The sequence below is a fragment of the Oryx dammah genome, unplaced genomic scaffold (genome assembly GCF_014754425.2).
Source record: "Oryx dammah isolate SB20612 unplaced genomic scaffold, SCBI_Odam_1.1 HiC_scaffold_27, whole genome shotgun sequence".
Lineage (NCBI taxonomy): Eukaryota > Metazoa > Chordata > Mammalia > Artiodactyla > Bovidae > Oryx > Oryx dammah.
This window is the reverse complement of record NW_024070211.1, coordinates 135,990,981-136,063,069: the sequence shown is the minus strand read 5'-3', so window position 1 is coordinate 136,063,069 and position 72,089 is coordinate 135,990,981. Positions and strand designations below refer to the sequence as shown.

The 72,089-nt window shown below is 38.0% G+C and overlaps 1 protein-coding gene and 1 pseudogene across 1 annotated transcript; one reads left to right on the top strand and one right to left on the bottom strand.

Moving 5' to 3' along the window:
• Positions 1-27,927, bottom strand: part of LOC120854174 — an 83,969-nt pseudogene extending 56,042 nt beyond the window's left edge.
• Positions 27,928-31,257: 3,330 nt separating this feature from the next.
• LGSN (lengsin, lens protein with glutamine synthetase domain) lies at positions 31,258-56,415 on the top strand. The gene is made up of 5 exons (XM_040227945.1): positions 31,258-31,263; positions 31,689-31,818; positions 42,224-42,406; positions 53,167-53,333; positions 55,216-56,415. The coding sequence occupies exons 1-5, from the start codon at positions 31,258-31,260 to the stop codon at positions 56,413-56,415; spliced, it is 1,686 nt and encodes a 561-aa protein (XP_040083879.1).
• Positions 56,416-72,089: the final 15,674 nt, after the last annotated feature.

Sequence of the window (72,089 nt, the reverse complement as noted above, 5' to 3'; positions counted from 1 at the left end):
ATTCTTTGTAAGGCCCACTTGACTTCACATTCCAGGATGTCTGGCTCTAGGTGAGTGATCACACCATCGTGGTTGTCTGGGTCATAAAGTTCTTCTTTTGTACAGTTCTGTGTATTCTTGCCACCTCTTCTTAATATCTTCTGCTTCTGTTAGATGCTATCTTTGCATGAAATTTTCCCTTGGTATCTCTAAGTTTCTATAGAGTTCTCTAGCCTTTCCCATTCCATTATTTTCCTGTATTTCTTTGCACTGATCACTGAGAAGCCTTTCTTATCTCTCCTTGCTATTCTTTGGAACTCTGCATTCAAATGGGTATATCTTTCCTTTTCTCCTTTGCCTTTCACTTCTCTTCTTTTTTCAACTGTTTATAAGGCCTCATCTGACAACCATTTTGCCTTTTGCATTTATTTTTCTTGACGACGGTCTTGATCACTGCCTCTTGTGCAATGTCATGAACCTCCACCCGTAGTTCTTCAGGCACTCTATCAGATAGAATCCCTTGAATCTGTTTGTCACCTCCACTGTTGTAAGGGATTTGATTTAGGTCGTATCTGAATGGTGTAGTGGTTTTCGCTACTTTCTTCAATTTAAGTCTGAATTTGGTATTAAGGAGTTCATGATCTGAGCCACAGACAGTTCCTGGTCTTTTTTTTTTTTCTGACTGTATAGAGCTTCTCGATCTTTGGCTGCAAAGAATATAATCAATCTGATTTCAGTATTGACCATCTGGTGATGTCCATGTGTAGAGTCTTCTCTTGCATTGTTGGAAGAGGATGTTTGTTATGAGCAGTGCATATCTATGTTATCTTATTACAAAAGTGGTGAGAATCTATAGTAGTAGAACTGAAAGCAATCTGGGTCATCCCTAACACCTGACTATCTAATCTCTTTGCAAATGAGCTTGAGGATAAGATACATGACGCTTTTCTAAAGATCCCATCCTCTTTTACCCCCTTATATTAAGCAAAATTCTAACTCTCTCTAACTTCCAAAAAATATATCTGTATTTTCCATGTATGTTTAGTTTCACTTCAAAGGACTAAAATGCCACTTAGGTTGGAAGGTGAAGTTATTTAAAAAGACTCAAATTTCTTGCTGCTTTTTTATAAAGCTACTCAGTACTTAGCATTCTTTAAGGACAACATTTTTATAGCTCAGTATTTTGTTCCTGTAAAATTTACAAGTAAAATGAAGAAATAAAATAATGGTTTCAAACAGAAACCATTCAAAAATAATGAATTCTACTGCTTTAAATGTGTGAAGACGGATAAATTATTGCATCTTTCAATTGCCTCAATAGGCAGATGGTCCCAATGATATGTTTCATTCATGTAACACATGTTTACAGCTTTTTATCATGTATTATGCTTATATTCCATGGAACAATAAGCAATTTATTTATCCTAGAGCTTCTAGACCTAGGACTGACTGAGTCTAGGTGTTCATTATTTAAGATGCATTATGTTAATTAGTATTGACATTAAATCTAGAAACAATTATTAAAGAACATATTAGAAAATGAGCCATTACAATAATTATTCACAGTAATACTAAACTATTTTTTTAATTTTTATTTTATTTTAATTGGGAGAGAATTACAATGTTGTGATGATTTCTGCAATCCTTCAAAGTGAATCAGCCATATGCATACATATGTCTCCTCCCTCTTGAACCTCCATCCCACCTTCTACCCCATCCAACCCCTTAAAGTTGTCACAGAGCACAGGATTAAGATTCCCTGAATCATACAGCAAATTCCCACTAGCTATCTATTTTATATATGGTAATGTATATGTTTCAATGCTTTTCTCTCAAATTATCCCACCCACTCTTTCCCCTACTGTGCCCAAAAATGTTCTTTATGTCAGTGTCTCCTTTGCTGACCTGCAAATAGGATTGTAAGTTTCATCTTTCTTTCCAAATATATACGCATTAATATATGATATTATTTGTCTCTAACTTACTTCACTCTGTATAATAGGTTCTAGTTTCATCCAACTCATTAGAATTGACTCAAATGCATCCTTTTTTATAGCTGTGTAATATATGTACGACATCCTCTTTATGTATTCTCTGTCACTGGACATCTAGGCTGCTTCTATGTCCTAACTATTGTAAATAGTGCTGCAATGAACACTGGGTGTACATGTGTTTTTATTCAATTATGGTTTCCTCAGTGTATATGCCAAGTATTGAGATTGTTGAGTCATATGGTAGTCATGGGGCTTCCAGGTGGCACTAGTGGTAAAGAATCCACCTGCCAATGCAGGAGATGCAAGAGATGCAGATTTGATTCTCGAGTTGGGAAAATCCCCTGGAGTAAGAAATAGCAACCCACTCCATTATTCTTGTCCTGAAAATCCCATGGAAATAGAAGCCTGGCAGTCTACAGTCCATGAGGTCGCAGAGTTGGGCATCACTGAGCACACATACACACACACACACACACACAGAGAGAGAGAGAGAGAGAGAGAGAGAGAAGTCTTATTCCTAGTTTCCTAAAGCAATAACCATACTGTTCTCCATACTGGCTATATCAATTCATATTCCCACCAACAGGGCAAGAGGGTTCCCTTTGCTCTACACTCTCTCCAGCATTGTTTGCAGCTTTTTTAAATGATGGCCATTCTGACTGGCCACCTAATGCAAAGAACTGACTCATTGAAAAAGAACCTGATGCTGGGAAAGATTGGAAGCAGGAGGAGAAGCGGATGACAGAGGATGAGATGGTTGGATGGCATCACTGACTCACTGCAGATGAGTTTGAGCAAGCCCCAGAAGTTGGTGTTGGACAGGGAAGCCTGGCGTGCTGCAGTCCATAGAGTCACAAAGAGTCGGACACAGCTGAGTGACTGAACTGAATTCTGACTGGTATGAGGTGATAACTCGTAGCTTTGATTTGCATTTCTCTAATAATGAACAATGTTGAGTATATTTTCATGTGTTTAACGGCCATCTGTATGTCTTTGGAGAAATGTCTGCTTGGGTTTTCTCTCAACTTTGTTATTGGGTTGTTTGTTCTGGAATTGACCTGCATGAGCTGCTTATATAATTTGGAAATTAATCCTTTGTCAGTTGACTCATTTGCTATTATCTTCTCCCATTCTGAGGATTGTCTTTTTATCTTGTTTACAGTTTCTTCCATGTGCAAAATCTATCAAGTTTAATTAGGTCCCATTTGTTTATTTTTTGTTTTTATTTCCATTACTTTAGGAGGTTGGTGATGGAGGATCTTGCTGTGATTTATATGAAAGAGTGCTCTGCCTATGTTTTCCTTTAAGAGTTTTATAATTTTTGATCATACATTTAAGCCTTTAGTTCATTTTGAGTTTATTTCTGTATATGGTGTTAAGAAGTATTCTAATTTCATTCTTTTACATGTAGCTACCCACTTTCCCCAGTACTGCTTATTGAAGAGACTGTCTTTAATCCATTGTATATTTTGGCCTCCTTTGTGAAAGAATGTACCCATAGGTGTGTGGATTTATCTCCCAGCCTTCTATCTTGTTCCATTTACCTATAGTTCTGGTTTTGTTGCCAGTACCATGCTGTCTTCATGAATGCAGCTTTGTAGTATAGTCTAAAACCAGGAAGGTTTATCCCTCCAGCTCTGTATTCTTTCTAAAGTTTGCATTGGCTATAAAATATCTTTTTGCTTTCATACAAATTGTGAAATTCTTTGTTTTAGTTCTACAAAAAATACCATAGTGGTTTGACAGGGATTGCATTGAATCTTTAGATAGCTTTGGGTAATAGTCATTTTTACACTACTGATTCTTCCAGTCCAAGAACATGGTATATCTCTCCATCAGTTTGTATAATCTTTGATTCATCAGTGTCTTATAGTTTTCTGCATATAGATCTTTTGTCTCTTTAGGCATATTTAGATATATAAATATTTATAATATTTTATTCTTTTGTTGCAGTGGTGAATGGGATTGTTTCCTTATTTTTTTTCCTTTTTTTTCGTTATTATTATATAGGAATGAAAGAGATTTCTGTGTATTAATTTTATATCCTATAGCTTTGCTGTATTCATGGATTAGCTTTAGTAACTTTCTGGTGGCATCTTTAGGGTTTTCATGTCATCTGCAAACAGTGAAAGTTTTACTTCTTATTTATTTTTCTGTGGCTAGGACTTCCAAAACTACACTGAAAAATAGTGGTGAGAGTGGGTGCCTGTGTCTTCTTCCTGATCTTAGAATAAATATTTTCCATTTTTCATATTTGAGAAAAATGTTTGCTGTGGGTTTGTTGTATACAGCCTTTATCATGTAGACGTATATTCCTTTTATACCTACTTTCTGGAGAATCTTTTTTTAAATCATCAATGGATGTTATGTTTTATCAAAAGCTTTCTCTGCATGTATTGAGATGATCATATGGTTTTATCTTTCTATTTGTTAATATGTTGTATCACATTGATTGATTTGCATATATTGAAGAATCCTTGCATCCCTGAGAAAAAATCCACTTGATCATGACAAATGATCTTTTTAAAGAGTTGTTGGATTTTGTTTCTTAGAATTCTGTTGAGGATTTTTGCATCCATGTTCATCAGTGATATTGACCTTATTATTATTTCTTTGTGGCATCTTTGTTTAGTTTGGCTATTAGGGTGGTAGTGGCCTTGTAGACGGAGAAGGCAATGGCACCCTACTCCAGTAATCTTGCCTGGAAAATACCATGGATGGAGGAGCCTGGTGGGCTGCAGTCCATGGGGTCGCTAAGAGTGGGACACGACTGAGCGACTTCACTTTCACTTTTCACTTTCATGCATGGAGAAGGAAATGGCAACCCACTCCAGCGTTCTTGCCTGGAGAATCCCAGGGACCGAGGAGCTTGGTGGACTGCCATCTATGGGGTCGCACAGAGTCAGACACGACTAAAGTGACATAGTGGCGGTGATGACAGCCTTGTAGAATGAGCTTGGGAGTTTTATTTCCTCTGCAATTTTTGGAAGAGTTTAATCAGGATAGGTGTTAATTCTTCCTAAACATTTGGTCTATTTCAAATCCTGAAAGATGATGGTGCACTCAATATGCCAGCAAATTTGGAAAACTCAGCAGTGGTCACAGGACTGGAAAAGGTCAGTTTTCATTCCAATCCCAAAGAAAGGCAATGCCAAAGAATGCTCAAATTACCACACAATTGCACTCATCTCACATGTTAGTAAAGTAATGCTCAAAATTCTCCAAGCCAGGCTTCAGCAATACGTGAACCGTGAACTTCCTGATGTTCAAGCTCGTTTTAGAAAAGGCAGCGGAACCAGAGATCAAATTGTCAACATCTGCTGGATCATCGGAAAAGCAAGAGAGTTCCAGAAAACTATGGTAAAGCCTTTGACTGTTTGGATCACAATAAACTGTGGAGAATTCTGAAAGAGATGGGAATACCAGACTCTGGCTCTTGAGAAATCTGTATGCAGGTCAGGAAGCAACAGTTAGAACTGGACATAGAACAACAAACTGGTTCCAAATAGGAAAAGAAGTACATCGAGGCTGTATATTGTCACCCTGCTTATTAAACTTATATGCAGAGTACATCATGAGAAATGCTGGACTGGAAGAAACACAAGCTGGAATCAAGATTGCCAGGAGAAATATCAATAACCTCAGATATGCAGATGACACCACCCTTATGGCAGAAAGTGAAGAGGAACTAAAAAGCCTCTTGATGAAAGTGAAAGAGGAGAGTGAAAAAGTTGGTTTAAAGCTCAACATTCAGAAAACAAAGATCATGGCATTTCGTCCCATCACTTCGTGGGAAATAGATGGGGAAACAGTGGAAACAGTGTCAGACTTTATTTTGGGGGGCTCCCAAATCACTGCGGATGGTGATTGCAGCCATGAAATTAAAAGACGCTTACTCCTTGGAAGAAAAGTTATGACCAACCTAGATAGCTTATTAAAAAGCAGAGACATTTTGCCGACTAAGGTCCGTCTAGTCAAGGCTATGGTTTTTCCTGTGGTCATGTATGGATGTGAGAGTTAGACTGTGAAGAAGGTTGAGCACCGAAGAATTGACGCTTTTGAGCTGTGGTATTGGAGAAGACTCTTGAGAGTCCCTTGGACTGCAAGGGGATCCAACCTCCATTCTGAAGGAGATCAGCCCTGGGTGTTCTTTGGAAGGAATGATGCTAAAGCTGAAACTCCAATACTTTGGCCACCTCATGTGAAGAGTTGACTCATTGGAAAAGACTCTGATGCTGGGAGGGATTGGGGGCAGGAGGAGAAGGGGACGACAGAGGATGAGATGGCTGGATGGCATCACTGACTTGATGGACGTGAGTCTGAGTGAACTCCGGGAGATGGTGATGGACAGGGAGGCCTGGCGTGCTGTGATTCATGGGGTCGCAAAGAGTCAGACACGACTGAACCACTGAACTGAACTGAACTGAACTGAAACATTTGGTAGAATTCACCTGTGAAGTCATCTGGCCTGGGCTTTTGTTTGTTTGAGAATTTTTAAATTACAGTTTTGATTTCTTTGCTTGTGGTTGGTCTGTTTAAGTTTTTTATTTCTTCCTGGTTTAGTTTTGGAAGGCTGTATTTTTCTAAGAATTTGTCCATTTCTTCGAGGTTGTCCATTTTATTGGCATATAGTTGCTTGTAGTTGTCTGTTATGATCCTTTGTATTGCTATGTTATCTGTTATAACTTCTCCCTTTTCAATTTCTAGCTTTATTGATTTGAGTCTTCTCCCTTTATTCTTGATGAGTCTCGCTAACGAATTGTCAATTTTATTTATCTTCTCAAAGAACCTGTCTAGTTTTATTGACCTTTGCTATTTTCTCCTTCATTTCTTTTTCATTTATTTCTTTGCTGATCTTTATTGTTTCTTTCATTCTACAGACTTTGTGTTTTTTGGTTCTTTTTCTAGTTCCTCTAAGTGTAACATTAGGCTGTTTATTTGTTGTTTCTCTTGTTTCTTGAGGTAGGCTTGTATTGCTATAAACTGTCCTCTTAGCACTACTTTTACTAAATCTCATAGGTTTTGAGTTGTTGCATTTTTCTCATTTGTTTCCCTGAACATTTTTATTTCCTTTTTTATTTCTTCAGGAATCTGTTGGTTCTTCAGACGCATATTGTTTCACATCTATGTTTTTGTTTTTTATAGTTCATTTCCTGTAGTACATTTCTAATTTACTCTACTTTGCTGTGGTCAGAAAAGATGCCCGAAATGATTTCAGTTTTTAAAAATTTACCAAGTCTTGATCTGTGACCTAAGATATGCTCTATCCTTGAGAATGTTCCATGTGCACTTGAGAAATCTATTTAGAAGATAAACAGATGTGAAATCTATTGTTTTTGGATAAAATGCCATATAAGTATCAATTAGGTAAAACTGGTCCAATGTATAATTTAAAGCATTTTTATTAATTTTCTGTTCTGGGTTATCAGTACATTGGTGTCAGTGGGGTATTGAAATCCCCCACTATTACTGTGTTACTGTTGATTTCCCCTTTAATAGTTGTTAACATTTGCCTTATTTATGTTGGGTGCACCTATATTTATAATTGTTATATCTTCTTCCCGTATTAATCCCTTGATCATTATGTAATGTCCTTCCTTGTCTCTTGTAATGGTCTCTAAAGTCTATTTTACCTGATATGAGTATTACTATTCCTCCTTTCTTTTTATTTCCATTTGCATGGAATCTTTTTCCAGCTCCTAAAGGAATATCCACTATTGAATCAATAACTCCTATAAGTACACAAAGGGATATATAAAACATGAATTTTGGGGTGATCACTAAGCTTTTCTTACTACATGGTGTGTATAATCAAGGTCCATCAGAAAAGCAGAATCAATGGGAGGTTATATATGTATGTATGTATGTATTTGTGTGTATACATATATATAAACATATATATAATGTATATATTTGTGTGTGTGTATATTTTAGATTTATTATGGAAATTAGTTTAAGCCATTATGGTTGCTGGTATGTCCATGATCTGTTGTCTTCAAGCTGTAGAGCCAGGAAAGTCACTGGTATAATTAAGCCTGAGTTCCAAGACCTTAGACTGGGGGCCACAGGTCTATGTCCAGGAGTCTGAAAGCCTGAGAACCTGTCCAAGAGAATAAGATGTCGACATCCAAGCTAAAGAAAAGAAAGAGAGAATTCACACTCGTTATACAATTTTGTTCTACTAGGGCTCTTCAACAGGTTGGATATTGGCCACACTGGGGAGGCTAGATCTTCTTTACTCAGTCTAGTGATTCAGATGCTCTTGTATTCTGGAAAACCCTGTCTTAGTCCATTCAGACTGTATTGGTCTTGGTTTTGTATCCATTCAGCCAATCTATGTCTTTTGCTTGGAGTATTTAGTCTATTTGCATTTAAGGTAATTATTGATATATATAATTATATTGCCATTTAATTTACTGCTCTAGCTTTTTTTTTATGTAGACCTTTTCCTTCTCTTGTATTTTCCTTTCTAGAGAAGCTCCTTTAGCATTTGTTGTAAAACTTGTATGATTATGCTGGATTCTCTTAATGTTGTCTGTGAATGTTTTGATTTCCTCTGACTAGTCAGTTTGCCTACTCAGAAAGTCCTCCAAGATTTTTTCAAATGTCTCTGGACATCTTGTGGACTGTGTGGGGTCAGCTCAGATCTTATTGATCTTGCCTTGATCCAGCTTGTACTTGCTCTCAAAGTCTACAGCTGCCCCCACATTTCACAGTCTCAGGCTAATTGTGGGGATTTAATCCACTTCCCTGCAACTGCAGGGGCAGTTTTCCCCTCTTTCCTTTACTCACAGAGCTCCTGGTGTTCCAATTGGGCCCACTTCTGCTATATGTTCCTTTCCAGGACATGTTCTCTGCCCAGACATGAGGGGGTTTACATAGCCTCTTCTTAGGGCCCAATTGGTCAGTTGAAAGTGGGGAGAGGGAGGGGTACAGTAGACACAGCTGGGCTGTGTTGGGATTGTCTGCCATGGATGGTACCTGAGGGAGGTTGCCACAATCTGAGGCAGGTCTCACACTTCCCCAGAAGAGTTGGCCCTGGGTTATGACACCCTTGGTAGAGCCAAGTCACTTAGGCTCCCAGGAAGATGTGGGCAGTGACCTGCAGCCACTCATAATTTGGTGGCAGCTGCAATCCCTGGGGCCAAAACAGTAACAGCCCCCCACTTTCCACTTTTGGCACTCAAGCCTACTTTTTTTTACCTCTGGAACTGCAGACCACAGCTGGCTTATCCTCCTTCTTTGGCATTCATTAAGTGGAGTCCTTTGTTCTGCTAGTGGGTGGAGTTAGAGTGCAGAGTTAGAGCCTTCCCATGGGAATGATTTTTTTCCTTCTCTTGGGCGCAGGCTTTTCTCTGGTCTGCCTCCACTGTGTCACACTAGCCCCCTCACAGTATCTTCATGGAAATCAACCCCAGTACTCTTCCTGAAGTCTGACCCCTGAAACCCAAGTCTCTGTACCCATCTCCCACTCTCTAAAGCAACTGTGAGTATGTGGCCGCTTCTCAGCTGGGAAGTGCCCTTAAGCACAACCTCTGGGGTGAATTATCTTTGTTTTGCCTTCTGAGTACCCACTGTTTAACTGCTCTCTGAGGTTCTGTTGCCCTCCCAAGACTCCCCCTTGTGACAGGGCTTCTGAGTGTGTGGAAACTTTTCCTCCTTCTTGACTCCCTTCCTGGGGAGCAGGTCCCCATGCCCAAATATTTTGTCTTGTCTTTTAATTTCATGGCTGCAAGCACCATCTACAGTGATTTGGGAGCCAAAAATAAATAAATAAATAAAGTCTGACACTGTTTCCACTGTTTCCCCATCTATTTCCCATGAAGCGATGGGACCAGATGCCATGATCTTCGTTTTCTGAATGTTGAGCTTTAAGCCAACTTTTTCACTCTCCTCTTTCACTTTCATCAAGAGGCTTTTTAGTTCCTCTTCACTTTCTACCATAAGGGTGGTGTTATCAGCATATCTGAGGTTATTGATATTTCTCCCAGCAATCTTAATTCCAGCTTGTGCTTTTTACAGCCCAGCATTTCTCGTGATGTACTCTGCATATAAGTTAAATAAGCAGGGTGACAGTATGCAGCCTTGATGTACTCCTTTTCCTATTTGGAACCAGTGTGTTGTTCCATGTCCAGTTCTAACTGTTGTTTCCTGACCTGCATATAGGTTTCTCAAGAGCCAGGTCAGGTGGTCTAGTATTCTCATCTCTTTCAGAATTTTCCACAGTTTATTGTGAGCCAGCCATAGGTGTGCACATATTCCCTCCCTTTTCAACCTCCCTCCCATCTCCCTCCCCATCCCACCCCTCTAGGTTGATACAGAGCCCCTGTTTGAGTTTCTTGAGACATATAGCAAATTCCCATTGGCTGTCTATCTTACATATAGTAATGTAAGTTTCCATGTTATTCTCTATATACCTCTCACTCTCTCCTCCCCTCTCCCCATTTCCATAAGTCTGTTCTCTATATCTGTTTCTCCTTTGCTGCCCTGCAAATAAATTCATCAGTACCATTTTTCTAGATTTCGCATATATGCATTAGTATACAATATTTATCTTTCTTTCTGATTTACTTCACTCTGTATAATAGGCTCTAGGTTCATCCACCTCATTAGAACTGACTCAAATGTGTTCCTTTTTATGACTGAGTAATATTCCGTTGTGTATATGTACAACCACTTTACCCATTTATCTGTTGATGGACATCTAAGTTGCTTCCATGTTCTAGCTATTGTAAATAGTGCTGCAATGAACAATGGGATACATGTGCCTTTTTCAATTTTGGATTCCTCAGAGTATATGCCTAAGAATGGCATTGCTGGGTCATATGGTAGTTTTATTCCTAGTTTTTTAAGGAATCTCCATACCATATTACATAGTGGCTGTATCAATTTAGATTCCCACCAACAGTGCAAGAGCATTCCCTTTTCTCCACACCTTCTCCAGCATTTATTTCTTTATCTATTGTAGACTTTTTGATGATGGCCATTCTGACTGCTGTGAGGTGATATCTCATTGTAGTTTTGATTTGCATTTCTCTAATAATGAGTAGTGTTGAGCATCTTTTCATGTGTTTGTTAGCCATCTGTATGTCTTCTTTGGAGAAATGTCTGTTTAGGTCTTTTTTCCACTTTTTTGATTGGGTTATTTGTTTTTCTGACATTGAGTTGTATGATCTTGTATATTTTGGAAATTAATCCTTAGTCAGCTGTTTCATTTGTTATTACTTTCTCCCAGTTTAGGGGATGTCTTTTCACCTTGCTTATAGTTTCCTTTGCTATGCAAGAGCTTTTAAATTTAACTAGGTCCCACTTGTTTACTTTTGTTTTTATTTCCATTATCCTAGGAGGTGGGTCATAGAAGATCTTGCTTTGATTTATGTCATCAAATGTTCTGCTTATGTTTTCCTCTTAGAGTTTTACAGTTTCTGGTCTTACGTTTAGGTCTTTACTCCATTTTGAGTTTATCTTTGTGTGTGGTGTTAGGAAGTGTTCTAATTTCATTCTTTTACATGTAGCTGTCCAGTTTTCCCAGCACCACTTACTGAAGAGGCTGTCTTTGCCTCATTGTATATTCTTGCCTCCTTTGCTTTTACTCCTCTCTTTCATGCCTTTTTTTTATTGACTCCTTCATTAAGCATTTAAATACTTGTAAGACTTTTCTTCCTAAAAGCAACATAAGTTTTCCTTGGACTTCTATGTACTCTTCCAGTGGCCATTTCTCTATTACTTTCTTATACATTTTAGCTGCACTCTGCCTATCTCCACTTGGTTCAGTTCAATTCAGTTCAGTCGCTCAGTCATATCCAACTCTTTGCAACCCCATGAACTGCAGCACTCCAGGCTTCCCTGTACATCACCAACTCCCGGAGTCAACCCAAACCCATGTCCACTGAGTCGGTGATGCCATCCAACCATCTCATCCTCTGTCATCCCCTTCTCCTTCTATCCTCAATCTTTCTCAGCATCATGGTCTTTTCCAATAATTCAGCTCTTCACATCAGGTGGCCAACGTATTAGAGTTTCAGCTTCAACATCAATCCTTCCAATGAACACCCAGGACTGATCTCCTTTAGGATGGACTGGTTTGATCCCCTTGCAGTCCATGGGACTCTCAGGAGTCTTCTCCAACACCACAGTTCAAAAGCGTCAATTCTTTGGCACTCAGCTTTCATTATAGTCCAACTCTCACATCCATAAATGACCACTGGAAAAACCATAGCCTTGACTAGAGGGACCTTTGTTGGCAAAGTAATGTCTCTGCTTTTGAATATACTATCTAGGTTGGTCATAACTTTTCTTCCAAGGAGTAAGCATCTTTTAATTTCATGACTGCAATCACCATCTTCAGTGATTTGGGAGCCCAAAAAAAAAATAAAATAAAATAAAGTCTGACACTGTTTCTACTGTTTTCCCATCTATTTTCCATGAAGTGATGGGACTGGATGCCATGATCTTCGTTTTCTGAATGTTGAGCTTTAAGCCAACTTTTTCACTCTCCTCTTTCACTTTCATCAAGAGGCTTTTTAGTTCCTCTTCACTTTCTGCCATAAGGATGGTATCATCTGTATATCTGAGGTTATTGATATTTTTCCTGGCAGTCTTGATTCCAGCTGGTGCTTCTTCCAGCCCAGTATTTCTCATGATGTACTCTGTATATAACTTAAATAAGTAGGGTGACAACATACAGCCTTGACGTACTCCTTTTCCCATTTGGAACCAGTCTGTTGTTCCATGCCCAGTTCTATCTGTTGCTTCTTGACCTGCATACAGATTTCTCAAGAAGCAGCACACCTTTCTCAGGTGGTCTGGAATTCCCATCTCTTTAAGAATTTTCCATGATTTATTGTGTCCACACAGTCGAAAGCTTTGGCATAGTCAATAAAGCAAAAATAGATTTTTTTTCCTGGAACATCTTGCTTTTTTGATGATCCAGCAGATGTTGGCAACTTGATCTCTGGTTCTTCTGCCTTTTCTAAAATCAGCTTAAGCATCTGGAAGTTCACGGTTCACGTATTCCTGAAGTCTGGCTTGGAGAATTTTGAGCATTACTTGACTAGCGTGTCAAATGAGTGCAATTGTGTGGTAATTTGAGCATTCTTTGGCATTGCCTTTCTTTGGGATTGGAATTAAGGCTGACATTTTCCAGTCCCATAGTGGACATTTCCAGTATGCTTATTGTGTGTAGACTCAGGACTAAGCACCTCCCATTGCTCTTCAATTTACTGCAGTCTCATTGCTCCTCACATTTTTCCACTGAAACTACTCTTACCACGGCCCCAAGTACCTGGTTGCAAAAAAAAAGGCGGGGGTGCTGAGCAAGTTTTGATACTAACCTTATTTATCATTTCATTAGCAGGCCTATAGATGCTCCCTTCTTTTATGAATAATACAGCTTTTATCTTTTGGTGTCAATGAAGCCATCTTGTCCCCATTTATTCTGTCACCTTCTCATCTTTATTTTCTGACACTCTCTGGGATTCAATTTCTATATTTAATCATTAAATATCATTTTTCTCAGTTTTATTTTATTCCTCATTTTTTTCAATCTCTGCTCTTTTCCTTTATGATTCTAACCACTGCCAGGGTTTTTCTCTTTTCATTTTGTTTTAAATATCTTTTTGATTCTGACCATATGGCTAATATTTGCTAGGTACTTCCAGAAGACATTAGATTCTATATGCACAAAGCAGAACCCCAACCTCCTCAAGTCTCCTCTTCATTGGGGTTTCAGAAACCTTACCACTGTATTTGATCCTTCTGTCTCCTTTAACTCCTACATCCAATCACCAATCTACCAAGTCTGCCTCTCAAATATACCTGTAGTATGCTCATTTTCCTTCATCTCCCAACCATTATCCTAGTTTGGACCACTGTAATCTTTACCCTAGATTGCCCACATGGATATTGGAGGTGTAAGTATTTCCTAGGCTTGTGACTGCAAAGATGCTTAATTCTAGAAGGAATATCTAAATAAATATGCACTTGGCTCTTAAGGAATCATGTGATACTTAGGCTAAACTAATCACTGCCTTAGGGTTTGGAGGAAAAGGTATGTAAATGAAAATAAATCTACTTTAGTGATATTGAGAGTTATTTTACAAAGCCTTAAATGAGATTCCTGAGGCAACTAAACAGTTTACCAATTGTAATAAAGCAGACAATAACTGTGAGTTATTCGAACATGGTACAAAGAGTCTACTTTGACATGGAATGATTCAAAATTGGGAAAGCAGAACGTTAAGGATATAAATTGTCACCCTGCTTTACTTAACTTAAATGCAGTGTACATCATGTGAAATGTTGGGCTGGATGAATCACAGCTGGAATGAAAATTGCTGGAAGAAATATCAACAACCTGATATGCAGATGATACCACTCTAATGGCAGAAAGTGAAAAGGAACTAAAGATACTCTATGAAGGTGAAAAGGGAGAGTGAAAACGTTGGCTTAAAACTCAGCATTCAAGGGCTTCTGACTTGAGATAGTGGAGTAGAAAGATGGGAGCTTATGTCCTCCTATGAGACCACCAAAATCACAACTATTTGTTTTACAACCATCAAAAAGAACCCATCAAAAAAAAAAAAGATACTCCATATTCAAAGACAAAGGAAAAAGCTTCAGTGAGATGATAGGAGGGGCACAATTACAATAAAATCAAATCCCATACCTGATAGGTTGGTGACCCAGAAACCGGAGAACAATAATACCAAAGAAGTTTTCCCACTGTTGTGAAGGTTCTGAACCCCATGTCAGGCTTCTCAGCCTGGGTATCTAACAAAAGGTCTGGGAATCCCCAGAGAATATGACCTTGAAGGCCAGTGGGATTTGATTATAGAAATTCTACAGGATTGGGGGAAACAGAGACTTTAATCTTGAAGGGCACAAACAAAATCTTGCATACACCAAGACTAAGAGGAAAGAAGCAATGACCCCACAGGAGACTGAACCAAAACTACCTGCTGTTTTGAAGGGTTTCCTGTGGAAGCATGAGTCACCAGGTGCTCACCACAGGGATGGGGGCACTGGCAGCAGCAGTACAGGAATTCCCTCTTGGTGTAAGCCCTCTTTGAGGTCACCAATAACCCTATCATAACACCTGTAAAACACAGGGCTGGATTGCCTCAGGCCAAACAACTACCAAGGAAGAAGTGCAACCCCAACCATCAGCAGATAACTGGATTAAAGCTTTACTGTGCAAGGCCCTGCCCATCAAAACAAGTTTGTTAGTTTTTCCCATCACAGGTTCCTCCCATCAGGAAGCTTACACACACCTCTTAGCCTCCTCCATCACAGGGCAGACAGAAGAAGCAAGAAGAACCACAGTCCCACAGTGGCTAAAACAAAAACCACATTACAGAAAGTTAATCAGGATTAAAAAGCAGAAAGTTATGTTCCAGATGAAAAGACAAGATAAAACCCCAGAAAAACAACTAAGTGAAGTGGAGATAGGCAAACTTCCAGGAAAGAGAATTCAGAATAATGATAGAGAAGGTCACCCAAGATCTCAGGAAAACAATGAAGAAGATGCAAGAAATGTTTATCAAAGACCTACAAAAACTAAAGAACAAAGAAAGAGAGATGAAAAATGCACTAGAAAAAATCAATAGCAGAATAACTGAGGCAGAAGAATCGATAAATGACCTGGAGGACAGAACAGTGGAAATCACTACTGCATAACAGAATATAGAAAAAGGAATGAAAAGAAATTAAGACAGCCTAAGAGACATTTGGGACAAAATTAAATGCAACAACATTCGCATTATAGGGGTCCCAAAAGCCGAAGAGAAAGAGAAAGGACCTGAGAAAATATTTGAAGAGATAATAGCTGAAAACTTCCCTAACATGGAGAAGGAAAGTCAATGAAGTCCAGGAAGCACATAGATCCCCAGGCAGGATAAATCCAAGGAGGAACACACTGAGCCATATAGTAATCAAACAGACAAAAATTAAAGATAAAGATAAAACATTAAAAGCAACAAGAGAAAAATGACAACATACAAGGGAACTCCCATCAGGCTAGCCAATGAGTTCTCAACAGAAACTCTACCATCCAGAAGGAAATTGAATGATATATTTAAAGTTATGAAAGGTAAGAACCTGCAACCAAGAACATTCTACCTGGGAAGACTCATTCAGATTTGATGGGAAAATCAAAAGATTTCCAGACAAGTGAAAGCTAAGAGAATTCAGCACCACCAAACCAGCTTTACAACAAATGCTAAAAAAAAAAAAAAAAAAAAAAAAAAAAAAAACAACAACTCTAGATAGGAAACACAAGAGAAGGGAAAGACATACAGAAAATAAACTCATAACAATTTTAAAAATGGTAATAGTATCATTGTTGTTGTTCAATTACTCAGACGTGTCTGACTCTATGATCCCATGGACTGCAGCACGCCAGGCTTCCCTGTCTTTCACCATTTCTTGGAGTTTGCTCAAATTCTTGTCCATTGCATCAATGATGCCATCTAACCATCTCATCCTCTATCACCTCCTTTTCCTCCTGCCCTCAGTCTTTCCCAGCATCAATGTCTTTTCCAATGAGTTCACCTTCCCATCAAGTGGCCAAACTATTGGAGCTTCAACTTTAGCATCAGTCCTTTCAATGACTATCCAGGGTTGATTTCCTTTAGGATTGACTGGTTTGGTCTTCTTGCTGTCCAAGCGACTCTCAAGAGTCTTCTCCAACACCACAGTTTGAAAGCATCAGTTCTTTGGCCCTCAGCCTTTTTTATGGTTCAACTCTCAAACCCATACATATTGATAATTACCTTAAATGTAAATAGATTAAATGAACCAACATGTACATGGAAGTACATGTATGCACTTCCACTTACCACATCACTCTGCTTGATCCCCCCAAACCATATGCAATTATTTTATATTGTTAAGTTAATCATGTTTCCATTATAGCTTACAATTGTAATTATCTTTTATCTTTTGTTTGCCTGTTGATTGTGAAAATTGTTAAGCATATTTTATTATTGTGATTATGTAACTATTACTTATTTAATTGGAGAAGGGAATGGCAATCCACTCCAGTATTCTTGCCTGGAGAATCACATGGACACAGAGGCCTGGAAGTTTATAGTCTGTGGAGTCACAAAGAGTCGGACACAACTGAGAGACCAACACACACACTCTCACTTAATACTGTTGTATCAAGATGGGTCAACAGAAAATTTATAGAGCTCTATATCACCAAAACTACCTTTTTAAAAAAACCTGTAATCACTTTTTAAAATCCAGATGCATATCAAAATTATCTTGATTTTTTTTCTTTTTTAATATAAATTTATTTATTATAATTGGAGGCTAATTACTTTACAATATTGTATTGGTTTGACCATACATCAACATGAATCCACCACAGGTGTACATGTGTTCCCCATCCTGACCGCCCCCCCTCACCTCCCTCCCCATACCATGAAAAAATAAAAATGCCCAGGTATTGCTTTTCTTTTCTTTCTTTTTTTTTCCACAGAGCTCCAAATATGTTTCTAATGAGCAGCCATACTTATAAAACAACTGGCCTACATGAAAATCTTTTAATTTTATCTAATTTGTTTCAGTTTTCCTATTTCATATTCAGTGCTCCCATTTCATTTAGTTTATGTTTTCCAATATCTCCATCTCTCTCTCTTTTTTTTTTATGTTCTTTCTCAAGCCTTTGTCAAGCAGAGTAGAAAAGCTTTTGTATGTGCATACATAGAGAGAGAGACAGAGAGAGAAGGAAATGATAACCTACTCCAGTATTCTTGCCTGGTGAATCCCATGGACAGAGGATCCTGGTGGGCTAGAGTCCACAGGGTCACAAAGAGTCAGACACGACTGAAATGACTTGGCACTGGCACATATGTATACTGTATATATTTTAGAAAACATATGCATTTTTGCCTAACTAAACAATTTATGACATTTTGATTCCACTTGCTTGACTTAGTATGAATAAGATGATAGATTTCTAATTTTAAAAATATAGATATGCAACAAACAACAAAGTTTTACTATATAACACAGGGAACTATAGTCGATATCTTGTAATAACCTTGTAATAATGATAATGATAATAAATAAAATAATAATAATCTTTTTCTGTTATTTTGCTGTTTGTTTTCTTTTTTAATTAATTAATTTATTTTAATTGGAGGCTAATTATTTTACTATATTGTAGTGGTTTTTTGCCATATATTGACATGAATCAACCATGGGTGTACATGTGTTCCCCATTCTGAACCCCCCTCCCACCTCCCACCCCATCCCATTGCTCAGGGTCATCCCAGTGCACCAGCCCTGAGCACCATGTCTCATTCATCGAACCTGGACTGGCAATCTGTTTCACATATGATAATGTTTCAATGCCATTCTCTCAAATCATCCCACCCTCGCCTTCTCCCACAGAGTCCAAAAGTCTGTTCTTTACATCTGTTTCTCTTTTGCTGTCTCACATATAGGGTCATCATTACCATCTTTCTAAATTCCATATATATGCGTTTTTCTTTCTGACTCACATTGCTTTGTATAATAAGCTCCAGTTTTGATTCAAATGCATTCTTTTTAATAGCTGAGTAATATCCATTGTGTGTATGTACCACAATTTTCTTACCCATTCATCTGCCAATGGTCATTTAGGTTACTTCCATGTCCTGGCTATTGTAAACAACGATGCGATGAACATTGGGATACATGTGTCTCTTTCAATTCTGGTTTCCTTGGTGTGTATGCCCAGCAGTGGGATTGCTGAGTCTTATAGCAGTTCTATTTCCAGTTTTTTAAGGAATCTCCACACTGTTCTCCATAGTGGCTGTACTAGTTTGCATTCCCACCAACAGTGTAAGAGCGTTCCTTTTTTCCGCATCCTCTCCAGCATTTTTTTGTAGACTTTTTGATAGCAGCCATTCTGACCGGCGTGAGATGGTACCTCATATGGTTTTGATTTGCATTTCTCTGATAATGAGTGATGTTGAGCATCTTTTCATGTGTTGTTAGCCATCTGTATGTCTTCTTTGGAGAAATGTCTGTTTAGTTCTTTGGCCCACTTTTTGATTGGGTCATTTATTTTCCTGGAATTGAGCTGCATGAGTTGCTTGTATATTTTTGAGATTAATTTATCAGTTGCTTCAGTTGCTATTATTTTCTCCCATTCTGAAGGCTGTCCTTTCACCTTGATTATAGTTTCCTTCCTTGTGCAAAAGTTTTTAAGCTTAATTAGGTCCCATTTGTTTATTTTTGCTTTTATTTCCATTATTCTGGGAGGTGTAAAGTTTTACCCATAACTTTAATGCGAGCTCAAACTGCCCCTGAGAAAAAGGAACTCTCTCCTTTTGAACTGTCTCTAAAGCAGACTGTTTTTGCACACATAAGCATATATTAACATAGATTCTGAAGCCCTAGAATTAACTAACTAGGTGACTCAGCTTTCAGCCTTTCAACAGATATTACGAGAACTCTGAAGATGACTCTTTACTCAGCCTCCACAATAAGTCTAATTTCTGGGTCTGCAGAGAGTTCCCCTCCTCATCAATTGAAGGCTTCACATGGTGGGTTTCTCTGCATCAAGGAAAAAACTTTCTTTAACTCTGCAAATACCTTCACCAACAACAATCATATGTGACACCTCTTCTTAGTCTGATGACACCTAACAATCCTAAAATTAACTGATATAACTATGGAGATAATGTAACTTTTCTTTTTAATTATATTTTTTGTTTTTGCTGTTTGCTCCCTATATCTGTAACTGTGTAGCTGGATTTGTTTCTAGCTACACAAAAACTTTTAGGTTACAAATGGTTGTTCAGCTGATACAAATGCCACAAGCTCTGCCAACTATTATTTGGGGTCCCTGGATCAGAGACCCTCAATATAAGGGTAAGGAAAATATGCTGCCTCAAAAATTTAGGGCCTATGCCCCTGGCCAGCAGGAAGTAGGTACAGAATGAGAGTGATACCACTTTCCCCTCAGCAGCCCTATTCTTCTAAAAGAAAAAGGGGGTAATGAGAGAAATAATTCTTAAGTAGGTTGATAAGGAGTCTGGGGCCCACAAGTAAGAAGGGGTCCAGGGCCCTTGAGGAAGAGAAAGGGGTCTGGAGCCCTCAGGAGGAGAAAGGGGTCCAGGACTCTCAAGGAGAATGGGACAAATGTTCTCTTTTTTTCCTACATTCTTTCATCTTAGTCATTTAAGAAATTACTAGCCCAGAGCTAATGACTACACAACTAAACAACTCATCTTGCTCAAAGGAAGGTTTTTCCTTAAGCTCTGTACTAGTGATTATATAACAATGTATCTTGCTTGGTGACATGTTTCTCCTTAACAAAAGCCTTCTGCCTTATCTTGTTATCTTAAGATATATGTTGTGGGAGTGGGTCTGGTAAGACCTTTCCATTGTTAGTTCCAATCTTGTTAATTTAAGATGCATGTTGTGGGAGGGGGTCTATAAAAGTATGTAAAACCTTGATAAGACAAGACTAGTGTGTGGGGCACTCTCCATCCCCCTTCTGATGTCTGTGTCAGAAGCTTTCTCTGTCTGTTTTCACTATAAGAAAACTTCTGCCAACAAAACCTGAGTGATCTGAAAGGTTGTTGCTAACTCACAAAAAGACATCAGGATTCTTGGCCTCTGGAGGAGAAGAATTCAATCCGGGGTGAGAGATGAGGCTTGATCGCTCAGAGCTTTTGTGTAATAAAGATTTATTAAAGTATAAAGGAGATAGAGAAAGCTTCTGACATAGACATCAGGAGGGGGCAGAAAAAGTATCCCCTGCTAGTCTTCCGTTGGATGTTATATAGTCACTAGCAGTCTGTCAATGAAAGAAAGGAATGTCTTAAAACTCAGAATGGCACCAGGCCCCTCATCCATAAGATGTATTTTGGGATAATCTTGGCACTAGACAATTAATCCTGGGCTATAAAACAATTGACTTGAATCTTGTAGAAGGGCAGATTACCATACAAATAGTTTCATTTACATAGATTAGGGGAACAATATCTGAGTGTAACAGACTGGTTTGTCAAATACTTCTGAGTCATTAGGCAGAACTGACTTGAAGAGAGAGTCTGGGGTAAATGCATAGTACATTAACATAGCTTAAGACAAACATTTATATAAGGCAAATGCATTGGTTAACTCAAGGTTTGAAAATAGTTAACTTCAGGTGAAACCAGGTGTCATTATGGCAACACAGTATTTTAAGAGAAACCTCCTTTTAAATTTGTATAGAGAAGGAAATAAATATCGCTAGTTTGTTTCCTCCTGCCGCTTAAGAGAGATAAAAAAGTCTGACACTTACAGCCTATTTCCTCCATTTGGAGACCCCTGGCCTTTATGCCTGTTACCCTCTCATTCCCCCCTTTTCTTTTAGGAGAATTATGTTGCCTAGGGAAAAGGGGTGTTGTTCTCGTTCCATAACTGCTTCTGAGCTGACAAAGGGCATTGTCCCTAAATTGGCGAGGCAACATTTCTCCTAACCCTCATACTGAGGATTTCTGATCAAGGGGCCCCAAGTAGTAGTTGCATGAAGCTATAGCAGTAGCAGAAGTTTGAGCAACCATTTGTAACTTAAAAGCTTTTATGTGATCAGAAACAAATCCAGTTATACAGTTACAGATGCAGGGAGCAAACAGCAAAAACAAAATAATCAGAATTACTGTAATTAAAATAGTTTTCCACCATGGGGAAATAGCTAATGCCTCCCAAAGTGAGGCAATTAGGCTTCAGGTGTATCCATAGCCCCAATCATCTTGTTCATGTGTTTAGTAAATTAGTGCTCATATCAGTTATATACGTACAACATTGGGTATGAATAATGGCACAAGTTCCTCCTTGCACAGCTGTCAGGATATCTAAAGCCAATCTGTTTTGTAAAACCACCTTTCTAATTTGTCCTTGTTCAGCTTTAAGAGCTGAAATAGCTTTTCGAGAATATTGTAATGCCTGTTGAGTAAAATTAGTCAAAGCATCCACTTGTAGCATAACATCTGTAGTTCCCAAAGAGGGAACAAACACTACAACCAAATAATCATACCAGTGAAATACAGACCTTGCCCACCGAGTTTTAAGGTGGGGTAAATTAGCAGGCTTTTCTGGAAGCTCTGAAAATATAAAGCCATGAGTAAAGGCTAGACCCAGGGAAGTGGCCGGATTTAATTTCCACAGGCTTTAAGCTTAGTTACTGGTCCTTCTAACAACAATGACTGACATTTAAGAAGCCTATTGTCTGTCATCCAAATATTAACCTTAGAAAATAAGATTCCACTCACATCATGAGAAGTCAATATAGTAAGGTTTTGTCCATTAATTAGTTTTAAAGCTTCAGGTACTAATAAAGCCACTGCCCCAATTACTCTTAGGCAGTGGGACCACCCATGTGAAATTACATCTAATTCTCTGGTTAGATAAGCAATAGCTTGCTGATGAGGCCCCCGGGCCTGTGTCAAAACTCCCAAGGCCATACCTTTTCTTTCAGTTACAAACAAATTAAATTCTGACCCTGTGGGCAAGCTCAAAGCAGGAGCTTGCAGGAGAGCAGTCTGAAGAACTTTAAAAGCCTTTTTTTGTATCTGGAGACCAAACCAGTTTGCCGGTTTGGGCCTGCTGAGTTTCAGCTATAAGTTTATATAAAAGCCAGGCAAGTTCCCCATAACCCAGAATCCAAATGCAACAGTAGCCTGTGATTCCCAAAAATCCTCTCAATTGTCTTAAAGTCATAGGTAGGGAATGATTTAGTATAGGTTTAATTCTCTCAGGGCCTATGACCCTAGTCCCTTCTGATATGATTAGGCCCAGATATCTAACAGATTGTTGACAAAGTTGAGCCTTTCTCTTGATGCCTTGTAACTACAGCCTGCCAGAAAGTTTAAGAAATCTTCTGAGGCTCAAGAACAAGTTTCCTCTGTCTCAGCACAGAGCAAAATATCATCTACATATTGTAACACCACCACTTAGGAGCTATTAAAGTTTTGCAGATCCCGTGACAATTTTGTCTAAATAAGTGAGGACTGTCATGAAATCCCTGGGGCAAAACTGTCTAGGTCAACTGAGAAGCTGGCTGCATAGGGTCTTCAAAGGCAAATAAAAATTGACTTTCCTCCACCAAAGGCACCAAATAGAAGGCATCTTTCAAATCAATTACTGAGAAATATTTGGCTCATTCAGACAATAGAGTATAAGGATTAGGCACCATTGGATGTACAGGAATTACAGCCTTATTTATTATTCATAAATCTTGAACTAGTCTCCATTTACCTTTTGATTTCTTTATACCCAAAATAGGAGTGTTGCATGGACTGATGCAGGAAACTAATAGTCCCTGCTCCTTTAAAATTTCAACGATAGGCTTTTACCCTTCCTTAACCTCAGGTGTCAGTGGATACTGCTTCTTATGTGGAAATAAGTGTGGGTCTTTCAGCTTGACAACTACAGGAATAGCATTTTGTGCTAGATCCACAGATTTTCCATGAGCCCATACTCTAGGATTTAGATTTTGTTCAACTAAAGGGAGAGAAAGGAAGGGCTCCATATTCATGAAAACAGAGGCAGGGACCTTGCTCAGTATATCCCTCCCATAAAGGGGTGAAGGAGATTCTGGCAAGATAAGAAACTCGTGTGAAAATAGCACAGAATCCCAGTTACAACATAAAGAATAACTGAAATAATACCTTTTGGCTAGTCCAGACATCCCATTACAGAAACGGATTGAGAAGAAAGTGGGCCAGGGGCTTCAGTAAGCACAGAGTAAGTTGCCCCAGTATCTAAAAGGAAATCGATGGATTGGCCCCCCACAGTTATTAATACCTGGGGTTCTTTAGGTGTAATTAGGACAGGAGCTTGTGTGGGGACCCCCCGGAGACATTCAGTCCTGATTGTCTTGAGAGTCTGACCCCTGAGACCTATGCCTCTGGGGGCAGTCTCTCTTCCAGCGTGGTCCTTTGCAAACCAGACATGGAGCCGGGGGCAGCTAGATGCCTTAGGGCAATCCCACTTGAGGTGCCCCTCCTTTCCACAGTCATAGCAAGCCCATCCCTTTTCATCTGGGTCCCTCTGGGCATTTTTCCCAGACTATTTAAGAATGGTTTTCATAGCCATTGGGAAGGCTTCCGCTTGTTCCTTTGTCTTTCTCTGCCTTTCTTTCTTTTACTCATATTTCCTACCATAATAGACTGTCTGAGCCAGTTGTAACAGATTATCTAAAGACTGATTTTATCCATACGCCCATTTTAGTAGTTTACGGCAGATATCTGGAGCCGACTGAGTGATAAATATATCATTTAATATCACTTTTCCCTCTTCACTTTTGGGATCAATCTCAGTGAATCTGCAAAGAGCTTCCCTCAGTCTATCTAGGAATTTACCGGGAGCTTCCTTCTCCTGTTCTATGTTTGCCAATTTGCCATAGTTTAGAAGCTTAGAACGCACCTGCCTGAGTCCTTCAAGAATACATCTAACAAAATGACTCTGATCCCATCTTCCTTTAGCTGTGTCCCAGCCTGGTTCTGTAGTTGGGACCACCTGATTTCTAGCGGGGAGGGTGATTATCTTGTCCTCCTTCTTCCCTGCTGATCATTACCAAGCCATTCATCTCCATAAGCAACCGCTTTTCCAAAAAGTCAACTCTTTGAGTCAGGAGTCAGCGTTTGCCCCAAGATATACATCACATCCTTCCAAGTAAAGTCATACAGCAGAGTAACACCTTTAAAAGTTCCAATATATTTTTCTGGGTCCTCTAAATAGTCTCTCAGATCCTCCTTGGTTCTTTGTATTTCTTGATAAGAAAAAGGCTTATTAACTCTCATAGACTGATTATTTCTCCTGGTGGGTGCTTCATGAAGAGGCAACAGCTTGTGTGGCTGTTCCTCAGTCTCTCTGGCTGCTCTGCACATATGATCCCAGGGGTAGATTGGAGAAACCTGCTTTTCTTTATCTCTTTGTCTCCTGTCCTCCATTTCATTTCTTACTTCAATGGTCTGAGTCTCTATTGAAACCAGAGTAGTCTGAGGTAGTACCGAGACAGAAGTTGTTTGGACCTCTATGTGTACAGTTTGAATCTCAGTTTGGGTTTCCACTGAGCCCAAGGCAACCCTTCTTGGGGGGCGGGGGGCGGTTCTCTGGCTTTCAGTTTGCTCTGTTTGGAGCCCTAGTTACTGGGGCAGAGTAGGAGGACAGGAGGGAGCTGAAGGTTTCACACCCAAATCTATACCCTTAAGACATAAGTCTGGCATATTTTGCAGAGAGAAAAATGGCAACACATATGCTACTTCTATTTCCCTTGTTTTCTATAGAACCAGTCTAATTGTAAAACAGTATTATACTTAAGAGACCCTCCATCCTCCAGTGGGTACTGCAGCCATGCAGTATCACATAGGAAGACAAGGTGTGTCTTCTTTAAGCCCTGGGGATCAAATCTATCCCAGATTTTCAGGATACAGTTCAAAGGAGTGAGGCTGGAATTGTTAGCTCCCATCTGTAAGAGAGAAAAAAAAAAACAACCAGCGCCATCTTTCTACTGGAGGCGTCCTTCCCTGCTCTAGATGGGGGTGTAGACAGACTTTACACCAAAAGCTTTTCTTTCCTGGTCAGACTTAGTCTGTCCCTTACTGACACAGGCGTCCTACTCGTCCCTCCCAGTTCTACCACCGAGAAGGGGTGGGGATGCACCAGGGGTAGACCTGATGGCATCTCAAACTGACGTCCAGCTCTTCGCCATTAAAACCTTGCTTGCCTCTGATGCTACCCAGGGTGCAATCAAAGTAACCATCCAGAATGCTTCCCAAGCTAAGACTGCTGGGGGAAACATTTGTCACCTGAGTGCCTGTGCATGACCATGAGTATATTCTTGACCACAGGAAGACTGACACAAACATAAAACTGAGATGTTCCTTCTAAGCATCACCACACCAGTATAAGAGCCTCCTCTGGTTCACTAAGAGTCAGTGTTACCAAAGGAAAAAAACCCATTGTATTTCCAATCTGAGTAACCTTTAACCTCAGAGATGTTCTTGGAGCTAGAGCTCCATCTAGCTTCTGAACTTTTGATTCCTAGTGAGGCTAGGTACTTCCTGACTACCAATCCAAGTTTGGGACCTAAGTCACAGTACACAGTAACAGCATAGGTTGTCAGCTACACCTGTAATGCCAGCTACTTGATAAACATTTCCATACAGGTTGATAAGCAGCTGCTGACAAGAATCCCTTGAAGGTCTCCCAAGCCTCTAAACTTCTCTAACTGTCTTACTGTTTCCCTGGGGCCTTTAGACCTTTTCTCAATCTATCCACTGAAGAGTTAATATCTGGTCCTTCAGTTCAGTTCAGTCGCTCAGTCGTGTCCGATTCTTTGCTACCCCATGAACTGCAGCACTCCAGGCCTTCCTGTCCGTCACCATCTCCCAGAGTTCACTCAGATTCATGTTCATCGAGTCAGTGATGCCATCTAGCCATCTCATCCTCGGTCGTCCCCTTCTCCTCCTGCCCCCAATCCCTCCCAGCATCACAGTCTTTTCCAATGAGTCAACTCTTCGCATGAGGTTGCCAAAGTACTGGAGTTTCAGCTTCAGCATCATTCCTTCCAAAGAACACCCAGGACTGATCTCTTTCAGAATGGGCTGATTGTATCTCCTTGCAGTCCAAGGGACTCTCAAGAGTCTTCTCCAACACCACAGTTCAAAAGCATCAATTCTTCGACACTCAGCCTTCTTCACAGTCCAACCCTCACATTCATACATGACCACAGGAAAAACCATAGCCTTGACTAGACGGACCTTAGTCAGCAAAGTAATGTCTCTGCTTTTGAATATGCTATCTAGGTTGGTCATAGCTTTTCTTCCAAGGAGTCAGGGACTGTCTAAAACCCTGCCTTGACTTCCCAGCACCCCAGTAATTATTCTGGGGCATTCTGACTGACAGTATTCATTAAGGATACATTAAGCACCATGTGCTCTTGAGCCAATTGCCTGGGTTTGAATCCTATCTCTATCATCTACTAGTTGTGTGATTTGGAGCTAATTAATCTTTATTTGACTCAGTTTTACTCGTCTCTAAAATGGAGATGATAATGTGTCTATCTTGGGAAGTTGTTTGAGACTAAATGCAGAGCATTTAGAAGAGCCTGACACATAGTAAAATAAAATTATGTTATTTTTATTATTTATGCATGTTAAATCACTTCAGTCATGCTTGACTCTTTGCAAGCCTATAGACTGTAGCTCACCAGGTTCCCGTGTCCATGGGAGTCTCATAGAGTGAGAATTGGAGTGGGTTGCCATTACCCCCTCCAGGGAATCTTCCTGACCCAAGGATTGAACCTGCATCTCTTGCAGCTCCTGCATTTCAGACAGGTTCTTTACCACTGAGCTATCAGGGAAGCCCTTTATTGCCTGTATTAATGGATAAATATCTTAATTATCATCTCTCAGTAGTGTATTAGCCACCACTGTTGAGGAAAAAATAGGTGATTCCTATTACTATCATTGTGCCCAGAATGTCTAGTACTGTTGCATATTCTGAACATCATTCCAGTGTTTTTGAGATCAGCATGTATGGGACTTAAGAACTTTTCTTCTTTACCACCTACTTTATACTTTAAATTGATAGCCAACATTAAAAAAAATCACAAAATTTCTAGTAAAAATCCAGATTTCTGGCATTCCTTGGAAGTTTGTAAAACTGGCATCACTGGGGCCATATTTTGTGATGGCAACTCTTAGCCAGAGCCACATATTGGCTCCTTCTTTGGACTGATGTCAACTCGGGTATTCACCATCCAACCCACTGCATCTCTTTATTCCCTGCTTAGCACTGACTCTGCTATCTCAGAATTAGAATAGCCTAATTCTATTTCTTTATAACATGGAAGTCTTCAATTTCCATAACAGCACTTTATTTTCTATACTAGATTGTAATATTCTTCAGGAAAAAGACCATGTTTTATTTATTTTTACATCTTTGATTTTGCCTTACCCATAGTCCTCATTGTTTGGACTGGTGAAATTTAAGCCAATAGTGACTTAAGATGATTTTAATCTTTATTCAGGAAAAAGTTATTAAAACACAATATAATTGTAAAAGAATATGTAATTAAGCAAGTTGAGTGGACAAATTTTTATGAATCACACAGATAATCTTATAAAATAGAAGTGGAATTTCATCTAGTTTGACTGTCTGCTATGGTGATGTAGGAAGCTCCCCCAAGCTTTAATCATGGTGACTCTGTTTATGCATTGTCAAAATGTAGATAATAATAAATGTTCCCTGAAAGTTGTTGTGTTTAATTAGATGTAAAATATTTATTTTTTTATTATGAAAATACTTGTTAAATATTAATATACTTGCAGGGTACGATTGTACTTATAGCAGTGTTTACATGAAAATGCCAAGGTTCCAGAGGACTTGCACTTAGTAGAAAAGACAAAATTAGGACTCAAATCACATGAATCTTGCCTAGTAGAGTTTTTACTGAAACATCATTCACATTGTAACTAAGTGTAGTTAAGAGATAAAAGAGAATAAAAATACTTTATTAGAGGTGGGGTAAACCTGGGATCCACAAAATTTGTCTGAGCTATTATAGAAATGATAATTTTAGTATATAAGAGAAAATCAAAGGACAGAATTAAATGTATTCTTCATTAAAAAAAAAAGAAAAAGAGCATTTATTTTAGAGTCCAGGGGTGTTATTGGTGAAATTCTCATGTTAGAAACTGGATAAATTGTCCTTGTTTTTCTCTTAATAAATTCTCCCTTTTAGTTTGGTTTATATAAAGGCAGGTTAATATTACTAAAATAAACTTTCTCTGGACTTCAGTCTCTGGCATTTAAGAAGCAGGTTGGCATTTGGGAAACCAGAAGACCTGTCTGTACTCTCTACTTGCAATTCACTTCCATTGCTTTGGACAAGTTTTTCAGGGTCTCACTTTTCTCATTTATAAGATGGAGATTCTGCCTGCATGAAGGTTTTGCTGAGGACATGTGCCTGACAGAGTGCTCAATTTTAGCACATTGTTATTTAGTTGCAATTAGAATTTGAAGCTGGAAGGAATCTTAAGGTTTGCTTCATTTGATTCCCTCAATCTGTATGTGAGAGGATCCCTAACGGATCAAACTAGTTGGTGATAGACAAGGAGGCCTGGCATGCTGTGATTCATGGGGTCGCAAAGAGTCGAGCATGACTGAGTGACTGAACTGAACTGATGTTAGCCTACTCAGTTTCCTTTGATACTTATGTAACTAACCTAGTAAGTAAGTAAATAAGTGTTAGTCGCTCAGTTGTGCCAGCCTATTTGTGACCCCATGTACTGCAGCTTCAGTCTCCTGTGTCCATGAGATTTTCTAGGTGGATATTGGAGTGGGTTGCCATTTCCTTCTCCAGGGTATTTTCCAAGCCAGGGATCAAAGCCGGGTCTCCTGCACTGCAGGCAGATTACCAACTGAGCTAAAAATGAAGCCCCCTTTGTATGTAATTTTCTAAATAAGACTTCTCTGAAATAACCAGATATAAATATATAAAAACATTCACCAAAATTATAATTATCTAATGTATATTTCTGGCAATGTAACTTTAGAAGTGGTAAATACATACATTAAGACTAGTATATTATATCAGAATCTTATCCAAAGTCTGTAGGGGAAATTTGCACAAATATTTGTATAAAATTATGAACTACTAGAAAAAAATAAATGAATATATCTAATAATAAATAGCACATAATTCAATATAAGATTATCTTCAGTGAAAAACCAAAATTTTCTAAAATGTGAAACTTTAAAATCACATACTTTATCCTATGAAGCATATCTTTTTTAAAACATAACAATGATAACAATATATCATAACTACACATAGACACAAAAAGTTAAATTCATTTTTCCTGTTTTAATATTTAGAGATTAATTGATATAATTGACAATGGTAAAGATGTTCACCAGCAACAACTCTAGACATATATTTGTAACTTGCCTTCATATATGGAAACTTCAGAAATGGCTCTTCATTCTCTTCAAGAGAAAATGGCTCAAAACATTTTAGAATATAAATTTTTGACCCTGACATTCTCTCCTCAAACCACAATGAGGAATTTGGTAAAAAAAAAAAAAAAAAAAGTAAAATAGCAGTGTTATCATAATTCTCTCCAGATTTATCCAAGTTGTTGCAAGTGGCAAAACTTCATTTTTATGGCTGATAATATTCCATTGTGTATATATGCCATATTATCCTTAGTGAAATAAGTTGGATCAAGACAAGTACTATATACTCTCTCTTACATGGGGATTTAAAAAAAAAATGAACAAATACAGCAAAACAGAAACAGAATCACAGATACAGAGAACAACCTACCAAAGTGGAGAGAAGTGGGGAGGGATGGGTGAAATACTAGTAGATGATTAAGTGGTACAAACTACCAAATAAACTACAAGGATATGATCTGCAGCACAAGAAACATAGTCAATATTTTATAACTTTGTATGGATTATGTGCTATAAAAATATTGAATGTTGTACACCTGAACCTAACATAATATTGTAAGTAAATTATACTTCATTAAAAAAAAATAACAATTGACTTGGTAGAACTAATAACACCTGAACAAAATTTAACATGGCAGAACCTGTAGTTGGTACATTATAATGTGCATAAAGTATCTAGCTTTCTACATAAAAATGATTGATTCTTTTAGAAATTATTTCAGTGAATTAAAAATAAAGTGGATAATTGAAAAAGTCAACATCAACTTTTAAGTTTTAAAATATACTTATTTAGCTGTATGATGCAGGGAACTCAGACCTGGTGCTCTGTAATGAGCTAAAGTGGTGGGATGGGATGGGATGGGAAGTGGGAGGGAAGCTCAAGAGGGAAGGGGACATATGTATGCCTATGGCTGACTCATGTTTATGTATGGCAGAAACTAACTCAATATTGTAAGGCAATTATCCTCCAATTAAAAATAGAGAAAAAGATATATTCTTATTTATTTCAGCTGAGTCGCAAGACAGTAGAGGTGATTCTGTCTGCTGATGAGGCAGAGACATCAAAGCTCTGCATCTTCAGCCCTGCCTCAGTGTCCAGCTCCCTATGGAGAATAGCCCTTGACAACTCTGTCAAAGGATCCTGTCAAAGATTATAACTAGGGTGTTGAAGTTAGATTATTTTGTTTTAAAACGTTTTTATTTAGGCTTTTCCAAGCTATAAAACACTTTGAGCATTACATTGTTTTACATATATACAACAGTCACAAAATAGCATTGTACAAAAGCATATGCTTTTTCAAAGCATTCAATAAATATTGATGCCATTAGGATGAGGGTAAGGAGAAGAGAATGCTTCTGTTCAAAAACATTAGAGATTCTAAAAAGAGAAAAATTATAAAAGAGAGCTTTTTTAGCTAAAATGGGTTTGGTGAAATTACTTAAGGAAAAAAAATATAAAATATCCCAGAGTAAAAAATAATGATAGACAATCTTGATTAGTTGAGCAACATTTTAATTTATTTCATGATATTTTCTGTACCAAATATAAAGAAGATAAAGAAAATCCATCTTGTCAGCACAATGTTGAGCAACTTAATTTTGAATTATTCAAGTAGATGTGGAAACAACAAAATTTACCTTGTTGTAAAAGTCTCTATAGTCACTTTTATATTTGGCTATCCAATCATTTTTTCCCTTTATACCCATATTTAGTTGCATGTGCAATCTATAATTTGACTTTTTGTTTATTGATTATTTTAGGACACAAGAGATGAAGGTAATGAGACTAAGGCCAGCAGTATGAGTAAATTGATGAGGACAAGAGAGAAAGTCACTAAACTACATATTTTTTCAACTGAAGTAGGAGAAATGGATATATCCAACTCAAAAGGTATCTTGCCATTATAATTCCTCAAGAATATGTTATCAAAGACAATCTCTATCTGGTCTCTTTTTCATAAAGCATTTTTTTAGAGGAAGCAAAAAATTAAATAAAACTTACTCCTACATAGGCAATATAAAAGATGAACATATATGTTTACAATATAAATATATAAAATGATAAAAATATATATTTAGAATTTAAGGGAGATTGAACTAAAATAGTAGTAGGGGAAAGAGAGAACCGAAGGAACATATGAGTAAAAAAGAGAGCATATTTCTGCTCTGAGAATGAGTGCAAAGATCATTACTGAGGGAAGACACAATAAAGGAGTGGCTCATGTTTTCATACCACATTTTGGAATTCCAACTAGACCCCAGTGAATTTGAAACAGCATTGAACCTAGGAGTTAGTTTGGACAGCACTCTCAATTCAGGAACAGTAGTGTTCTAATGCAGGGGCAGTAAGAATGGTCAGTGCATAGCAACAATAAAATGCAGTCAGACTTTTGTAGAGTTTATTACTCTTTTTAAATTCTTTACAGACAATGCATCTCCATATGGCTTGCAACTAGGATGAACTACCCCCATGACCCCTTATTTGATATGTCACTGCCTAGAAATAAATTATTTTCTTAAGTATTCCTCTTCATATCATATTGAAAGACAGTTGAAAACAATTTCAACATGTTTTAACACTTTTCTTACATTTTAAAATTGTAAATATAGTTGATTTACAATATTGTGTTAGTTTCAGGTATATAAAAATGTGATTCAGTTATATACAGTTTTTCTAATTATTTTCCATTATAGTTTATTACAAGATATTGAATATTGTTCCCTTTGTTATATAGTAAGTCCTTGTTGCTTACATGTTTTCTATATAGTGATATGTGTCTATCTGGAGAAGGAAATGACAACTCACTCCAGTATTCTTGCCTGGAGAATCCCATGGCCAGAGGAGCCTGGAAGGCTATAGTCCATGGGATTCCAAAGAGTCAGACACAACTGAAGAGACTTAACACACACATATGTGTTTGTTAATCCCTTACTCTTATTTTTTTTTTCCCTTCCTACTCTCCCTTTCCCCTTTGGTAGCCAAAAGTTTGTTTCTGTGAATACCATAAATCTACTACAGAAAACATAAGTCTGTTTGTGTTTTATATATAGATTCATCTTATTTTTTTTTTTATATTCCACGTATAAGTGATATATATTTGTCTTTGTCTGATTTACTTCACTCAGTAGGATGATCTCTAGGTCCATACATGTTTCTGCAGATAGCAATATTTATTTATTTATTTATTTATTTATTTATTTGGCTGAGTAATATTTCACTGTGTGTGTGTGTGTGTGTGTGTGTATCCATATATGCGTATATATATATTTCGGAGAAGGCAATGGCAACCCACTCCAGTACTCTTGCCTGGAAAATCCCATGGATGGCAGAGCCTGGTGGGCTGCAGTCCATGGGGTTGTAAAGAGTCGGACACGACTGGGCGACTTCACTTTCACATTTCACTTTGATGTATTGGAGAAGGAAATGGCAACCCACTCCAGTGTTCTCGCCTGGAGAATCCCAGGGACAAAGCAGCCTGGTGGGCTTCCATCTATAGGGTCACACAGAATTGGACACGACTGAAGCGATTTAGCAGCAGCAGCAGCGCTTATATATGTATATATATGGTTGGTGCAAAAGTAATCGCGGTTTTGCCAGTGTTGAACTTTGCTGTTTGATATTAGAATACATTCTTAAATAAATGTGCTTCTGTTATACATTACTTTAATGCACTTTTTTTTTGCTAATGACATTACTTGTTATGTATTTTATATTCATTTTAGACTATGGAAATGATGTTACACAAAAAAGCAAATTCAAGAGATTTTCTTATTCAAGTGCAAAATGGGTCATAAAGCAGCAGAAACAACTTGCGGCATCAACTCATTTTGTCCAGAAACTGCAAATGAACATATTGTGTAGTAGTGGTTCAAGTAGTTTTACAAAGGAGATGAGAGCCTTGAAGATGAGGGGCATAGTGGCCAGTCATCTGAACTTGACAACAGTGAATTTTGAGAAATCATGGAAGCTGATCCTCTTACAACTAGACAAGAATTTGTCAAAGAACTCAAGTTTGACCATTTGCTTCATTCAGGATTTGAAGCAAGTTGGAAAGGTGAAAAAGCTCAATAAGTGAGCTGACTGAAAATGAAAACATATCATCTTTTGAAGTGTCCTCTTCTCTTATTCTATGCAATGACAATGAATCATTTCTCGATCAGATTGTGATGTGAGGTGAAAAGTGGATTTTATATGACAGCCAGTGATGACCAGGTCAGTGATTGGATGGAAAAGAAGCTCCAGTACACTTCCCAAAGCAAAATTCACAGCACAAAAAGTGTGCTGCTGGTCTGACCCACTACAGCTTAATGAATCCTGGCAAAATCATTATATCTGAGAAGCATGCTCAGCAAATCGATGAGATGCACCAAAAATTGCACCTCCTGGTTGCATTGGTCAACAGAAAGGCCCCAATTCTTCTCCATGCCAACACCCTAATGCACATCACATAACCACAGCTTCAAAAGTTGGATGAATTGGGGTACAAAGTTTTGCCTCATCCACTATATTCACCTTACCTCTTGTCAACTGACTACTACTTCTTCAAGCATCTCAACAACTTTTTGAAGGTAAAATGCTTCCACAATCCATAAGAAGCAGAATATGCTTTCCAAGAATTCACTGAATCCCAAAGCATGGGCTTTTGCACTACAGGAATAAACAAACTTATTTCTCATTGACAAAAATGTGTTGATTGTAATGGTTCTTATTTTGATTAATAAAGATGTGTTTGAGTTTAGTTATAACGATTTAAAATTTGTGGTCCAGACCCACAATTACATTTGTACCAACCTACTAATATTCCAGTAATACCTTCCAAAGACACTTGGAGGGCACAGACAAAACTTTGTGTGCATCAGGACCCAGGGACAGGAGCAGTAACCACAAGAGACTGAACCAGGCCTGCCTGTGAGTGTTTGAAGGTCTCCTTCAGAGGCATGGGTCAGCAGTGGCCTGCTGTGGGAACACAGGCACTGGCTTCAGGAGTCCTGGGAGGAGTGGCATATGGCATAAGTCCTCTTGGAGGAGGTTGCCACTGGCCCCACCATAGAGCCACCAGGTGGGTGATCCACAAATTGCAGAAAAATATCAAAGAAGCTCTCACACTGTTGCAAAAGTTCTAGGCCCTACCACAGACTTCCTAACCTGGGAATCCAGCAAAGGGCTAAGAATACCAAGGGAATCTGATGTGAAGGTCAGCAGGACTTGATTACAGAACTTCCAGAGGACTGAAGAAACAGAGACTATTGGAGGGTACAAACAAAACCTTGTGTGCACCAGGACCTAAGAGAAAAGAGTAATGAACCTACAAGAGACTGAGCCAGACTTGCCTGTGAGTGTTTGGGAGTCTCCAGTAGAGGTGTCGGTTGACAGTGGCCTGCTTCAGGGTCAGATACACTGGCAGCAGTATTCCTGGGAGGCACAGTGTGTTGGCATAAGTCTTTTGGTCAGGTCAAACTACAGGAAGAGGACAACCCCATCAATAAGCAGAAAATTGGATTAATGATTCACTGAGCATGGCCTACCAGAACAAGACTCTCTGCCTACCAAAACAAGACCCAGTTTTTGCCACAGCCAATCTTCTCATCAAGAAGCTTCCAAAAGTCTCTTATCCTCATCCATGAGAGGACAGAGAGAATGAAAACCACAGTCAGAAAACTAACCAAAATGATCATATGCATCACAGATTTGTGTAACTCAATGAAACTATGAGCTATGCCATGTAAGGCCACCTAAGATAAATGGGTCACAATGGAGAGTTCTGACAAAATGTGGTCCCCTGGAGAAAGGAATGGCGAACCTCTTCAGCATTCTTGCTTTGAGAATCCCAGGAATACTATGAAAAGGCAAAAAGATATGACACAAAAGATATGAAAGTTGTCAGTAGCTGTCCAATATGCTACTGGAGAAGAGCAGGGAAATAGCTCCATAAGGAATAGAGGCTGAGCCAAACCAGGCATCCACAATGCCCAGTTGTGAATATATCTGATGGTGAAAGTAAAGTCTGATGCTGTAAAAAGCAATGTTGCAAGGAACCTGGAACATTAGGTCCACGAATCAAGGAAAGTTGGAAGCAGTCAAACAGAAGATAGCAAGAGTGAATCAAAATTTTAGAAATCAGTGAACTAAAATGGATGGGAATTGGCAAATTTAATTCAGATGACCAATACATCTACTACTGTGGGCAAGAATCACTTAGAAGAAAAACCCTCACAGTCAACAAAAGATTCAAAATGCAGTAATTGGATGCAATCTCAAAAATTACAGAATGATCTCGGTTCATTTCCAAGGCAGACCATTCAATATCACAGTAATCCAAGTCCATGTTTCAACCAATGATGTTGAAGTGGAATGGTTCTTGAAGACCTACAAGACCTTCTAGAACAAACACCAAAAAAAGATGTCCTTTTCATCATAGGGGATTGAAATGCAGATATAGGATGTCAAGAGATACCTGGAGTAATAGGCAAGTTTGGCCTTGGAGTACAAAATGAAGCAGATCAAGGGCTAACAGAGTTTTGTCAAGAAAATGCAGTGGTCATGGCAAACACTTTCTTCAAAAAACACGAGGGATGACTTTACACATGGACATCACCAGATGGTCAATACTGAAGTCAGATTGATTATATTCTTTGCAGCCAAAGATGGAGAAGCTCTACACAATCAGCAAACTAAGACTGGGAGCAAACTGTAGCTCAGATCATGAACTCCTTACTGCCAAATTCAGACTTAAATTGAAACAGTAGGGAAACCACCTACTTAGGTCAATCAGATCAAATCTCTTATGATTATACAGTTGAAGTGACATATGGATTCAAGGGATTAGATCAGGTAAACAGAGTGCCAGAAGAACTATGGATGGAGGCTTGTAACATTGTATAGGAGATGGTGATCAAAACCATTCCCAAGAAAAAGAAATGACACAAGAGAAAATTGTTTTCTGAGGAGACCTTACAACTAGCTGAGGAAAGGAAAGAAACAAAATGCAAAAGAGAAAAGAAAAGGACATATCCATTTGAATGCAGAATTCCAAAGAATAAAAAGAAGAGATTAAAAAGCCTTTTTAACTGAAAAAAATGCAAAGAAATAAAGGGAAAACAATAGAACGTGAAAGACTAGAGATTGCTCAAGAAAATCTAAAGCTACCAATGGAACATTTCATGCAAAGATGGGCACAATAAAGGACAGAAATGATATGGACCTAATGGAAGTAGAAGATATTAAAAAGAAGTGGCAAGAATACACAGAATTATACAAAAAAAGTTCTCAATGACCCAGATAACCATGATGGTGTGATCACTCATCTAGAGACAGACGTCCTGGAGTGAAAAGTCAAGTGGGTTTTAGGAAGCATCGCTATGAACAAAGCTAGTGGAGTCGGAGTTGATGAAATTGCTGAGCTATTTCAAATCCTAATAATGATGCTGTGAAAGTGCTGCACTCAGTATACCTGCAAATTTGGAAAACTCAGCAGTGGAAACCAGACTGGAAGAGATCAGTTTTCATTCCAATCCCAAAGAAGGGCAATGCCAAAGAATATTCAAACTACTGTGCCATTATACTCGTTTCACATGCTAGCAAGGTAAAGCTCAAAATCGTTCAAGTTAGGCTTCAACAGTACGTGAACTGAGAACTTCCATATATATAAGATGGATTTAGAAAAGGCAGAGGAACCAGAGATCAAATTGCCAAAATACTTCAGATCACATAAAAATCAAGAGAATTTTAAAGAAACATCTATTTCTGCTTCAGTGACTATGTCAAAGCCTTTGACTGTGTGGGTCACAATAAGCTGTGGATTTTTTTTTTTAATTAGAATACCAGACCTCCTTACCTGTCTCCTGAGAAGCCTGTATTCAAGTCAAGAAACAACAATTAGAATGAGATATGGAATCATGGACTGGTTCAAAATTGGGAAAGGAGTCTGTCAAGGTTGTATATTGTCAGTCTGCTTATTTAACACATACAGAGTACATCATGCAATATAATGGGCTGGATAAACCTCAAACTGGAATCAAGATTGCTGGAAGAAATACCAATAACTTCAGATATGCAGGTGATACCACCCTTATGGCAGATAGTGAAGAAGAAGTGAAGAGCCTCTTGACAAAGGTGAAAGAGGAGAATGAAAAAGCTGGCCTAAAACTCACCATTCAAAAAGCTCAGATCATAGCATCTAGTCCCATCACTGCATGGCAAATAGATGGGGTAAAAGTGGAAAAGTGATAGACTTTATTTTCTTGGGCTCCAAACTCACTACAGATGGTGGCTGGAGTCATGAAATTAAAAGACACTTGCTCTTTGGAAGAAAAGTTATGACAAACCTAGGCACTGTTAAAAAACAGAGGCATCACTCTGGTAACAAAGGTCAAGTATGGATGTGATATTTGGACCATAAAGAAGGCTGAGCACCAAAGTATTTAAGCTTTCAAGCTGTATTGCTGGAGAAGATTCTTGAGAGTCCTTTGGGAAGCAAGGAGATTAAACCAGTCAATCCTAAAGGAAATAAACCCTGAATATTCATTAGAAGGACTGATGCTGAAACTGAAGCTCCAATACTTTGGCCACTTGATGCAAAGATCTGACTCACTGGAAAAGACCATGATGCTGGGAAAGATTTAGGGCAGGAGGAGAAGGGGGTGACAGAGGGCCAGATGCCTAGATGGTATCATTGGACATGAATTTGAGGAAACTCCACGAGATAGTGAAGGACAGATAAGCCTGGAGTGCTGCAGTCCATGGAATTACAAAGAGTTGCGACTGAGCGACTGAACAACAGCAACAAATATTCCACTGTATTTATCCCACTCCAGTATTCTTGCTTGCAAACACTCATGAACAGAAGAACCTTGTTGATACGGTCCATGGGGTCCCAAAAGAGTCAGATATGATTTAGTGACTAAACAACAAAACAAAGCTTCGGGGGGTTCCCTTGTGGCTCAGTGGTAAAGAATCCACCTGCCAGTGCAGGAGACAGGGGCTTGATCTCTCAGTTGGGGAGATCCCCTGGGGAAGGAAGTGGAAACCAATTCATTCCAGTATTCTCACCTGGGAAATCCCAGGGAGAGATGAACCTGGCAGGCTACAGTCCAGGGGGTCAAAAAAGAGTTGGACATGACTTTGCAACTAAGAAACAAACAACAACATATACCACACTTTCTTAAGCTAGTCATACATTAAGGGCATTTGTGTTGTTTCCATGACTCAGTTCAGTTCAGTTCAGTCACTCAGTTGTGCCCAACTCTTTGTGACTCCATGGACTGCAGCACACAAGGCCTCCCTGTCAATCACCATCTCCCAGAGTTCACTCAAACTCATGTCCATCGAGTCGGTGATGCCATCCAGCCATCTCATCCTCTGTTGTCCCCTTCTCCCCCCACCTTCAATCTTTCCCAGGATCAGGGTCTTTTCAAATGAGTCAGTTCTTCGCATCGTGTGGTGAAAGTATTGAAGTTTCAGCTTCAGCATCAGTCCTTCCAACTAATATTCAGGATTGATTTCCTTTTGGATAGACTTATTGGATCTCCTTGCAGTCCAAGAGACTCTCAAGAGTCTTCTCCAACAACACAGTTCAAAAGCATCAAGCTGAGTTCTTCAGCACTCAGCTTTCTTTATAGTCCAACTCTCACATACATGCAAGACTACTGGAAAAACCATAGCTTTGACTAGACAGACCTTGGTTGGCAAAGCAATGTCTGCTTTTTAATATGCGGTCTAGGTTGGTCATAAATTTTATTCCAAGGAACAAGTGTCTTAATTTCATGGCTGCAGTCACCATCTGCAGTGATTTTGGAGCTCCCCAAAATAAAGTATCTCAGTTTCCACATGTATTTGCCATGAAGTGATGGGACCAGATGCCACGATCTTACTTTTCTGAATGCTGAGTTTTAAACTAAAATTTTCACTTTCCTCTTTCACTTTTGTCAAGAGGCTCTTTAGTTCTTCTTCACTTTCTGCCATAAGGGTGGTGTTATCTGCATGTCCAAGGTTATTGATATTTTTCCCGGCAATCTTGACTCTAGCTTGTGCTACATCCAGCCTAGTATTTCTAATAAGGTACTCTGCATATAAATTAAATAAGCAGGTGACAATATACAGCCTTGACGTACTCCTCTGCCAACCTGTAACCAGTCTGTTGTTCCATGCTTCCTGACCTGCATACAGATTTCTCAAGAGGCAGGTCAGGTGATCTGGTATTCCCATCACTTTTAGAATTTTCCAGAGTTTGTTTTGGTCCAAACAGTCAAAGGATTTGGCATAGTAAACAGAGCAGAAATAGATGTTTCCTGGAACTCTCTTGCTGTTTCAATGATCCAACAGATGTTGGCAATTTGATCTCTGGTTTCTCTGCCTTTTCTAAAACCAGCTTGAACATCTTGAAGTTCACAGTTCACATACTTGTAAAGCATGACTTGAATTTTGAGCATTACTTTGCTAGCTTGTGCGATGAGTGCAATTGTGTGGTAGTTTGAGCATTCTTTGGCATTGCCTTTCTTTGGGATTGGAATGAAAACTGACATTTTCCAGTCCTGTGGTCACTGCTGAGTTTTCCAAATTTGCTGGAATATTGAGTGCAGCACTTTCACAGCATCATATTTCAGGATTTGAAATAGCACAACTGGAATTCCGTCACCTCCACTAGCTTTGTTCATAGTGATGCTTTCTAAGGCCCACTTGACTTCACATTCCAGGATATCCGCCTCTAGGTCAGTGATCACACCATTGTATTTATCTGGGTCATGAAGATCTTTTTTGTATAGTCCTTCTGTGTATTCTTGCCACCTCTTCTTAATATCTTCTGCTTCTGTTAGGTTCATACCATTTCTGTCCTTTATTATGCCCATCTTTGCATGAAATTTTCCCTTGGTATCTCTAATTTTCTTGAAGAGATCTCTAGACTTTCCCATTCTATTGTTGTTCTCTATTTCTTTGCATTGATTGCTGAGGAAGGTTTTCTTATCTCTCCTTGCTATTCTTTGAAACTTTGCATTTAGATGGGTATATCTTTTCTTTTCTCTTTTGTCTTAGCTTCTCTTCTATTCACAGCTATTTGTAAGGTTTCCTTAGACAACCATTTTGTCTTTTTGCATTTCTTTTCCTTGTCTAGACTATTGTAAATAGTTCTGTTATGAACACTGTGGTACACATATCCTTTCAAATTAAAACTTTTATCTTTTCTGAATATGTGACCAGGAGTGTGATTGTTGGATCATATGGTAGCTCTATTTTTAATTTTTAAAGAAGCTTCCATATAGTTTTCCAATAATAGCTGCACCCATTTCCCCATCCATTACTTTCCCACCAACAGTATAAGAGATTCCACACTCTATCAAATATTTATTTGTAGAAATTTTGGTGATAGACATTCTGACTGCTGTGATATGATACCTCACTGTGTTTTTGATTTGCCATAATTGGTGATTATAATCATAATTGGTGATGTTAAGCATCTTTTCATTTGCCTGTTGGCCATGTGGATGTCCCTTTGGAGACATGTCTACTTCATTTTGCACAAATGGCCATACTACCCAAAGTAATCTGCAGATTTAATCAGAACCTTATCAAATTATCCAGGAAATTTTTCACAGAACCAGAACAAATAACTCTAAAATTTATATGGAACCACAAAAGACTCAGTCTTGCCAAAGTCCTAAGGAAAATGTACAAGCTGGAGGTCTAATCCTTTAAGATTTAAGACAATATTGCAAAGCTACAGTAATCAAAACATCATGGTATTGGCACAAAAACAGGCAAACAGATCGATGGAACAGAAGAGAGAGCCTAGAAAGAAATCTGCATTCCTAAGGTCAATTAATCTTTGTCAAAGGAGGCAAGCCTATATAATGGAAGGGGGAAAAAAGTCTCTTCAAGCAACTGGTGTTGAGAAAGCTGAACAGCTGAATATAAATCAATGAAATTAGAACACTCCCTCACACCATACACAGAAACAAACTCAAAATGGTTTAAAAACCTAAATATAACATGACACAATAAAACACCTAGAAGATATAAATTGTGACAATATTTTCTTACATCAGTCAATATTTTCTTTAGAGCAAAGCAAAAGAAATAAAAACAAAAATAAACAAATGGTATCTATAAATTTAAAAGCTTTTGCACAGCAAAGGAAACCATCAACAAAACACAAAAGACAATCTATGGAATGGGAGAAAATATTTGCAATGACATGACCAACACAGGATTAATATCCAAAATACTTATACAACTCAATATCAAGAAAACAACCTAATCAAAAATGGGCAGAAGGTCTTAACACTTTTTTTTGTTTCTACAGAAAAAATAGAAACCTCAGAGTGTGCCACAAACAAACCAGTCATGGCGCCTGGCTCTCCTGAATCTCATTTGACACCAGATGACAAGGACTCCAAAGATCAGACAGTAGTGATAAAACCATTGCCCCTTCCAACATTAATCAATGCTCCTTGTGGTGAATTTCATCCAAACTCCAGTGATACTGGTAAGGACTATGGAACAAACTCTTTTATGGATGTAGCCGCTAATCTCAAATTTGTATCTGAGTTAATGATAATGTGATGTTGGATGTTAGCTTGGGAGTCAGAATACTTGTAATTTATACACCTATCACTTTATAAAAATGCTTTAGGTTTCTTTGCCCAGTAGGCTGCTCACCTGAAAAATGAAGAGTTGCAATGGATGATCTCTCAAGTCTTTTCTAAAAGTGAAAATCTGTTATTCTATTTATTTTTCTTTTTTAGATTCTATTCCCATGCAGGTCATTGTAGATTATTGAATAGAGTTTCCTGTGCTACACAATAGGTTCATTAGTTATCTGTTTTATATATAGTAGAGAAGGCAATGGCACCCCACTCCAGTACCTTTGCCTGGAAAATCCCATAGGTGGAGGAGCCTGGTAGGCTGCAGTCCATGGGGTTGCTGAGTCGGACACAACTGACCAACTTCCCTTTCACTTTTCACTTTCATGCACTGGAAAAGGAAATGGAAACCCACTCCAGTGTTCTTGCCTGGAGAATCCCAGGGACGGGGGAGTTTGGTGGGCTGCAGTCTATGGGGTCACACACAGTTGGACATGACTGAAGTGACTTGGCAGCAGCAGCAGCAGTGCATATATGTCAATCCCAGTCTCCCAAGTTACCTATCCCCCACTCCCTGCTTAATATCCCTGTTTATTTTCTATATCTGTGACTCAATTTATGTTTTGTTAATAGGATCATTTTTACCATTTTTTTATTCCTCATATAAGCAATATAATATGATATTTGTTTTTGTCTGACTTACTTCACTCAGTATGACAATTGTTAGATTCATCCATGTTGCTATAAATGGCATTATTGCATTCTTTTTTATAGCTGAATAATTATCATTGTATATATGTGTCACCTCTTTACCAATTCCTCCATGAATGGACATTTAGTATTGCAAGTAGTGCTGCAATGAACCTTGGGGGTGCATGTATCCTTTTGAACTATGTTTTTTTTCTGGATATATGCTCAAGAGTGGGACTATTGGATTATATGGTAGCTCTGTTTTCAGTCTTTAGGGAATTTCCATAGTGCTCTTCATAGTGGCTGTACCAATTTACATTCCTACCAACAATGTAGAAGGATTCTCTTTTCTCCATACCCTCTCCAGCATTAATGTTCGTAGGTTTTGTGAAGATGGCCATTTTAATTGCTGTGAGGTGATACCTTATTTTAGTTTTGATTTGCATTTGTCTAATAATTAGTGATATTGACCATATTTTCATGTGTGTCTTGGCCATCTATATGTCTTCTTTGAAGAAATATCTATTTAGATCTACTTATTATGCAATTAAGTTGTTTGTTTGTTTTTATATTGAGCTGCATGTGCTTTTTGCATATTTTGGAGATTTGTCCCTTGCTGGTTGCTTCATTTGCAGATATCTTCTCCCCTTCAGTGAGTTGTCTTTTCTTTTTGCTTATGGTTTTCTTTAGTGTGCAACAGTTTTTAAGTTTAATTAAGTCTCATTTGTTTATTTTTGTTTTAATTTTCATTACTCTTGGAGGTGGATCAAAAAAAGATAATGCTATGTCAGAGAGTGTTCTGCCTATGCTTTTCTCTAAGAGTTTTTTTCAATGTGGTTCTGAAAATCCTAGCCACAGCAATCAGAGAGGAAAAAGAAGGAAAAAGAATGCAAATTGGAAAAGAAGTAAAAATATCAGTTTTTGCTGATGACATAATACATACTAAGAAAAACCTAAAGATGAAACTATTAAAATTCATGAGTGAGTTCAGTAAAATTGAAAGATACAAAATTAATACACAGAAATCTCTCTCATTTCTACACATTAACAATGAAAAATCAGAGAAAGAATTAAGGAAACAATACAATTTACCATCACATCAAAGGGAATAAAATACCTTTGAATAAACTTACCTACAGAGACAAAATACCTGTACTCTGAAAACTATAGTATGCTTATGACAGAAATTGAAGATAACACAACAGATAGAAAGATATAACATGTTCTTGGATTGGAAGAATCAATATTGTCAAAATGACTACTGAAGCCAATCTTCAGATCCAAAGCAATCCCTATCAAATTACCAATAGCATTTTCACAGAATTAGAATGAAAATTTTCACAATTTGTATGGAGACACAAAAGACTCCAAATGGCCAAGGACAATCTTGAGAAAGAAAAAGAGACTCTTCCAAACTCTGTTCTCTGACTTCAGACTATAGTGTTGTATATGTTTAGTCACTATGTCTTGTCCGACTTGTTTGCAACCCTATGGACTGTAGCCAGCCAGGATCCTGTATCCATGAGATTTCCCAGGCAAGAATACTGGAATGAGTTGCCATTTCCTTCTCCATGGGATCTTCTTAATCCAAGAATCAAACCCATGTCTCCTGCATTGGCAGGCAGATTCTTTACCACTGAGCCACCAGGGAAGCCCTCAGACATAGTACAAAGCTACAAATAAAAATAGTATATTACTGTCACAAAAACAGAAATATAGATCAATGCAACTGGATAAAAAGCCCAGAGATAAACCCACATACCTATGGTCATTTAATCTGTGAAAAAGGAGGCAAGAATATACAATGGAGAAAAGATAGACTCTTCAGTAAGGGGTGCTGAGAAAGTTGGACAGCTACATGTAAAAGAATGAAATTAGAACCCCCCACACAAAAATAAACTCAAAATTGATTAAAGACCTAAAATTAAGGTCAGATACTAGAAATTCTGCAATTATAAATTCGTGGGTTATCAACAATAATATAGCTATTTTGGCCTATGAGTGAATTGGTCAAAAAATTGGGATCCTTGAGATAGACATTAATTTAAAATAGTTTAAAAGCTATTTATTCCACATGGGAATTCATGATAAAAAGACTGAAGAAACAAGGTTTGGAAAAGTAAAAATATATCAGGGTGTGAGGTTAGAAGTACAGTGTCTACCAGCTGTTCACACTTCTGACACCAGTTTCAAAATGAGATGTTCCTTAATTTTTTTTTTTTTTTTTGTAATTGGCTACAAGAATTCAGAACTCATGGAAAGCTATTATGCTCAAAATTATGGTTTTTTTACAGTGAAAAAATATGCAGATTGAAGTCAATCAATGGAAAAGATTCATGATAAAGTGTCCAAGGAATTGTAGCTCCCATTTTTTTCTCTCCTAATGAAGACATGGACAGCACTATTCTCTTGGCAATGACTTGCAACAAAGTAATTGAAGTATTGCCAACCAGGGATGCTTACCTGAGCCTTGGTGTGCCCAGTCTTTATTGGAGCTCCACAGTCAACTCCACAGTCAGCTCCAAACAGCTGATCTCAGTCTCCAGGCCCACTGGGGTCAAGTTGATACTACGTGACTCAATAATAAATGACATTGCTGGACCTTCTACTTTGCCCACAGACCAAAGACATCCTGTCCTCATCAGACAGGACATCCTAAGGGATTATATATTACCCATCAGGGCTAAGTGTAAAGGCCAGAGCTCTTTTGGGGCAAGGTAAAATTCTCTATTACATACAAGGCCTAAGGATGACATAGAGGCAAAGTGTGAACACTATTAAGACTCCATATATATTAGTTTTCTGTTGTCTCTGAACAAATTTATCTTTTTAAAAGAACACAATTCATTATATCACAGTTATGTTTGGGCTGGCACAGTTGATTTCTCTACTTCAAGTATGGCAAAGCCAAAGTCAAGGTGTTGTCCATCTCAGATTTTAGCCAGAGACTCTAAGAAGCAATACACTTCCAAGACCATTTAGACTGTTAGGAAACACTGTTCTTTGCAGTCACTGGACTGAGGTTCCTGGTTCCTTTTTGCCTGCAAACTGGTGTGGCTCTTAGCTCCTGGAAGCCTCTGGTTCTTTATCTCTGAGCCAGTTGTGCCTCAGATCCTTCTCACATTTGGAATTTCTCTGAACTCTTTGTCTTCCACACATCTTTTCTGCCTACAGCTGAATAAATTTCTCTCCTTTTAAGGGTTCACCTGAACAATCTAAGACAATATTCCTGTTTTAAAGTCCATAACCTTAATTACATCTGCAAAGACCCATTTTCCCTGCAGTTTAACATATTCTATAAGTTCCAGGGTTTAGGGTATCAACATCTTGGGAAAAATTCATATAATCTATCATCTCTATAATTCTCTGTGGCTTCATTAATTTCTCCATGAAGCAAAGAACATGAGCACCAACAGTCTCTAAGCATCAATGTCTATTATATTAATATAAATACCACAGAGGCCAGGCAGATAATGTTGATGAATGAGATGGGCTGGTGAGAATGTAGTGAGTGCAGGCTACGAGGAAACTAGAGCAGAGGATGACAAACTATGGCCAGATGCAAGCTAAGCTTACTGACCAGTTTCAGTAAATAAACTTGTGTTTTCTATGTCTCATTTTAGTCTATAATGACATAGATGACATGTCAACCAACACAGACTGCATGGTTTACAAAGCTGCAAATATTTATTATATGCCCATTTACAGAAAACATTTGCCAACCCATGAATTAGAAGCTGCATACATACCCCATCTGAAGGCCACCCCAGAGTCCCAGCCAATGGTTGTGGTGGAGAAATGTTCACCCAGTGTTCCAAATTGTTCTCTTTCTTCAAGAGAAGCTTGAGCTCAAGATTTTTATATGAAATTTTCTAATATGTATGTCAAATAATTTTTTAAAGTTTCCAAAATCCTAGGAAGGCTAATAAGAAAACATCTGCTGGTCTCATTAGCTCTTCCACAGTTTGTGGCTTTTGTTTTATGTAGTTTCAGCCATAAGAGAGAAATGGAATTTAGACTCAGTATCTGAGGAGAGAACTGTGTCATGAGCTCTCTTTGCACCAATCAACTATGACAAGGGGTGTAAATACAATTATTGATTGACTCAGTTTGGTTAATTCAGAATCTTCTGCTTTGGCCCAGAGATAGATTTTTTTATAGGCCCTAAGCATGAGAAAGTTCACAACTCCAAACAAACCACCAATAAATAATTTCAAAATAAATATTAAAGTCAATCCTTAAAATAAATGTAAGGAATTTCAACATGATATTTTCTTCTCTGTAACAACTACTTTGAATTTATTAAAAACTGTATTTTTTCAAGAAGCAATTCCCCCAACTCTGACTTTTTATTGTTTTTGTCCTGGTTTTTATGCCAGGTTATCCAGAACTTCCTCTATAAAAGAACAATGATTTAATTTATTAATTCTCTGAGAAGAAGAGAAAGGAAAACACCACCCAGGAGCCACACTGTAAGAAAACAAATGACCCCTGAGCTGGCAAATTTCTGCCTGCTCTTCATCTTACATCTGGGAAGGGCTGACCAAAACATTTAATTGTAACTAGCAAGTATGATTTATTTGAAGAAAAGAAATTCAGACAATTCAGATTAGTTGATGTCTTGGAAATGAAATTTGATTGAGTAAGGCTCTCATATTTGGTACAAGAATTAAATTTATAGATTAAAAAATTGATACTTAGGATACATATCAAACCATGTGATGCCAAATTTTACTTTTTAATTAGACAAGATCAAAGCACACAAGATGCATTAATTAATTAATTAAATCACATTAATTATTAAATTATGAAAGAAGTAGCCAGTGAGTGCCTGTGATATATCTGTTCTGCTATAGGTACTGGAGATATACCATTGAGTACATAAATAAAGAGGCAAGCTCTCCTGGAGCTGACATGAAAGTGGGGAAAGACAGTAAACATGTATTAAATGATATGGCAGGTGGTGAAGAAAATGGAAACTGGTCAGTATATTATTATAGGCTGAATTCTGTCTTCTCAAAATTGATATGTTGTTGTCTTAATCCCTAGTACCTTAGAATGTGACTAAATTTAAAGACAGTGTTAAAAGACATAATTATTGTTGAATAACGTTGAATAAGGTCTGTTTCCCAAGGTTCCAACTTCAGAATAGTAGTAATCTTAGAAAACACACATAAAGCAAAGAACTAGATTATCTGTGATTGTATTATTCGTGAACCAGTAAGATGACTTTATTTCTTTAATAAGAGTTCTATGTTGTTAATATATTTATAGTTTACATATAATTACTTATTACATTTAAAATACTGATTATCTGAAATACATCAGGTAGAATATTGTCATCCTGCTTGTTTAAATTATACCCAGAGTATATCATGTGAAATGTTGTGTGAATGAAGCACAAGCTGGAATCAAGATTGCCAAGAAAAGTAGCAATAACCTCAGACATGCAGATGACACCACCCTTATGGCAGAAAGCAAAGAAGGACTAAGGAGCTTCTTGATGAATGTGAAAGAGGAGAGTGAAAAAGCTGCCTTAAAACTCAGCATTCAAGAAACAAAGATCACGGCATCCACTCCCATCACTTCATGGCAAATAGATGGGGAAACAATGGAAACAGTGACAGACTATTTTCTTAGTCTCCAAAATCATGGCAGATACTGACTGAAGCCATGACATTAAGACACTTTCTCCTTGGAAGAAGAGCTATGACTAAACTAGACAGCATATTAAAAAGCAGAGACATTACTTTGCAGACAAAGGTCCAGCTAGTCAAAGCTATGGTATTTCTAACAGTCATGTATGGATGTGAGTGTTGGACCATAAAGAAGTTTGAGCACCAAAGAACCGATGCTTCTGAACATCAGTGTTCAGGTTGGAGGCCCATCGGGACCACCAACACCATCAGTGTTGGTGTTGGAGGATTCTTGAAAGTTCCTTGGACTGCAAGGAAGTAAAACCAGTCAAGCTTAAAGGAAATAAATCCTGAATATTCGTTGGAAGGACTGATGCCAAAGCTGAAGCTCTAATAATTTGGCCACTTGATGTGAAGAGCTGACTCATTAGGAAAGACCCTGATGCTGGGCAAAATTGAAGGCAGGAGGAGAAGGGGATGACAGAGGATGAGATGATTGGATTGCATCACCAACTTGATGGACATGAGTTTGAGCAAGCTCTGGGAGATAGTAAGGGACAGGGAAGCCTGGTGTGCTGCAATCCATAGGGTTGCAAAGAGTAGGACACGACTGAGTGACTGGACAACAATGACCAATATGTCTGGTGTGGTGTCTCAATAAGAAGGGAAGGTTAGGAAACATACATGCAGAGGGAAAACCATGTGAAGAAGATGGCCATCTACAAGCCAAGGAGAGAGGACTTCAGAAGAAACCAACCTATGCTGCTGACACCTTGATCTTGGATTTCTACCCTTCAGAACTGGAAGAAAATATCTGTTTAAGCCTCCCGGTCTGTGGTACTTGCTATGGCAGCTCTAGGTACACTCACTGCCCAGACATAGTGCAACTTGGTGATCTTAGACTGAATCAGAGGTTTTACCTATCCACATTCTGATCAAATCTCATAGAATTAATACTTCAGGTGATCTTTTTCAGCACTTTCACCATGGTAAATTATCCCCCCTTTGCATTTGATGGCATGTTTATTGCCTATAGTTTTCTCACTCAATAATATAAAGCTCTATTAAGGTGTCATTCTTTTTCTGGCTGCTGCCTAGATATATGTCCAGTATAAATAGTATGTGGTAACAACAACAGCAACAATAAAAAACTATACTGAGTGGATAAATCTTTTTTTTTTTTTAAAGTAACATAATTTATTGTAGTAATTTTATTTTTTTTTTGAGTGGAAAACATTTATATAGATTTTTTAATGCAAAGCAATATAATATGTTGAGCATGTACATATGTTGTAAAAAAATTAAAACATACAGGAAAAGATACACACAAACTTCAGAATAGTAGCAATCTTAGAAGACACAGACAAAGCAAAGAACTAGATTATCTGTGATTGTATTATTCGTGAACCAGTAAGATGACTTTATTTCTTTAATAAGAGTTCTATGTTGTTAATATATTATAGTTTACATATAATTACTTATTACATTCAAAATACTGATTATCTGAAATTTTACATATTTTAAAGTGCCTATACATTTTATTTTCTTTAAGGGGAATTATTCATTTTGGGCACAACACCCAATAGTTAATAATAGGTTGGAAACACAGAAACTGCTAATTTAGCATAAAACAATGTAACTGCTAGAGCTTGTTTGTGTTAAATAGAAGGTAGTTATAAAGCCTATGGAGCCTCAGAGAAGCCAAATTTATCATTGACAAGACAGCATTACTAATATATTTGCATAGATAGAACAAATAACTTGTTTTCCACATGCTTCATATACTTAAAATCTACTTAAGCTGTGTTTTTAAACTGTCAGTCTTTTGGTTTAAAAGCCTAACTACATCTCAAAAAATGATATTCAAGCATCGTTTTAAAATTACAGCTGCTCAATGTCAGTGAAATGGCCACCCACTCCAGTATTCTTGCCTACAGAATCCTGTGGACAGAGGAGCCTGTTAGGCTGCCGTCTTTGGGGTCGCACAGAGTCAGACACGACTGAAGCATCTTAGCAGCAGCAGCAATGTCAGTGATATGATAGATTGATATATTTGGATTCAGACATGATCATGGTACCATTACCTGAGTTAGAGTAGTTGTGCCAGGTTGATAGATTTAAAAAGCATTGATATGGTGCTTATTGTCTACCTGAAACTCTTAAGTAACTTGTTTAATCATCATAACTAGCCCATGAAGTAGGTAATATTGTGTCAGGGAGAAAGCTGAGGCACATAAGAAAGCCGAGATAAGAAAAGTCACCAAAGCAAAGGCAGGATATGGAGGGAGGCAGAAGAGCTTCAGTGTTTGTGCCAAATCATTACAGTCTGTTGCCTCACCTAAAAGTTCAGACAGTATCTAACATTTGTGATGCATGCTGTGGGTCTGAGCTTTCTATATGCTTTTCATACATTCAGCTGTTTTATGGTATTGAGCCACCACTGGGAATCAAAAGTTCTGGATTTCAGTTTCAATTTTGGTGAAGGACAAAGAGTGTGATTCAGGGAACCTGGCTGTACTTTTCTGGGATTCAAGCTAATGAATTGGTTAAATTAGATGATTTATCTCCAAAGTCTCTTCTAATTCTAAAGTTTTAAAATTTGTAGACTATCTTAAAAGTTATGAAATGAATATATATTTTTTAGTTTTCAAGTTTTTTAACTGAATACTCAGTCTATATTTTTCATCTACACTCTCATTCTTGAAAAAAAAAACTTTTATTTAAAATTTATTTACTTCTTTTAAATGAAACAAAGATGAATATTTTTAATGATAAAAGGTAAAGAACCTCTGTGCAGTGTCAAAGACCTGGATTTGATCCCTGGGTTGGGAAGATACCTTGGAGAAGGGAAAGGCTACCCACTCCAGTGTTCTTATCTGGAGAATTCCATAGACTACACAGTCCATGCGTTCAAAAAGAGTTGGACATGACTGCGTGACTTCCATTTCATTCACAAAGAAAATAGATATGATAAACCATTAGACACATTAACAATAAAGAAACAAAGACACATAAAGGAAAAATCAGAAGAAATATACGGGAAAAGAAAAAATATATAACCATAGTGAGACATTAACATTTCTCTAAGAACATTTTATTAAGTGCAGAAAAAATAAGAATAGGAGCCTCTTGAATGTTGTTATTAATAATTTAAATATAACAGATTTATATTTAGCTAATTTATATTAATCATATCCTACACAAATATATTTAAAATTTTGTATCTCATACCTTGTTATTAGATGTCCATAGGACATTTAGAAAAACTGGCAAAAAGATAAACATTACTGAATTTCAAAAAGTAGAATTCTTTTTTGTGTGTGATTCAGTTATACATATACATATGTTATTTTTGAACTTATTTTTCATTTTAGGTTATTGCAAGATATTGACGATAGTTCCCTGTGCTGTACAGTAAACCTTTGTTGCTTGTTGCATATCTTTTTTTTTAATTAAAAATGTAGCATTCTATTCATACTAAGTCAAACAAAAAACACTTTTATATTCTCATTTATACAAGTTTTGGATTTAACAAATAGATGTAGATATCTTAGATTCAGATGCTATTATAAAGATATAAAGCCATTTTGCCAAAGAAAAGGAAATAAAAAAGCAAACCAACAGAAAATAAACAAAAACAAATAATTTTACTTTAATATTACAGGAACTTTTTATTTGGGGAATACCAGTACACATTATTGTTCCCCTAGGAGCTAAATGTATACTTTCAACTTCTAAACAGCATTTATTTACCCAATAGAAATGCAAAGCTAATTATAATTAATACTGTTAATTTTAGTTCTGCCTTGAATAATTACACTTCACAGAGCTACCTTTTTTCCTCTTATTGCAATTATGAAATTATGATTTGTTTGATATGAGAAAATTATGACAGAAGACTTAGGAGTAAATATAAAAAGGAAGTTTGATGACTTAATAAATATCATTAAGTTTTCAAAAATAGTGAAGCTCAAAGTCTTTTCAGTGATACTTATCTATATACATCTTACATGGTGCCAAAGCAGTGAGGGAAATATATTTTAATTTCTGTAAGCAAAGACATTTTCAGTATTTCCAATAAGTACTTCTGTTTATTTAAGCAAATACTTAGACTGAACCCCATCCCAAGTGATAATCTCTCAGGCTGTTTAGAGACTATGTTCTCAGGAATATGGCAAAGGCAGGCCCAGAAAGGTAAAATCTCCAGCTCTAAGGCAAAGACACGGAAACATGATGCTTCTGTTTATGAGCATAATGACTAATTCCCTATTCTTTAGCCTCATTTTACCTCTCAGTTCGTCATGATCTAATGATTCAGATAATTTTTTATTTTACAGATAACACCAGGGACAACACTCAAGTTCCTACTGCACCTCAACTCTCCTCTAGAATGAAGCACATTAAACAAGAGATGGCCAAAAATCACCTCCAATTTGTGCGATTTGAAGCAACAGACCTCCATGGTGTGTCCAGGTCTAAGAGTATCCCTGCACAATTTTTCCAAGTGAGTTTTACAAGTAGTTATAACTGAATGTCATTTCATTCAATTCATTTGCAAGTGAATGGTCCTTATTACTCTTTCTAATTTTATTGTACTCTCAACAGCAATTCAAACTGAAAACCAATCTAACCCTTGTTTGATATGAGAAAACTGTGACAGAAGACTTAGAAGCAAATATAAAAAGAAAGTTTGATGACAATAAATATTATTAAGTTTTCAAAAATAAAATGATGTTAAGAAATACTGCATTTTCAGATATTTGAGACTTGAGGGCTTTTTTTTTTAGTTTATATCATGTGTTTATTTTAATAACTGATTACTGTGTTATTAAAACACTTCTTAGGAAGGGACATCAGTCAGTATTATACAAAAGTATCAAAAATAAGCATCCCCAAAGGTTATTATTTAAATATTACTTTCAATATTAAATTGTAATTTTCTAATTTGCTTTACACTGAGTAAAACTGGAATTTTTCAAAACATTTTTAAGGAGTTCCAAATAAGTCATACATGTATCTTAAAAAAATTATTTAGATCTGCCTACACACATATGCATGAAATTTAATATACAGGTCCTTGAGTAGGTTGAAAAATTAAACAGTCATTGAATAGTGCTTGACTTATCAACTTTATTACTGGTAAAGGCAGTAATAATATTACTGTGCCTTCAGATCACACAAGTCAAATGGCATTTGAAAATGTGTAGAGATGGTGAAAAGTGAAGGAGGCAGTGACTCAATACCAAATGCAGAAGAGTCACCTCTTCTAGTACCAGCTACTCCTCAGTAGCCATGCTCTTTGAGATTTAGAGGTAATATAAAAACTAAATGGGCTTGCAGAATTAACCTCACCATGTTCACTGACATCGTGGGAACTGAACTTTAGTTAGCTTTTCCTCTACCCATTACTGTAAATTTCAACACATGAAACCTTATTGATATTCCTACCACACAATTTCCAGAAAAAATTTTATGTGTCAATTCAACTTCATACTTCATTATTTCCCAGTTGTGTGGTACATAGAAAAGTTAAATAAAAACTAAATCCATTGAATCCAACAAGTATTTGACCAGAAGATGTGTCAACAATCATTTAGTCTAACACTTGTTTCACAGATATGGAGGCTGAGGCATGTATATAGTACCATGACCTGCCTAACTTCACACAAGCAATTAATGATAAAGTTAGGACTAGAGATAGACTTGTGATATTTAAGTCATGCTGACTTGAAGGCTACAACATTCTGGAAACTATAACTTATGTGCACATTCATGGGCAAGGTTTTTGGAACTCTGTGCCTATGAGGTAGTTTGCTCATTAGTGGACTGTAAAGGTGAGTGAAGAGAGAAGCGCCATGGTCAGCAACCCTGGCTCCTCTGTCCCATGTGTCCTGTGTGTGATCACAGTCAGCTCTCTGAGAAGGACTGCAGATTGTCTACTGACTCTTTTTGGAGGATTACAATAGAATAAGTTGAAATAAAGCCTTATCTGCAGTATTAGCAACTATGCCATGTGATAAAATGTGATTTTAAAAGTACTTTGGGTTATGATCATTTCAAATAATTCCTTTAGATTTTACCTTTTTCATTTGTTAAAAGACGTTTTCTTTATTGCTATAGCTTTTATTTATGAGTGCTGTTTGCATGAGCATATAAAGTCTCCAAAGGCTAAAGGTTAAAGCTATTGACTTGTTTATAAATTACCTTTGAGAATATTATTTTAAACTATTTAAAATGTATCTGTAGTAAGCTAGTTTCAACTAACAGATGAAGAATTTTTTTTTTTCTCATTAGTAATGCTCTCCCACTCCCACTTCCCATCCTCCGACTTTTTTGTTTGGTTTCAAGTTTCAAAAGTTTATTGCTCTGTCCTTTAACTTATTTAGGAAAAAGTGATTCATGGTGTTTACATGCCTCGAGGTTATCTTGAATTGATACCAAATCCTAAGGACAATGAAGTGGATCACATTAGAGCAACGTGTTTTAATAGTGACATAGTCCTGATGCCAGAGCTATCAACCTTCAGAGTTCTGCCGTGGGCCAAGAGAACAGCCAGGGTGATCTGTGACACGTTCACTGTGACCGGGGAGCCTCTTCTGACCTCCCCAAGGCACATCGCCAAAAGGCAGCTGAGCCAGCTGCAGGATGCCGGCTTCTCCCTGTTCTCTGCTTTCATCTATGATTTTTGCATTTTTGGTGTACCTGAAATTATCAATTCAAAAACCATATCTCTTCCTGCTTCAGCACTGCTAAATAATCATGACCAGCCGTTCATTCAGGAACTCGTGGATGGTTTGTATCACACTGGGGCCAATGTTGAGAGCTTTTCCTCCTCTACCAGGCCTGGACAGATGGAAATCTGTTTTCTGCCTGAATTTGGCATCAGTTCAGCTGATAATGCATTTACCCTCAGAATGGCTGTCAAAGAAGTGGCAAGGAAGTATAATTATATCACCAGCTTTTTCATCGAGACTGGATTCTGTAACTCAGGAATTTTGTCACATAGTCTCTGGGATGTCGATGAGAAGAAAAACATGTTCTGTAGCAGTTCTGGAATTGAGCAGCTCACGATTCCTGGGAAAAAATGGTTGGCAGGCCTCCTGAAGCACTCTGCTGCCCTTAGCTGCTTGATGGCCCCTGCTGTTAGCTGCAGGAAGCGCTACTCTAAGGAGAGTAAAGACCTGAAGGAGAGTGTGCCGACAACGTGGGGGTACAATGATAACAGCTGTGCTTTTAATATTAAGTGTCATGGTGAGAAAGGCACTAGAATAGAAAATAAACTGGGCTCAGCCACAGCAAATCCTTACCTGGTGCTGGCCGCCACTGTTGCTGCAGGCTTGGATGGACTTTACAGCGATGATGGCATTTTGTCTGGTCCAGAGAACAGCACAGACCTTGATCAGGCCAAACCTTCTGAGATCCCTTTAAAACTGGAACACGCCCTCATGGCACTAGAGGAAGATCAATGTCTGAGACAGGCTCTAGGAGAAACTTTTATTCGGTATTTTGTTGCCATGAAGAAATATGAGTTGGAAAATGAAGAAACAGATGCTGAGAGAAATAAATTCTTAGAATATTTTATTTAGAGTGGAACCCTTAACTATTTCTGTAGCAGTGTGAGTTTTTTTAAGTTGCTGATTTGCCAGAAAAGATGGAGTTTTCTAATAACAATAAGACCACAAATGCTTTCTCTCTTTTTTGTTCCATGAAATATTTGAAGATGACATGGGGCTACTGGGAGGATTCTAATAGAAACAAACAATAAAGTTGTGGTGCAACAGTGATGTGCAAACCCAACAAGTCTTGTCACTCGGTGATCATTGCCTCTGTGTATGTTGGTTGACCTAGACACAAATACTCAGGGTTTTTTTTTTTTTTTTTTGAGGGGGGGTGGAGGTGGGGCAGGCAACACATATGTTTACACAATAAAAAAGACTTAAGAGTTAGAAAACAAATTTTAAATGACTAAAAATACAATGAAGTAATTTTCAGTTATACACATAGATTGCGACTGCTGAGGAAACAAAGATATTTGCTGATATAATCTCATTCATATTGAGGATCTATTTTTCAAACATCGTTGTGATATTTCCAGATGATTTAATTAAGGTTTTCAAAACTATGTGATGATGACAAATTAGCAGAAGTTTTCACATATGTCCCATCTCTTTCTACTCTGCATCACCAGCTCCTGAAAGTCTAAGGATGTTCAAGGCTGTAATGCCCACAAGAAATGGATTTTGAGCTGGGAACAATGAGATCAAACATTTAAAAGCAGAAAAAATCTTTCTTTAAGCCATATCTTGTATAGAAACCTAATGCATAGAATACAGATGAAATGGAGATGGACTGGGGTAGGTGGGCTCTGCCTGGTTTGTACCAGTCTTTGGAAATTCCAACGATACCTCTAGTGCTTTGTAAAGTGCAAGAACAGCTGCCTTGATAACCAGGGCACTGTTTCCAGCTAAAATTGCCTTTAAATTACTGATTCTCCTACTGTCATAGGCTGGTATCTTCCCAGACAATATTAAATGTTCTAAACATTTGTTTGAATGAGATGCTATTGTAACTATCACTAAAGTTTAGCTCCTTTGGGAAGGAAATTAAATATCAACCTACTAACAAACAAAACCTTATTCCACTGCTTAAAATCAAATAGGAAATTTTATGTTCAATTAAAACTATGATCTCATTTTAGACAGCAAACACAGTCAGAGGGTTAGAATATGACTCAGATCTTCCTAATTCAAGTCCATGAAAGTGAAAAGTGAAAAAGTGTGAAAGTGTTAGTTGCTCAGTTATGTCTGATTCTTTGCCACCCAATGGACTGTAGTGAAACCAGGCTCCTCTGTCCATGGAATTCTCTAGGCAAGATTACCTTCCTTACCCAGGTGTCTAACCATGGTCTTCCATGTTGTGGGCAGATTCTTTACCATCTGTACCACCAGGGAAGCCTCAAACCCTTGAAACTGTCAACTAAAAAATTAGTAGGGAGTTATTTTGTTTGGTTGTAATGTTAAGGACTCTGAGCCCAGGAGGCAGTATCTCAGTAGCCCTGAGAAAACTGCTCCAAGGAGGCAGGAGAGGGAGTCAGAATATATACAAATTTGCAACAAAGGGGGCAGGTAGTCTGAATATCAAAGATTATTGTTAAGTAAACAAGTAAGGAAAACCAGGTATCCAGTTAGGGAATTTAGTATTCTTCTATATATGGGAAGATGCTAGTCTCTGGGCTCACTGAATTTACTCCTTTCATGTGTACTTCAGCAATCTAGGCAAAATATTGTCTCTTGATTATTTACACCCCCAATTCCTTGTTCTCCTTGTTCACTCTACAGGGTGGCAGATGTGACAGCTGGCTGTTTCTTGCATCCCATTCAAGCTCCTCAGCAAAAACTGAGGGGGGTGGTACCATCTGCTGGTTCGCAGGAATTATGTTTCCTTTTGAGGGCTCTCATTCCCATTTGAAGCCCCAAATCACTGGTGTTTGTGACATTTCTTGTCCACCAATATCACAGGAAATATTTCATTTCACAATACTCAGTAACTTGAATAGTGAAAGTCAGTTAGTCTTCTAATTGCTCTCCCTCTTTCCTTTGAGCAGGAAAAGTGTCTTTGGATACACAAAAATAAGATGTTTTTTTAGAAGATTAAGAGGAAGAGAGAAAGGTAGTATAGGGTAGGTGGAGAAGGAAATGAAAATGCAAGGACGCTCCAGAGAATGAAACTCCACACATTCTGGGTGGGGTGGGGGAGGAGCTTGCTGGTTGTCTCCCTGTCTTTAATTTCCCCTCTGTTCTCAGTAGTGACATACAAAGGTGTCTACTTGGAACACACTATAAAAAATTAAAATGTCATTTCTGGAGTTTCATTGTGACTATGTGCGATCGTGTTATTAGGATCAGGCCAAAGAAATATAACTTCTTCAAGGACAGATTCTCTGTTCCCTGTCCTTTCCCCATGCTTCTGCCCTTATCTTCCTGTTGGCTCCCTTGCAGAGCAAGGAGAGCAATGCCTTTGAGAATGGAGCTACACAGGGGTAGTAACAGGATGGAAGGGAGCAGAGGATGCATGCTTTGCCAACTTTCAGACTTTTATTTCTATCTCCTTTAAGGCATAGTGACTTTGTGTCTTTGTTACCTAGAAAAAATTCACCTTTCTTGCTTGTGTGTGTGTGTGTGTGTGTGTGAGTGTGTTGGGGGGACATTTGAGGGGTTCAAGGATGAAACAATAAGGGTAAAAGGACTAGTGAAAGACCACTTCTTCAATCTTTCTACTACTAGAGAGGAGAATCTGAACTAAAAGATTTATACATGCCAACAAATTGTATTGTCATTCACCCTAAAACAGTTGTATAGACCTATAAAATAAAGATTATTTTCCACCCCCAGTTCTTCAAGGATCAAGTTTTTAGTACTGCAGTCATTGACTGATGTGTGTTCATGCATGTTTAATTGCTAAGTCATGTCAGACTCTTTGTGATCCTATGAGCTCTAGCTCACCAGGCTCCTCTGTCCACAATATTTTCTAAGCAAGAATTCTAGAATGGGCTTCCATTTCCTCCTTCAGGGGATGTTCCCAATCCAGGGATGGAACCTGCATCTCCTGAGTCTCTTGCTTGATTCTCTACAACTGAGCCACCTAGGAAGCCCCCACTGACCAATGGTGTTCCCCAAAAGGAATTCAGGATGAAAACCAGGATGAAGCACTCCATGCCTTGGAAAACAGGCCCTTAGATAGTTAGATGCATACCTGAGGAAGAATTTTAATAAACCAATATTCTCGTATCTTCCCATGCATGAAAAAACACTAAAATCATTAACTGAACTACATGTTCATTGTGGTAAGGAACCAGGTAATCTTTTATTTAATTGTATGCTTGATTATCTGCACTTATTCTCTAGCCAAAAATCATGTATATCATGTATAAACCTCTTTGGAGCAGTTCCTCACAGCTCTCTAAGAGGTTGTGGGGCAGGCTATAGTACTCTGTAAGACCTTAAATAGAATTTATTTATTTATTATGTTTTTATCTCAGTTTTATTTATTTAATTTTTTTTTCACTTTACAATATTGTATTGGTTTTGCCATACATTGACATGAATCTGCGATGGATGTACATGTGTTCCCCATCCTGAACCCCCCTTCCCTCCCCATCCTACCCTTCTAGGTCATCCCAGTGCACCAGCCCCGAGCATTCTGTATCATGCATCAAACCTGGAATGGCGATTCATTTCACATATGATAATTTATGTATTTCAATGCCATTCTCCCATATAATCCCACCCTCTCCCTCGCCCACAGAGTCCAAAAGACTGTTCTATATATCTGTGTCTCTTTTGCAGTCTCCCATACAAGGTTATCATTACCATCTTTCTAAATTCCATATATATGTGTTAATATACTGTATTGGTGGTTTTTCTTTCTTACTTACTTCACTCTGTATAATCGGCTCCAGTTTCATCCACCTCATTAGAACTGATTCAAATGTATTCTTTTTAATGGCTGAGTAATACTCCATTGTGTATATGTACCACGGCTTTCTTATCCATTCATCTGCTGATGGACATCTAGGTTGCTTCCATGTCCTGGCTATTATAAACAGTGCTGCGATGAACATTGGGGTACACATGTCTCTTTCAATTCTGGTTTCCTTGGTGTGTATGCCCAGGAATGGGATTGCTGGGTCATATGGCAGTTCTATTCCCATTTTTTTAAGGAATCTCCACAGTGTTCTCCATAGTGGCTGCACTAGTTTGCATTCCCACCAACAGTGTAAGAGAGTTCCCTTTTCTCCACACCCTCTCCAGAATTTATTGCTTGTAAACTTTTGGATCGCAGCCATTCTGATGGGCATGAAATGGTACCCCATTGTGGTTTTGATTTGCATTTTTCTGATAGTGATGTTGAACATTTTTTCATGTGTTTGTTTGTTAGCCATCTGTATGTCTTCTTTGGAGAAATGTCTGTTTAGTTCTTTGGCCCACTTTTTGATTGAGTCATTTATTTTCCTGGAATTGAGCTGCAGGAGTTGCTTGTATATTTTTGAGATTAATTCTTTGTCTGTCACTTCGTTTGCTATTGTTTTCTCCCATTCTGCAGGCTGTCTTTTCACCCTATTTATAGTTTCCTTTGTTGTGCAGAAGCTTTTAAGTTTAATTAAGTCCAGTTTGTTTATTTTTGCTTTTATTTCCAATATTCTGGGAGGTGGGTCATAGAGGATCCTGCTGTGATTTATGTGGGAGTGTTTTGCCTATGTTCTCCTCTAGGAGCTTTATAGTTTCAAGTTTATATTTTGATCTTTAATCCATTTTGAGTTTACTTTTGTGTATGGTGTTAGAAAGTGTTCTAGTTTCATTCTTGTACAAGTGCTTGACCAGTTTTCCCAGCACCACTTGTTAAAGAGATTGTCTTTACTCCATTGTATATTCTTGCCTCCTTTGTTGAAGATAAGGTGTCCATAGGTGCGTGGATTTATCTCTGGGCTTTCAGTTTTGTTCCATTGACCTATATTTCTGTCTTTGTGCCAGTACCATACTGTCTTGATGACTGTGGCTTTGTAGTAGAGCCTGAAGTCAGGCAGGTTGATTCCTCCAGTTCCATTCTTCTTTCTCAAGATTGCTTTGGCTATTCAAGGTTTTTTGTGTTTCCATACAAATTCTGAAATTATTTATTCTAGTTATCTAAAAAATACCATTGGTAGCTTGATAGGGATTGCATGGAATCTGTAGTTTGCTTTGGGTTGTATACTCATTTTCACTATATTGATTCTTCCAATCCATGAACATGGTATATTTCTCCATCTATTTGTGTCCTCTTTTATTTCTTTTACCAGTGTTTTATAGCTTTTTATATTTAGGTCTTTTGTTTCTTTAGGTAGATATCTTCCTAAGTATTTCATTCTTTTCATTGCAATGGTGAATGGAATTGTTTCCTTAATTTCTCTTTCTGTTTTCTCATTGTTAGTGTATAGGAATGCAATGGATTTCTGTGTGTTGATTTTATACCCTGCAACTTTACTATATTCATTGATTCACTCTAGTAATTTTCTGGTGGAATCTTTAGGGTTTTCTATGTAGAGGATCATGTCATCTGCAAACAGTGAGAGTTTACTTCTTTTCCAATCTGTATTCCTTGTATTTCTTTTTCTGCTCAGATTTCTGTAGCAAAAACTTCCAGAACTATGTTGAATAGTAGTGGTGAGAGTGGGCACCCTTGTCTTATTCCTGACTTTAGGGGAAATGCTTTCAACTTTTCACCATTGAGGATAATGTTTGCTGTGGGTTTGTCATATATAGCTTTTATTATGTTGAGGTATGTTCCTTCTATACCTGCTTTCTGGAGGTTTTTTTTTTTTTTTTTTTACCATAAATGGATGTTGAATTTTGTCAAAGGCTTTCTCTGCATCTATTAAGATAATCAAATGGATTTTATTTTTCAATTAGTTAATGTGGTGTATTACATTGATTGATTTGTGGATATTGAAGAATCCTTGCATCCCTAGGATAAAGCCCACTTGATCATGATGTATGATCTCTTAAATGTGTTGTTGGATTCTGTTTGGTAGAATTTTATTAAGGATTTTTGCATCTATATTCATCAGTGATATCGGCCTGTAGTTTTCTCTTTTTATGGCATTTTTGTCAGGTTTTGGTATTAGGGTGATAATGGCCTCATAGAGTGAGTTTGGAAGTTTAGCTTCCTCTGCAATTTTCTGGAAGAGTTTCAGTAGGATCGGTGCCCTAAATAGAATGTAAACTCACAGTTTTTACACTGTGCATTTTTCTTTAAGTCAACATGAGCCCTAAAATAGCCCATGGGTTTTCGTGAAACCAGTCCAGCTTGGTTTTATCATAATGTGTAAAAGATGGTATAAATCTCTGTTAATCAAGGTATTTGTAGACTTTTTTACCCTATCACATAACATTAGTATAAAACTTAAAAGAACACAATATTTAGGATGGCAGTGTGAAAGAGTTATGTAACTGGGAATGTTATCATTAGCATTCAGTACACAATAGTGAGTTGACAGAAAATATTCAGCCATTTACTACCAATCACTTTATAACATAATTTGGTGTGGCAATCCTCACAGAGATTTCCTTTAGGTGGGTACTGATGTATATATTCCATTCTTTGAGGCAAACCAAAAATTAACATTGACTTATAGAGTTTAGAGCTAAAGAAAAATTAGAGAAAATATACAAATTCAGTTGTCTATTCCTTTCCTATTTATCTGTTAACAGGCTTTATATTTTTGAAGAGATTATCTCTGATGCTTCTATTCTCTTAGTCTAGGTTAAGAGGGCCAGACAGTGATTCAACAGCATTCTGTGTGCTAAGCTTTCTGCTGGGACTCACAGTACTAGGAGAGACCAAGACAAAGTTGACCAGACAATGAGTTTTGGATCTTTGTATCTTAAACAGAATAGGAAGGATTCTTGGAGCGCTAGAATTGAAAAACACTACTTAGAAGGTGGCTTTTGGCCTGAAAAGAATGCTTTATGAATCTCTTTGTGAAATCGGTGGCTTCCCTGACAGCTCAGTTAGTAAAAAATCTGCCAACAATGCAGAAAACCCAGGTTAAATTCCTGGGTGTGGAAAATTCTCGGCTTCCCTTGTGGCTGGGGTGGAAAAGAATCCGCCTGCAATGTGGGAGACCTGGGTTCGATCCCTGGGTTGGAAAGATCCCCTGGAGATGGGAAAGGCTACTGACTCCATTACTTTGGCCTGGAGAATTCCATGGACTGTATAGTCCATGGGATCACAAAGAGTCAGACAGGACTAAGCGACTTTCACTTTCACTTTCTTTCATGAAATTACTCTGTTATTAATATTTTCAATTACTATAGTTTTTTTCTAATTAAAGATCAGGAGAAAATGTGATTACTAAATTTAAGGTTTTTATTAAATTTATATACATAATAAGTATAATTTTTACAAGTTTTTTTAATTTATTTATTGATGTTGCTTGGTCTTTGTTGCTGCTCAGACTTTTATCTACTTGTGGTGAGGGGGGCTACCCTCTAGTTGTGGTGCTTGGGTTTTCATTGTGTTGGTTTCTCTTGTTGCTGAGCAAGGGCTCTAGGGCACACAGGCTTCAGTAGTGTGGTGCAAAGGTTCAGTACTTGCAGTTTTCGGCTCTAGAGCACAGGTTCAAAACCTGTGTCCCACTGACTTAGTTGATCTGTGCCATATGGGATCTTTCTGATAGAACCCATGTCTCTTGCATGGCAAGAGCCACTGAGCCACCAGGGAAGCCCAAGAAGTATAAATTAAAGACTATAGTGTTTTAAGACTAGAAAAGAAATGTCAGTATCATAGTAGCGAGTTGCTTCTTTCAATGACATTTTATGATCTAAAATACCATTTTACAGTGATTTAGCAACAACAAAGTTGGAATAATTATTTGAAGATAATGAAAGATTTAAAAACTTTATTTTTTTAATTTTATTTTTACTTTATTTTACTTTACAATAGTGTATTGGTTTTGCCATACATTGACATGAATCCACCACGGGTGCATACAAGCTCCCAATCCTGAATCCCTCTCCCACCTCCCACCCCATATCATCTCTCTGGATCATCCCCCTGCACCAGCCCCAAGCATCCTGTATCCTGTATCAAACATAGATTGGCACTTCGTTTCTTACATGATAGTATACATGTTTCAAAGCCATTCTCCCAAATCATCCCACCTTCTCCCTCTCCCTCAGGGTCCAAAAGTCCGTTCTATACATTTGTGTCTCTTTTGCTGTCTTGCATAAAGGGTCATCATTACCATCTTTCTAAATTCCATATATATGCGTTAGTATACTGTATTGCTGTTTTTCTTTCTGGCTTACTTCACTCTGTATAATCGGCTCCAGTTTCATCCATCTCATTAGAACTGATTCAAATGTATTCTTTTTAATGGCTGAGTAATACTCCATTGTGTATATGTACCACAACTTTCTTATCCATTCATCTGCTGATGGACATCTAGGTTGTTTCCATGTCCTGGCTATTACAAACAGTGCTGCAATGAACATTGGGGTGCATGTGTCTCTTTCAATTCTGGTTTCCTTGGTGTGTAATATGAATAAAAATTGAAAGCACAAGTAAAGTCTGAACTTAGTGGCACACAATAGTCTATTGATATATCTTCAATCACCTGTTTATCAAAATAGATTACTAACATGTTTATAATGTATGCACTGTGGGGCAATACCTTTGATGTTGGGTTTCTTATTACAGGTTAAAACTTGTATCTCTAAACATTACATATGTGCACTGTGCCTTGCATCTTCCTTGTTAAAACTCTTCTCATGTTGCATATAGCTAGTAGTTTACATGACAGATTTTCTAATTAGAACGTGAGTTCCAAGAATGAAGGGCACAAATCTTGTTCATATTTTTTATTTCTTGCAGATATCTTGGCATTCAATTACTGTTTAACCAATCAATCAACTTATATACTAAAAGAATAATACAGGTTCTATCTTTGTATGGTACAATACCATCACACACAAGCACTTAGGCAGAGAGATTGAGAAATAAAGATAAGGGCAGCTGAGGTTTGTGGTCTGTTATTGGCCCTAAAATTTCTGACATTAGATGCACTTCTTCAGCTTCCTCTGTTTACAGAAGCTCATGCAGAAACAGAATTTAATCAGCTGATGGGAATCATAAGAAACAAAGATCAGGGTGGAATGGTTATGTTTATTGGCCAAGCAGAACCCTTCAGTGGCTTTCTTGTTTGGGGAATTTCCCTCATTTTGTCTCCTATCTTTCAAGGTAGAAGTCAGAACCCCGCCTTTCCAGGTTATCTTACAGCTATGGTGTGTGCATGCTAAGTCACTTCAATCGTGTCTGACCTTTTGCAACCCTATGGACAGTAGCCAGCCAGGCTTCTCTGTCCATGGTATTCTCCAAGCAAGAATACTGGAGTGGATTGCCATGCCCATGTCCAGGGATCTTTCTGACCCTGGGATTAAATGCATCTCTTATGTCTTCTGCATTGGGAGGCAGGTTCCTTACCATTAGTGCCACAAGGGAAGCCCTGTGCAGCTATGGTGTGTACTGCCAATCAGATGATACAATCATTTAACCTTTGTGGATTCCACTCTGGGTAAATACAAGAGAGGCAGCAGCAACAAGATTCCCAGGGACAGCAGCCTAGGGTGATTCTGGAGGGACTGTTGCCAGTGGTAGTGGTTTAGATCCTGTCTGGAATAGTCAGGAGTATCTTCTAAACCTGATTTTCTGACCCTCCCATATTCTGTAAATTATATAATATCTTTTAATACAATATTTTTATGCTTAAATTAACTAGAATTTGAAAATAATTCTGACTGAAAACAGTTTATAAAAAGATACAGATAGAGCAAGAAATTTTGATAAGGGGGAAGGGTGAAGGCAGAGAGTGCTCTTTAATCAGAAGAGGGGGAACAAGTTGTTTATGTTAAATATACATTTATACAGGTTTATTAAGGTACATCATGCTCGTGCTTTCCCATTAGCTGCCTTATCTGATGCTCCCTACAATTTCATAATTTTGGTGTGCTCATTAGTTTATAGGAAGAGAAATAAGACTCAAAAAAGTTAAGTGTGGAGACAATTTGGAGCTGAATTCAAGCCTACACTTTGAGTTTCATGGTTTCTGTGCTATACACCAAAACACCATTCACTCCAGAGTTCTAGTGAAGACATTAAAAAGGATGTTATATTTTCATTTCAGTTTTAAGGCTCCTGGGCACCAACAAGTAGGTCCTTTTGCTAGATAACTAAATAATCGGGCCTTTTCTTTTTTGTTAATATGTACTTAAGCTTAAAGTAGCTTCACCAGGTTCTAGTTAATGTGTTTGACTATAAACAAATTTCGCAAACCAGATGTGTGATTGTTCAGGTAATAGCTACCTACCAGGTACTCCAATCAAGCCAGAAAAATCTCATCAGAAAGGAACATCATGCTATAATAACACTTATGTTACATTCAGAACTTTTCTCAGAGAAGAATAGTAATTTAAGTGATAAATATTTTTATAATTTTTGAGCATAAATATACCTGGTATCTGGTTGAAATATGTAAGTCCCAGGTATTTAAACTGAAATTATTTTGTTCCATCTTCAGGTATCTTCTTTGATGAGAAGTCTGCATTCACTGAAAACATAAAAGGTTTGATATTTCTCTATGGCTGCTTAAGGAATAACACATAAGAAAGTACACTGATTTTTTTTTTAAGACAAGCAGCTTATCTGAAGGGGAAAGGGTAAATGAAAGTGAAAAGAGAACTGACTAGAGCCTAGCATGCAAGAGAGTTTTTCCCCTCTTTTCTTTCCTTTTTAGAGTTTTTCTTTCTCGGGTCAATATAGTCAGTTAATTCATCACCAGTCATCAGGAGAATGCATGACAAAACCACAATAAGACATCATTTCATACCTATCAGAATGGCCATTATCAAAGATAAAACAAATGACAATTCTTAGACAGTATATGGAGAAAAGGAAACCCTCGTGCATTGTTGGGGAGATATAAATTGGTCCAGACACTAAGGAAAATAATATGGAGATTCCTCAAAAGATTAAGAACGAACTATCATACAATCAAGCAATTCCACTCTTGGGTAGAATCACTATGTTGTGTAACCAGGAATGAACATCATGTTGTAGGTCAACTATACTTCAAAAATAAGCAATGTGTCTTTTCATAAAACTAATAATGGAAATCCATTTACAATACATGGCTTACATTTGAATACATTTAAATCAACAGACATTATGTACAGGCTCAATATTAGTGGGGAGAGGAGAGAGAAGCATTGGAAAGATATAATATTACTGATCAGTTCAGTTCAGTCGCTCAGTCGTGTGCGACTCTTTGTGATCCCATGAATCGCAGCACACCAGGCCCCCCTGTCCATCACCATCTCCCGGAGTTCACTCAGACTCACGTCCATTGAGTCCGTGATGCCATCCAGCCATCTCATCCTCTGTGGTCCCCTTGCCCCCTGCCCCCAATTGCTCCCAGCATCAGAGTCTTTTCCAATGAGTCAACTCTTCGCATGAGGTGGCCAAAGTACTGGAGTTTCAGCTTAGCATCATTCCTTCCAAAGAAATCCCAGGGTTGATCTTCAGAATGGACTGGTTGGATCTCCTTGCAGTCCAAGGGACTCTCAAGAGTCTTCTCCAACACCACAGTTCAAAAGCATCAATTCTTTGGCGCTCTACCTTCTTCACAGTCCAACTCTCACATCTATACATGACCACAGGAAAAACCATAGCCTTGACTAGACCGACCTTAGTCGGCCAAGTAATGTCTCTGCTTTTGAATATGCTATCTGGGTTGGTCATAACTTTTCTTCCAAGGAGTAAGTGTCTTTTAATTTCATGGCTGCAGTCACCGTCTGCAGTGATTTTGGAGCCCCCCAAAATAAATTCTAACACTGTTTCCACTGTTTCCCCACCTATTTCCCATGAAGTGATGGGACCGGATGCCATGATCTTCGTTTTCTGAATGTTGAGCTTTAAGCCAACATTTTCACTCTCCTCTTTCACTTTCATCAAGAGGCTTTTTAGCTCCTCTTCAGTTTCTGCCATAAGGGTGGTGTTATCTGCATATCTGAGGTTATTCATATTTCTCCTGGCAATCTTGATTCCCACTTGTGTTTCTTCCAGTCCAACGATTCTCATGATGTACTCTGCATATAAGTTAAATAAGCAGGGTGACAATATACAGCCTTGAGGTACTCCTTTTCCTATTTGGAACCAGTCTGTTGTTCCATGTTGGGGGCCAGTGTGAGGAACTCTGCCCATGGCAAAGGTCATGAGGAAGGAGGCTTGGCGTATGCAAAGGCGTGATCAAGCCTCAGGAAACCCCCTGTTCCCGAGCATCTACCCCAAAACCAGAGTCTGTTTTATGCTCTCGTCTACACCTCTGACTTTATGGGGGGCTCTCCCCCATAACCGTTTCTCTCGGAGGAGTAAACATGCAGCTCCAAGGCAATAAAAATTCCTGGGCGTGACAAGAGTGTTTCAGCTTAGGGACTCCTCTGAAGGTTATCTAGCCCGCCTGTATAGGTTCATCCGGCCACATGTGATTGTTTACAGCCTCCCAATCTGAGAGGCATGAGATGTTTTAGACTTACTAAAGGCAAATACTTTTGGGGAGTTAGAAATTATTAGTATAGTGAGTTGGTTAGGAATTATATTGGTGAAGGGTTTTTCATTTGTTGTATCAATAATTGCTGCTAATTCCCTGCTCTGGGTGGGGCAAGGATGTCTCAGGTCAAACCTCTCTGCTGCAACCATAAACAGCACAGAGTTTTGGAGTATTTTGAGAGTCTTAATTAGCATAAGGCTTTTTCTTATCATTTAGTCAATGATTGCCGCCAGGCCTCAATATCCTTAGGCACCTGGAAATATATTAATCAATGTATTTGGAACATAGAAAAGGAAATATAGTAGTTTTTGATGTTAGCAATACTAGACTTTCTGAGTTAATGAATTTTCTCTTTCGTAATAGATCACTGTGCTTTGTTATAAATCACTGTGTCCTTGTTATGTAAAAATGTAACTTTATCACTATCTTAAGACTAAATAGATCTTAAAGGGGAACATTGATGAAAGGATTTTCATTTGTTGGGCTGATGTTTGCTGCTAAATCTCCATATTCCCTGCCCTTATAATGAATATAACTAACATAGGAGAAATAAGTATTAACCTTTAAGCATATAGGAGAGATAGGTATTAACCTTTAAGATTAATCCTGTTAACCTTGGGTTAAATAAATTCCTTTCTTGACTGTAACTCACTACACCCTCATCCTATAGGAATGCAACTTTATCTGGAGGGTGGTGCCTGGTTTAAGGAAAAATCACCCTTGGAAGAAATAAGGTTTTTGGTTATCAGAAAGAAAGGATCATAGAATGTCAGCAGGTCTCACTCATGGCCAGAAGATGAGGTAATATCCCTAAGACCCCCACGTGACTCTGTATTCATCCCTATGTGTAACAAAAGGTATATAAGCAAACCCCAAAATAAAAGAAATCGGATCAGTTTCCGGAAAGACTGATTCCACCATGTCGCTTCTTTCTTGCTCCTGTTTCTCTGGCTGAATTCAGCCTCTTTTCTCCACTAATTCTCCTACTACACTATCCGTTTCTAATCTCTCTATATATCTGTAATTAAATATGTATTTTTCAAAAGACGCCAACGCCATCCCCACCTTCGAATTCCCTGGATCCACCAGGGCTGGACCCCGGTAGTTCCATGTCCAGTTCTAACTGCTGCTTCCTGACCTGCATACAGATTTCTCAAGAGGCAGGTTAGGTGGTCTGATATTCCCATCTCTTTCAGAATTTTCCACAGCTTATTGTGATTCACAAAGTCAAAGGCTTTGGCATAGTCAATAAAGCAGAAATAGATGTTTTTCTGGAGCTCTCTTGCTTTTTCCATGATCCAGGGGATGTTGGCAATTTGATCCCTGGTTCCTCTGCCTTTTCTAAAAGCAACTTGAACATCTGGAAGTTCACGGTTCACATAATGCTGAAGCCTGGCTTGGAGAATTTTGAGCATTACTTTACTAGCATGTGAGATGAGTGCAATTGTGAGGTAGTTTGAGCATTATTTGGCATTTCCTTTCTTTGGGATTGAAATGAAAACTGACCTTTTCCAGTCCTGTGGCCACTGCTGAGTTTTCAAATTTGCTGGAATATTGAGTGCAGCATTTTCACAGCATCATCTTTCAGGATTTGAAATAGCTCAACTGTAATTCCATCACCTCCACTAGCTTTGTTCATAGTGATGCTTTCTAAGGCCCACTTGACTTCACATTCCAAGATGTCTGGCTCTAGATGAGTGATCACATCATCATGATTATCTGGGTCGTGAAGATCTTTTTTGTACAGTTCTTCCATGTATTCTTGCCACCTCTTCTTAATATCTTCTGCTTCTGTTAGGTCCATACCATTTCTGTCCTTTATCGAGCCCATCTTTGCATGAGATGTTCCCTTGGTATCTCTAATTTTCTTGAAGAGATCTCTAGGCTTTCCCATTCTGGTCTTTTCCTCTATTTCTTTGCATTGATTGCTGAAGAAGGCTTTCTTATCTCTTCTTGCTATTCTTTGGAACTCTGCATTCAGATATTTATATCTTTCCTTTTCTCCTTTGATTTTCACCTCTCTTCTTTTCATAGCTATTTGTAAGGCCTCCCCAGACAGCCATTTTGCTTTTTTGCATTTCTTTTCCATGGGATGGTCTTGATCCCTGTCTCCTGTACAATGTCACGAACCTCATTCCATAGTTCATCAGGCACTCTATCAGATCTAGACCCTTAAATCTATTTCTCACTTCCACTGTATAATCATAAGGGATTTGATTTAGGTCATACCTGAATGATCTAGCAGTTTTCCCTACTTTCTTCAATTTGAGTCTGAATTTGGTAATAAGGAGTTCATGATCCTGGTCTTGTTTTTGTTGACTGTATAGAGCTTCTCCATCTTTGGCTACAAAGAATATAATCAATCTGATTTTGGTGTTGACCATCTGGTGATGTCCCTGTGTAGAGTCTTCTCTTGTGTTGTTGGAAGAGGGTGTTTGCTATGACCAGTGCATTTTCTTGGCAAAACTCTATTAGTCTTTGCCCTGCTTCATTCCGCATTCCAAGGCCAAATTTGCCAGTTACTTCAGGTGTTTCTTGACGTCCTACTTTTGCATTCCAGTCCCCTATAATGAAAAGGACATCTTTTTTGGCTGTTAGTTCTAAAAGGTCTTGTAGGTGTTCATAGAACTGTTCAACTTCAGCTTCTTCAGTGTTACTGGTTGGGGCATAGACTTGGATAACTGTGATATTGAATGGTTTGCTTTGGAGTAGAACAGAGATCATTCTGTCGTTTTTGAGATTGCATCCAAGTACTGCATTTCAGACTCTTTTGTTGACCATGATGGCTACTGCATTTCTTCTGAGGGATTCTTGCCCACAGTAGTAGATATAATGGTCATCTGAGTTAAATTCACCCATTCCAGTCCATTTTAGTTTGCTGATTCCTAGAATGTCGACGTTCACTCTTGCCATCTCTTGTTTGACCACTTCCAATTTGCCTTGATTCATGGATCTGACATCCCAGGTTCCTACACAATATTGCTCTTTACAGCATTGGACCTTACTTCTATCACCAGTCACATCCACAGCTGGGTATTGTTTTTGCTTTGGCTCCATCCTTTCATTCTTTCTGGAGTTATTTATCCACTGATCTCCAGTAGCATATTGGGCACCTAATGA

Excerpts from the sequence above, each read along its gene's own strand:
- LGSN (XM_040227945.1), top strand. Across the intron at positions 31,819-42,223 it reads GGATATATCCAACTCAAAAG|AAAAAATAGAAACCTCAGAG; the intron begins GTATCTTGCCAT and ends TTGTTTCTACAG. Across the intron at positions 53,334-55,215 it reads TCCCTGCACAATTTTTCCAA|GAAAAAGTGATTCATGGTGT; the intron begins GTGAGTTTTACA and ends TAACTTATTTAG.